The following is a 72,089-nucleotide window of genomic DNA, read 5'->3' as shown; positions in this document are numbered from 1 at the left end:
GGCAAGCACTTGAAGAGAGGAGGTTAGGGCAATGCAAACTACAAAAGATGCAGACTTTTTTATTCTTTGTGTTGTCAGCATGACACTCACCAGGGTCTGGGGAGAAGACAGCTGAGAGTTGAAGAGCTGGCTACTCTGTTAACAGTGCATTCTGGCTTTCAATCACTGCACATCCATTTTATAGCACTTTTTAGGCACTCTGACTACAATAAGTTTAAAAGTTTTTAAGAAACATTCAGCACTAAACATGGAAAGACTGTCATGACCAGTACTCCGGAAGCAAAGGCATCTTTTTTTCAGAAATAGCCAGAAGGTGTCTTGTTTGCATCTCTTTCACTTCAAGGAGTGTGGATCAAACACTGTTTGGAGAATAAACTCACTGGATCAGTCTGCCATATTTGCACACTCCTCACAGGTGGTTGTACTTTTGGTGTTATTCCCTCTGACAGAAAGGAGTTGAAATATAAAGTTCAGGTTCTGAACAGGCACTGTGGAGTGCTCATAAGAAGTGCAAAAGAGAAGGCAATCCAAACAGTACAGAGATACAATTCTCCTTTTCAGTGAGGTTTTTAGCTCACTGATGCCAAACAAGCGTGGCTAAAGTTTACTCGCTTTGCCCTGAGTCAGTCCCACTGATTTTACAGCAATAATTTCCAAACTGAAATGGTTCAAGGTAACCATTCCTCCTCCTGGTTTCAGCACCTCTGTGCCAGCTTTGTCTGAGCTCATCTTTTCATGAAAAGACTGCACATCAGAAGAAGAACCTGGAAATAATGTCCTGGAGCCCTCCTAGTTATACGATAATTACTGTACTAGCTACAGATATTTTGCATAACTGTGACTTAGTTATGGTCTAGAAGATTCGTTGTAATATCAATTTTAATAACAGGGAAAAAAAAGGTTTATCTGTTAGCAATTTTAATAACAGGGAAAAAAAAGGTTTATCTGTAGCAAAATGGACTTCTAGAGTTATTTTTTATGCTCTGTGGACATTACAATGAGCTACAACAATATAATTTTGATGAGGTCTTTTTAACAGCTCCATGAAATTTGGACTATGTGCATCTCTCAGAAAGAAACCCTGTGTCTGATGTATCTCAGCTCAATTAACTGGGGAAATAGTCTTGAGTTCAGGAGGATTGTCTGACAGTACATAGAACATATTTTCATTTACATTGACATTTATAATTGAAAATATTCTTTCAATGTTATGATGGCTGTACCTCTGCGAGGAACAGAAAATTGTATGTCTGAAAAACACACACCTTTCCTGAGCCACTGCTATGAATGCTTTCATGTTAGGTTGACGCAGAAATAGAAGGAGGCATTTCCTTTAGCTGTGGGGGAAAAGTCTGGTTGTGTCAGGTATGGACACTTTCAGTACAGAATGATAATACATTCTGAAAGTTGGTTTTTTTTTGGTTTGGGTTTGTGTTGTTTTATTTTTTGTTTGGTTTTTGGTTGTTTTTTTTTTTTTTAATGAGGAAAGCAGTATAGGGTTGTAAATGAGGCTTGCAGACTTAACAGAATTTTTATTAAAATAAGCGTAGATATCCTGCAGGACTGCCATATACATTATACATTTTTCTTCTAAGTAGCTACCACAACTACCAGAGCAGACAGTAGATGTCAAATCGTTTTTGCTGCTTTTCTTTCCAGACCAATAATAGCGATGCGGAAACAGCGCATGGTTTTTCTAAAGTTATATTAGACATATCTGATCTTCATGTTTGCAGTAATCTGACTTTGGCAGGCTTTTTAAAGACGGGTTAGGGAGTATTACATTAGACAGTGGTGCTAGGCAGCCAAACTTATGATATTTTGCAGTTCCAGAAAAGAAAGTTCAACACAGCCAAGATCTGAACAGAACAGATATTGTGTATTAAAACAGGCTGGAAAACTTAAGAAAGAAACTTCCAAATGTTGCCCAACTGAATGATTGCACTGGCAGCTCACATGGAGCTGAAGGTCTAAATCAGATATGCAGAAAATGGGGAGATTGTAATCCTTTTAATATGGGGAAGTATGCCCTGTGGGGGACTACTTCTCCCAGCATGCAACTGCAAAATGTCAGAGATCTCAGCCACCCTTTAACAGCACAGCTGAGAAGCATGCAAAATTGCTTTGACACAAATAATCGTATACACAAAGTGGAGGCCACTGCTTGAGATGCTGCTGGAAAATAAATCTCCTGTCTGTGTCCAAAAGAGATGGCAGAGACGTGAAATTATGCTGACAAATATTTTTGTCTAGTTGTACACCATTTATAATGCTGTTCTGAACTCATCGCTGTTATTTGAGTTATGATGCTCTGAAAGAGAAATTTATTGCAAAGGTAGTGAAATTAGTCAGCTGAAAAAAACATTTTTAATTTTGGCAGGGAGATCATTGTTTAAAATGGTATATTCTAAAAACAGAGACAAAGGAAGGTCAAAGGAGGTGATCCTGCCCTCTACTCTGCTCTTGCGAGACCTCACTTGGAGTATTGTGTGCAGTTGTGGTGTCCTCAACATAAAAAGGACATGGAACTGTTGGAACAAGTCCAGAGAAGGGCCACGAGGATGATCAGGGGACTGGAGCACCTCCCGTATGAAGACACGCTGAGGAAGTCGGGGCCATTCAGCCTGGAGAAGAGAAGGCTGCATGGAGACCTCATAGCAGCCTTCCAATATCTGAAGGGGGCCTATAGGGATACTGGGGAGGGACAACTCTTCATTAGGAACTGTAGTGACAGGACAAGGGGTAATGGGTTCAAACTTAAACAGGGGAAGTTTAGATTGGATATAAGGAAGACGTTCTTTCCTGTTAGGGTGGTGAGGCACTGAAATAGGTTGCCCAGGGAAGTTGTGAATGCTCCGTCCCTGGCAGTGTTCATGACCAGGTTGTACAGAGTCTCGGGTGACATGGTTTAGTGTGAGGTGTCCCTGCCCATGGGAGGGGGGTTGGAACTAGATGATCTCAAGGTGCTTTCCAACCCTAACTATTCTATGATTCTACGATTCTACGAAATGGACAACAGCTACACTTTAAAATGGAAAATAGGCAAGTTTCTAAATAATAAATTAAAAATTGAAGGATGAAGTAACAAATACAAAATATTTAGGAGTGTTGCTTTACAAATTAAACTAAAATCAGTAAAAAATGCAAGTAAATTTTGAACTGTATATCCTCTTTCAGCTGAAATAGCTTGCTGATGTAATCTTCCAAGGTAACTGCAGTGTCAGACCCTGACTTCATGTAGGTACAGATGTCTCATGCACTGATGGGCTTCTCCAGATGCCTGCCTGTAAACACACCATTTTAAGGTAAGAGATCCTAACTTCACTTTGATACTGAAATTAAGTTTTCTGGTTGCTGTTTAGCTGTTCTGCATCGAAGTGACTGAACTCACATACATGTTCCCAGATAAAATCTACAATGAGGTTGAGAGTACATACATAGCAGTGATTTGGCACAAAATCCTTTTATGAGGCTGTTGTGGTATTCCTAAAACAAACATTGTAAGACCAGAAAATATTGTGAATATAAGATTGAAAAAACCCAATATCAAAACATATATTTTCACATGAAAAGCTACCAACCAACCTTACCTCTTCCCCCCCAGTGCTACATGATATATTAGGTATGCATCAGACATTAATTGTAATCTGGTGTTAGACCAAAGCAACTTCATTAGGGATTCTAATTACCTCCTCCTGGTAATTCTAAAGGGTGAAGTTTGTATTACTAGGTGTCCTCACATAGAATAGACAAAGTCAGGTTAATTTTAACCCACTTCTGTAAACCGCCTGAATTTATAATGTTATTTTTCTTAATTAATTCTTACAATAACCCTGAAGTACAGTCCATTTTTTTCACAAAAAAAAAAAAAGAAAAAAAGGTAAGGCAATAAATAAAACACAGCTTTAGTTGCTCTCTAGATCTTCCTCTTGCTGAAGAGCTTTCTTTAAAAATCACCACTTCAAACAAGAATGCTAAAGAAGGCTTGTAGAAGGTCACAGCATCCTATTTTTCACTGTCTGAGACCCAGTGTTTCCCTTTTGACTCCTTTATAAGATATTTATTTTCCTCTTTTAGGCTGCTTTGAACAAGAAGACAATCAGCAAGTTTGGCTTCAGGTTGGAGTTGTGCCAACATTTCTGGGGCCAGTTCCTGGCAGCTCATGGAGTCCCCTGTGTGCCCATACCCCACATTGCTCCCCAGCACATTTTTCCCCATTTATGTATAATGTCTTCTGCCTGTCCTTCAGAGCAGAGGTGGCTGAAGAGTGCTTCCTTTGCTCACCGCTTCATTAGTACAGGGAGGGAAGCTGCAGCTGGGGTTAAAAGAAACCATAGGAACCAGCTTCCAAAAGAAGGAGGAGAAAGTATCCCTCCGCTAAAATGGCTGCCAGCAGAGGAATTTCTTGAGGAAGGACAAGGACGGACATCGTGGCAGGTCTTCAGGCATTGCCTCTACCAGCAACACCACGACCTCTGCTGATGAGGGAAGTTCGCAGAGGCTGCTTGGTGACTGCAGCTGGTTCGGGCACTGGGTGCCATGCTGCGTTTGTTTAAACAATCCCTTATGTCTGCTTTGTCCTGTCAGCAAATCACTTATGGAAGGTTTTCTGAAAAGTAACTCAGTGAGCAGGCAATTTTTATAATGGTTCAGGGTCACAGACTGAGCCTTTGGTCAACAAACCTTTCCATTTGAGAAAACTAAGAGCCACTGGGAGTTATGCAGCTGGTTCCAAGGTGTTTGGTGCTCACAATCCACCTGGGTTTCACAGATATTCATGGGTGGTAAGAAGGATTTTAGAAATATAAAAATGGAAAACTGTTTTTCAAAATGTCATTTTAAGTTACGTGACCTCTCTGAATCTGGGACCTGATCAGCCTTTCTCTATATGGATATGTCATGTTTTAAACCCAGACAGTAACTCAGAACCCCACAGCTGCTCGCTCACTCCCCCCACTTCTTCCTCCCTACGCTCCTGGAGGGATGGGGAGGAGAATTAAAAGAATGTAACTCCCATGGGTTGAGATAAGAACAATCCGGTACCTAAGGTACAACACAAATCACTGCTGCTACCACCAATAATAATAACGATAAGGGAAATAACAAGGGAAGAGAATACAACCGCTCACCACCTGCCGACTGATACCCAGCCCAACCTGAGAAGCGATCTAGCCCTTCTGGGTAACTGCCCCCAGTTTACATCCTGGGCATGACGTGCTGTGGTATGGAATACCTCTTTGGTTAGTTTGGGTCTGGTGTCCTGTCTCTGCTTCCTCCTGGCTTCCCCTCCTCCCTGGCAGGGCATGAGACTGAGAAAGTCCTTGGTCAGAGTAAACATTACTGAGCAGCAACTAAAAATATCAGTGTTATCAGTGCTGCTCCCAGGCTGAAAGTCAAAACCACAGCACTGCACCAGCTACTGAGAAGGAGAAAAATGACTGCTACTGCTGAACCCAGGACAGGATATTACAGGATGAAAAACATTGAGTGGCCATCTCAGGCAGAGAAAATGTACTCAAGCCAACCAAATTCAAGCAGACACATTCCACATTATAGATGGATATCTCTGCTGGTGGTCCTAGATGTACTGTAAAGGTGCAGGTAGGTTTCTGTTACAAAACACCCTTTCAAGCAGCCCATCTCTCCAATTTAAACTGAGAACAACTTTTAGCAAGGCTTATTTTCTGAGACTCTCTCCCACTTCTGGTATGCTCTGCATCATCTAAAGCCTTCAAATTTCTAAAATACATATCACAGTTCAAAGAAGGCTTATGAGCTTGATGTAAAATTACCCAGTGAATTTTTTAACACTGTCATACTATAAATAAGATTTTATGATCACGATGATCATAATGATCCCCTTAGGCCTTACAATTTATGAAACATGGGGTTCTCATTAGCATAGCTAACTAAAAAGATAGATGCCTAATTTAGTTCTGCTGTTATTTCAGACTTGTCAGGGAAGATGCAGCATAGCTTGGCACCTAAAATGGGACCTGTATAGATTTTAGGTGCCTTTCCTCAGGATATCTATTTGAACACCCTGTAACCCTATGTAAGCCTCAACCCAAATGCTGTTGAAGCTCAGTTGTTTGACCCTTCTCAGTCTGCACGTTCTCAGGGTGCTGAGAACGAGGTGCCTTTGAAGGTGCAGAAGCTAATAACTGTAAATATGAAATGTTTTGGTCATGAAAAAAAAAAATCAATATGATATTTTGCCATGGTTCAATGAGGACCCTTCCATGTGGATGAAGCTGAGATCACAGTCAAACCTGTCCTTCCTTCAGGTGCAAAAATGACTGACTATTAACAGACCTTTTGGGGATATCTTTTGTGCTTTAACAACATGGGGTGAAATCACAGCAGTATCAAATGTAATGGCTACATTTCCTTTGACCTTAGTAGATCAAATTTTAGCTCAAGGAAACTTGTCTGATTACCAACAACTTACCTGAGTAAGCTGCAATACAAATAAAAAACTTACCTGTAGATACTGCTGTTACCTCTCTAATGAAAGGTACTACAGTTGCAGTTAAAGCTCTGAAGTAGGTTATCCTCTGGATAGCAAATTTCCCTTTCCACAGCAACCCAGGAAAAATCTTGCCAATATAGCCTTTCCTGCTTATGGAGATAATAGTAGTGAAAGAAAGGCCCATCATAGCTATATAATAGTTTAAAATACAGCTTTGTGTCTCTTGACATCTGCATAGACTAAATGAGTTGTTGAAGGATTTGAACAGTTTTACAGAGTATATTAAGTTTCATGACTTGCACACAAAAAAATATTCATTTGGTTACATGTTGGAATTCCAGAGCCAACAATAACTTTGGGATTTATTAAAAGCAGGCCACTGTTTTAATAGGAAAATATTTTTATGCTATGAGCAGTAATGACTTTTTTACAACTCTTGTAAAAACTCTAAAGAAGAGCAATGAAGATTCTTGGGATGGATGGATTTTGTGGCTCCTGAGTCAGTTAGTAGAATCAAATATTTGTTTTTAAATGGACACCTGTTTCATTAGTTAGCAGGAAAACTAGAACCTTCTTTGCTATTTAAATTGTGGAAATCATCCTATAAAAACTAAAGATGAGCAGGTGTTAATTGATGCTGCATGGCATACTACTTGTAGGTATCTTGAAATTGTCTATTTCTAATAGAACCATCAGCTACCTGGCAAGCTTTCGGCAATGCAGCAAAGTATTACTATAGATTGTATTTCACTCTGTCTGTCACACTGCATTAGGCTGCCATTGTAGTCTCTCTCTTGGAACTGCCCTTTTGTCTGGATTTCTCTTGATATACAACAGTTTCCAACCACACTGAGACAGGAGTTTTGGTATATGGTTTTGTTCAGACAAACTATTACATTCCCAGTGTGTCTGCGAACAGGTTCCCTCCCATCCTGTTCAGCTGAGCCAGGTGATGGAGACTTATGCCCACTACTGAACCACTTACTGAAAATACCCAGGCTATCACAAACAGCTCAGCCTAATACAGTCCAGCCTGGGCTGCTCCCTGCTCTCAATTCTAAAGCCATTTTTCAAAAGAAGGAGAGAAAGGGAAGAGAAAGGACTGGAGGGGAAGGGGAAGGGGAAGGGGAAGGAGAGGAGAGGAGAGGAGAGGAGAGGAGAGGAGAGGAGAGGAGAGGAGAGGAGAGGAGAGGAGAGGAGAGGAGAGGAGAGGAGAGGAGAGGAGGAGAGGAGAGGAGAGAGGAGAGGAGAGGAGAGGAGAGGAGAGGAGAGTAGAGGAGAGGAAAGGAGAGTAGAGGAGAGGAGAGGAGAGGGAAAGGGAAGGAGAGGAGAGGAGAGGAGAGGAGAGGAGAGGAGAGGAGAGGAGGAGAGGAGAGGAGAGGAGAGGAGAGGAGAGGAGAGGAGAGGAGAGGAGAGGAGAGGGAGAGGAGAGGAGGAGGAGGAGGGGGGAGGGGAGGGGAGGGAGGGAGGGGAGGGAGGGGAAGGGAAGGAAAGGAAAGGAAAGGAAAGGAAAGGAAAGGAAAGGAAAGGAAAGGAAAGGAAAGGAAAGGAAAGGAAAGGAAAGGAAAGGAAAGGAAAGGAAAGGAAAGGAAAGGAAAGGAAAGGAAAGGAAAGGAAAGGAAAGGAAAGGAAAGGAAAGGAAAGGAAAGGAAAGGAAAGGAAAGGAAAGGAAAGGAAAGGAAAGGAAAGGATCTACATGTTCCCAGGGGATTTAGCTAATTTTTATTTTTATGTTAATATTTTGTACTCAAAAAATGTACTCAAAAAGACAGCTCAAAGCCTGTTGTCTTCTAAATTCTATCAGAACTCGACCAAATTGCAATATAGTGCTATTAGCAGCTAGTTGTTTTATTACTTAGTTTTCTACTGCATATGAAATTTAGTCTGTAACGTGATAAGCTTGTGTTTAGCTTTGCTGGATCACTTCCACTGCTTTGTCTTCCATTTACACTCTACTGGTAATATGAAAAAAGTAATATGCTATTCTGAAATTAGAGAAAGTTACATTGTTACTTTTTTCATATTTGTTGGAAAGATAGATATTGAACTTTGGAGAAGGCTGTAGTTGTCGTGGGAACACGTAACACAGCACTGCCTCCTACATCTTCCTCATATGTGGATGATGTGGGTGGAAATCCCATACCATTCTCCAGTAACTGATCCTATAAGCATCCCTGAGGTGTTTCACTTTCTCATATGAGTATCACTGTGTGTATCCCATCTTGTGTTGCAGCTTCCCTAGACAAATTTCCTGCCAAATGTGTTTTCACCTTCAGTGCTGAAATGAAGTAATTTCTGCCACCTATTCCTCCTCATGTATAAATCTGTGTTATGGCCATATGGAGAGAATGGCACAAATTTTTCCTTTCATGCGTATTTCTTATGGACTTAAACTACAGCAGATATTTAACTGACTTGAATCTACCACTCTAGATCCATAATCAAAAATTATAGTTGGTACTGAGATAAATCCACCTACCACTTATGACAAGCTCTCCTACTATTTCTACTTCCATACTGTTTGTCTCTTTGACATCCTTTGACTGGACTGGAAGCATTTTTTCCAACATTTCTTTCATATTCCTGGGCTTCTAACGAGACCTATTGCAAAAATGCACTTGTAACCCCTTCTGTCTGCCTGTAGCTCACAAGGGTAAATCTTCCACCTCTCCATTAACCTTTAAGTGGTAATGATGCACTTCTCTTTCCTTGGGACGGTGATTGGGAAGCACTCCTTAGGAAGGGTCATTGAGAAACTTAAGATCATGCATTTTGCTCCTGAAATCACCAAAGGGACTTAACTGAGTAAATTTACATCATCACTTTCTGGGCAAATAGTAGGTCTTACGTTATCTGTTAACCAACTCACTTCTTTCCATCCCATCACAAGTCACTGGCTCATCAACAAATATGGTAATGTTAGATGGGAATTTGCAACATAAAAGCTATTATTCCCAATAACAGTTTATATGTGTTCTTGTACCCTGGGGTAAACATGGGATGATGCACAGCAGATGCTTCCAAGCAATGTAACTAATCTAAGTCTGAGCTTCCTCCATGGTGATTTGTTTGTACTCCTGCATCTTAAGATTGTTACTTTCTAGGTGCAAACAGGGAAAAATATTGTGTGTTTCAGATGCCAGAATTGTTTCTTCAACAGAAAATGTTATGAAGGATGAACTTGATGCTACAGCATGAAGAAATGTTGCCAGACCTCATTAAATCTTTCTCCTTGAGACTTGTACGCAGAATTGCTTTGTCTGCCTGTGTGGATGAATTTAGGAATACCTGAAAAATGCACAACTTTTATACTAGCAGTAGTCTGTTTCAAAATACCCAAAAGACTAGACACAATTCAGCCTGCCTGTTCATTGCTGCTGAACAGAGGAAGAACCCAGGCCTTGTGGCTGGGTGATGGCCTCTTACTGCTTTCTCGCTCAGAATTTCTCACATCAGGATCGTGTTTTACAGCTACATTTTAAAGGCTGTTTGGACATTTACAGTCACACACAAATACTCTGTATGCATAATGTCCCCAGGCACATCATTTATATTCATTCTAGTGGAAGTAAAGAGATTTTAGATCTCCCTATGCATCTGTTTAGCCATACAACTGGTGAGAATATGCATTTCAAACAGCATTAGATTACTGGGCTAGGGGCACTGTCAATGCACATACCTGTTATCCAATGCTTTCCATAGCACATTAAAATTGCATACTCACTTCATATTCCATCTGCATTAGAATGTTTGGTTCTATCAATATATGTGTTTATATAATTCATATAAAATATGTTGAATGTTTTTTTAGGTTGCAAAGTCCCAAGTACAAAAATTAGGGGAAATCAGTTGTACTTGTATCATTGCTACTCAGTGTGTGGCTCCAGACAACTGTTACAGCTTATTGTTGAAGATCTGCATATCCTACACAGAACAAATTAGCTCCTGGACATTATGCAGCTCTCATCACTCCAAACCTCAGAAACTAATATGTGGTAAGAGATTTATTATAACATTAGTTTACAAAGAAAGAACCAAGATATTTACAACACTGGGGAAAGTGAAGGTCTCTTAAAAGCTTCTTCTCTTTTTTTTTTTTAATCTGGTATCACATTGGAATACCTTTGTCACAATTTTATTTTATATTACAGTGTATGCAGATACTCATTCTAAACAGGAGGCATAACCAAAAGAAGTGTAGTAGAAGCCTGCAAGACAAGTAAATTTATTGTTGCTTTGGTATGTCCCCTAAATTTCTACATGCTATTGTATTCGGGGTTCTTAAGTTTAACCTTAACTCTGTATTTTCTGCATTTAGAAAACCAGTTTGTAGATAACTGCATCATTTATGGGTTTACTTCCCCCCCCCCCGCCCCCACTCTATGTTAGTGATACTTGTTTGTACTCATACAACAGCTAAAAAAGAAAATAGCTGCTTATCACTTGCCTTTTGTTTAAGCACATATATGCTAACTTTAACACTTGACCAATGTCAAGACAGAGTTAAAGACTGCAGATATGAGTAAATATAAAGCAAAATTATGTGCTGTGGGATCATGACATCTTTTCAATACTAGTAAAGAACTGCTGCCAGAACCTCCAGGCTGATTCTCAAGGGAGAGGTGTGGAGAAACTTCTGGCTCTTGATTGAGACTTCAGCTCAGTGAAAGTTAAACCATTGAAGCCCACAAAGAAACCATTGCCAAACCCACAAAAACTGGTCTTTTTTTTTTCTGAATAGAGCACATAGAAAGTAGTTTTTCATTTTGAGTTTGGAATGCAACAGATATTTCATTTCAGCTGAGCTCAAAATTGGAGTTACACATGTTGCATTTTTTACATGTTTGAAAAAAGGAAGATCCTAAATGAAAAAAAAACTGTCACTCTCTGAGCTTCATTGTATCGTCAGCAGTTTCCCACAAATGACAGAAAAACAATAAGTTAACCCCATTGCACCTGTATAGTCCCACTTAAAATGGCATGTCTTTGTACCTCCATAAGGGCCACAAGTGGTTCAAAAAGAGGAGCTCAGCCAAATGAAGCATGATAGAAGCCTACAGCTTACCAAGCCGAATGATGTCTAGCAATTAGAAGAAATCTTTTTGCTGGGACCTTCTGAAGGTAAATACTCAACCATCCAACTCCCTTCCTGTTTTGTAATGTCTCCCTGTCTAATTTAATAAATGCTTTCTTGCTGTTTCTTGGCATCTTCCAGAACAAGGAATGTAAACTGAAAAGACCATAGAGACTAGCGTTGGCCGAGGATTCCACAATGAATAGTATCAGGAGACACAGAGAAGAATCTGTCAGCCCATACCTCTTGCTACAGCCTCTATGACGTGTCATAGCTTAACCCCAGACAGCAACTAAGTACCACACAGCTGCTCGCTCACTCCCACACTCCGATGGGATGGGGAGGAGAATCAGAAGAAAGTAAAACCTGCAGGCTGGAACAAGAACAGTTTAATAATTGAAATGAAGTTAATAACAACAATAATAACAATAACTTTAACAATAATAATATAAGCAATAATATCAACAATAATGGGAAAAATAGAGGCATAAAACCTAAGAAATACAACTGATGCACAGTACAGTTGCTCACTACCCACTGGCCAATACCCATCCTGTCCTGGAATAGCTATCAGTGGCCAATACCCTCCTGTTTATATACTGAGCATGATATTGTATGGCATGGAATATCTCTTTGGCTAGTTTGGGTCAGATGTCCTGACTGTGCTCCCTCCCAGCTTCTTATGCACCTGGTTGATTGCAGAGATGGGAAACTGAAAGGTCCTTGATCAGGGTAAGCACTACTCAGCAACAGCTAAAATATTGGTGTGTTATCAACATTACTGTCACACTAAACACAAAACACAGCACTGTACCAGCTACCAGAAAGAAAATTAACTTTACCCCAGCCAAAACCTGGACACAAGGGAAAGTTGCACAGTGCTGTGGGAATCAGGCTTTTGTTATACAATACTTAAGACACATGGAAGTTAGAAGAAAAATACATGCTCTAACAGGCCAGCTACTAAGACTACTACAGCAGAGGAAAATATGTCAAAAGTAACAATGGCAAAGGTAATGTTGAGGAAAAATAATACAGCATGACAACTATCAGTGAAGAATTATTGGCAATATTTTACGACGCCTTCAGTGAGGTAGGACATGCCAGGAAAGGACAGTAGCTGCTGGGTAAATATCGTTTATGCATTTTTAGTCCATAGCCTTCTATTATTGTCTAAAGTAATGAAACAGGATTTGAGCTGTGACAGTTGTTCTCCAAAATAAGCACCTTAACTTCTGAAGTCTAAATTGTTTAAAGTTAAGATAATTCCCTTTTAAAAAATAAATCTCAAAATATACATGAAATTCATCTCTCTCTGTGAAGCGGACTTTCCACAGTGTGCCTGAGATTTATTTTCTATTAATTCACAGAAGAGCCATTGCTGTAGATGCACATAAGAAGGTGTATTGAAAACAGTCATTAATTCTGCTTCTGGGTGGCCTTGGAAAACTATGAATTCTCTTCAGACTCTAATATTTTGGCTCCGTGTAGAATTGCCCTTTAGAAATAGATCACTGTTGTCTACATGTTCATACGCTGTATTCTTGGAACCTTGAGCTGTCACAAAGGAGTATTGTATTCATAAAAATTCGATGTTAAATGGCATACATCTGTGGATTACAGAGCTATCTGTAGAAAAGGGGAAGATTTAAGGGAAAACAGTGCAGTGTAATGTGCAAAGCACAGCATGGTTTCTAGCACTGCCAGTGGGGATTAGGTACTGAATGAGATCAGTTTGGTGTAGGTTTTCACCTATTTGTACAAGATGGCAAGGTTACTGTTATTTGTTGTTGAATGAAGAGATTTATGAAGAAAGACTTATGCAATTTATTCATATAATTTGTTCCTTCATGTTTTTTTCTAAAATTCTGCCTTTGCCCACTTCTTTTAAGGTCACTGCAGGGCTTTGTTTGACATTCAGAGAACATTTTGAGAGAGCACAGCCCACTCTAGATGCAAGTGCTCTTTAGTACTCTTCAGGACTCATGAAGAGCATTCAACACTACTCCTTAGCTTATGTGTTACTTGTCCTTTTGACTGTAAAATTCAAGTTACTGGAGGAATATCCTGTTGCTTCTTTGATAACCTTGATCATGCAGTAGGAGCTGAGCAGTACAACAGTTGAGCAGCCAACATGGATTGCCAGTCCTTTAGAAAATAGATATTTGAATTTTCTGAGGCACCCTGAAATCACTCATATGACTGGAAAAAACATTTAGATAAAAGTAACCAACTTATTTTGTTAATGTGATTTATTACAATAATAGTTGGTCTTAAAAATAAAAATAAATTGAGATAAAGTCGAATAAAATTAAAGGTCATAGCTATCAGTAGATCAGGGCCATGGAGGCATCCACAGGTCTTTCTGTCCCTTCCCAGTCCCTCCCCTCAAACTCCTTCAACCCTGCTCACAGCCCAGGAACCCATTTCAGACCCCTGGGCAGTCAGCCCCTGCCCCAGTGATGCTGCAGCAGGCTCCAGCTCCCCACAGCCCTGTACTGCCCAGCCATGTGTCCCACTGAGCTGGGCTCACCCACAAGCCCATACTCACCTGTCCCTAAGGAGCTGCTGGATGTGTGGGGCTGCGGCTGACTCTGCTGCCCCCCAGGTACCCTGCTCCGTGGCATAGGGCAGCCAGGCAAAGCCTCTTCACCAGGGCCCTGCCCATCCACCTCTCAGTTTGGGCAGTCCTATGGCTCTTGGTGCCTGACCCCAAGGAGCCACTCATGGATATCCTGACATGGTCAGTTCAAACCCAGGAGACCCACTGTGTAACATCCATGCTATGACGTGTCAGGATGCTCATGCAGCCATTTTAGCTTCTAACTAGTCCTTGTGTTGGCAAAATCCTATGATCTTGCTCTCAGGACAACCTTGTACTTAGGTGCGTCTTTTCCCCTAGAGGAGTCTATTCAGTTTCAGATGTTTATACAGTTAGTTTCTTGTCATTCACAAATTCAACTCTTAGCCAAGCTCTCCATTTTTAACATTGATTTCCCAGGTGACTGCAGTGTTTCAGCTTTGGACATAGTGGTGTCCCATCTGGGACAGGAAGCAAAAAGACTCTCAAGCAATTAGGTTGCTATTTACCTTGGCTGTAAAAAAGACATGTAGTTTTTATGAAAAACAAAAACTTACAGGTAGCTGGGCTGAGATCTGAACATACCGAAAGCCACGTGTTGTACAAATATACCTGTAATTTGGCAACAATGGTCTGCATAAGCATGTAAAAAAGAGCAAGCCAGGATCTATTACCAGCCTCTAATAAGGACAAGGAATGACAGTAGCTCAGCACTCTTTACTGTTTTGATGGATGACAGTAACTCACTCTTAACCACAGTGGTTTTGGTTTGGAGGACAGAATGACAGAAGACATAGGCATTTCTAGAACTGAACTTCCATAACTGTGACTATTGAATTGAATCATAGGTCTTTTTTTAACTTGTCCATGTTACTGTATGGATTCTTTTGTTATATTTAGCAGCCTCCACAATGAACTCGTGAATCAAAAGTTGAGCTATTGCACTTCCTGTATTTCATTTTTATCCCTTCTGTTTGACTAAATGATCAGAGGTTAGTTTTGGCATCATAAATATTAAGGATCTCCACACAGCTGGAGACCAGCATTTGGTTGGTCAGTAACTGAAAATTAGTTTTGTTTTCCCATGTGTCATCCATTCACTAGTGTCTCCTTGCAAAGCTATGTAACGGGGTGGTGGTAATCCCTTGTGCAGACACATAAATAGCTACACCAAGAAAATAGATGACAACAGGACCTGGTGATTTTCAGTTCTTTGACGCCTTAAGTGCTTTCCTGGTCATTTATCTCTTTTGGATGTTAATGTTTTCATTCAACACTCCTAATCCTGAGCTTGATTTTAGGAAATTACTTCCCATGTGGCTCATTTTATTGAAGTATGCACACTTTATTTTCTCACATTGTTTTTTCTGATGTTGTGGAAAAGCACCAACCTACAATCAATGATGAAATGTTGTGGCTTTATAAATTTCATTATATATTATGGTTTCCTGAGAAAACAATGGCCTAAGTCATCCCTTCCAGTCCTATTGTATCCCAATGAGATGGGAATGGATGCAGTTCAAGTTCACAGAATAAATTTGTTGTTTACCTGTTGTCGTTTTAGGTGTTTGCTTTACAGTATCACAGTATCACAGTATCACAGTATGTTAGAGATTGGAAGGGACCTCGAAAGATCATCTAGTCCAATCCCCCTGCCGGAGCAGGAACACCTAGGTAATGTTACACAGGAATGCGTCCAGGCGGGTTTTGAATGTCTCCAGGGAAGGAGACTCCACAACCTCCCTGGGCAGCCTGTTCCAGTGTTCCGTCACCCTCACTGAGAAGAAGTTTCTTCTCAAGTTTAAGTGGAACCTCTTGTGTTCCAGTTTGTACCCATTACCCCTTGTCCTATCATTGTTTGCCACTGAGTAGAGCCTGGCTCCATCCTCGTGACACTCCCCCTTTATATATTTATATACACTTATAAGGTCACCCCTCAGTCTCCTCTCCTCCAAACTATAGAGACCCAGCTCCCTCAGTCTTTCCTCATAAGGGAGATGTTCCACTCCCCTAATCATCTTCGTTGCCCTGCGCTGGACTCTCTCCAGCAGCTCCCTGTCCTTCTTGAACTGAGGGGCCCAGAACTGGACACAATACTCCAGATGCGGTCTCACCAGGGCAGAGTAGAGGGGAAGGAGGACCTCTCTCGACCTACTAACCACCGCCCTTCTAATACACCCCAGGATGCCATTGGCCTTCTTAGCCACAAGGGCACAGTGTTGGCTCATGGTCATCCTGTCGTCCACTAGGACCCCCAGGTCCCTCTCCCCTACACTGCTCTCTAACAGGTCGTTCCCCAACCTATACTGGAACCTGGGGTTGTTCCTGCCCAGATGCAGGACTCTACACTTTCCCTTGTTATATTTCATCAAGTTACTCCCTGCCCAACTCTCCAGCCTGTCCAGGTCTCGCTGGATGGCAGCACAGCCTTCTGGCGTGTCAGCCACTCCTCCCAGCTTAGTGTCATCAGCAAACTCGCTGATAGTACACTCAATTCCCTCATCTAAATCATTGATGAATATATTAAATAATACCGGTCCCAGTACTGACCCTTGAGGCACTCCACTAGTTACAGGCCTTCAACTAGACTCAGCCCCATAGACTACAACTCTCTGGCTTCTCTCCTTCAGCCAGTTCGCAGTCCACCTCACTACCTGATCATCCAGTCCACACTTCCTCATTTTAGCCGTGAGGATGCTGTGGGAGACTGTGTCAAATGCTTTGCTGAAGTCAAGGTAGACCACATCCACCGCTCTGCCATCATCCATCCACCATGTTATTTCCTCATAAAAGTCTAAGAGATTGGTCAAACATGATTTCCCCCTGGTGAAGCCATGTTGACTGCCCCTCATAACCTTCTTATCCTTGATATGCCTTAAGATGGTACCAAGGATAAGGTGTTCCATCACTTTCCCAGGGATGGAGGTGAGGCTGACCGGTCTATAGTTACCCGGGTCCTCCTTCTTGCCCTTTTTGAAGACTGGAGTGACATTTGCTTTCCTCCAGTCCTCAGGCACCTCTCCCGTTTCCCAAGACTTGGTAAAGATGATGGAGAGTGGTCTAGCAATGACTTCCGCCAGTTCCCTCAGCACCCGCGGGTGCATCCCATCTGGACCCATGGATTTATGGATGTCCAGATTGCTCAACTGGTCTCTAAACATCCAATTTAATCTGTATGCTGGCCTCTAAGTTTTCTTTCTGAAAACTCTTCACAGAGAAATAAATAAATAAACATGCTATCAAAAACCAAAACCTGTGAAACTGAAACTGAATTACATTTCCCAAGCTGTTGTAGTTTCCACCAAAATGAGGACTCCAGCAGCATATAAGAATGTACAGCATGAGGTTACCTCATCTGCGTCTTGGTAAACTAGAAGCAGAAATAAGAGGCAACACATCAAGAAAATATCTAAGCCTTCCCCCCAAAAAGGTTAACCAAAGCATTACAGACTCCTGGATCTCACTATTTGATATAAGCAAAATGGATTTTAAAATTCTGCTTTAAAGTCACTTCAGGAATTAAAAAATTCTGGGTAGCTTCATGCTTCATTACTTTCTAAACAGGTGTTTTATGCCGTGGGAGTTTTGACAGAACCCTGTGGGTGCAATGTAATGCAATGGCTAGAAGTCGACTTTAGTACCTAGTGATGATATAAGTCAGAAATAGGCTTTTAAGTTTTTGCTTGTTTCTATTTCTGCTTGACTACACAAAACCCCTGTCAGGTTATTATGCATTTGCTCTGGAAAAAGTTAGTGATCTATAACAGACTCTGACCTGTTACAGACTGAAATTGAAGTAGCATTTAAGGAGGAAAATTTAAAATTGGATGCTAAACAAGGAGCTAGCTTATAGAATGATTTGTTTTCTATAAGTGGATGTTGGAGCATTTCAGAATGTTCTTCTATTAGAATAACTCTTCATGAAGAATGGTCACTAGCTTTTTTCTAACACTGAGTAAGGGACTTTACTGCAACAATAACAGTAGGACAATTCTTCATCTAGTATTCTGTTTAAATTATACCTTTTGTCTAAAACCTTCTGTTGTTCCCTCTGCATAGCTTCGTCATACTGATTATACAAACAGTACACTTCTGCCTGTGGATGCGAGATAGATTAAGAGCAGGTCTGCAGTGGGGTTAAAGATGTAAGAGAAGAACACAGGAATGTATCATATGGGTACCATTTACAAGGATCTTGGTGTTGGGGAGGCGTAGCTGCCTGAGCCAACTCCATAAAATGCTTGTTTTTTTTCCCACTTCATGTTTCAGTGAACACCATAAGCAAAGGAGGAAGTCTCTCTCGTCATATCTGTCTCTGCCTTCTCCTGGAATGCACTAGTAGCCTAGCACATGCGCCACCAACTGCAAGCACACAGGGCAGAGATTTGGTTGTTGTTCTTTTAACAATGCAGTGTCCAGCAGTTATAGCTCCCCATATTTTCAGTGTATTTCGTTCTGCAAAGCATTTATTCTCCTGCGGATTTGGTGTATCAAGTCATTCTTTACATAAGTTAACTTATACCTAAGGGATGACACAGGTATGACGCAGTAATGTTATGAATACATGTTTAGAAATGTGTACTTTATATGTACCGAACTTTACGTGTACATGTACTGAACATGTACAACTCAGTACTGAATCACATTCAGCATTCATTAAAGATTCCCATCAATTGCAGGTCTCCATCATTAATATTCCTATAGAAATGTAGATGCTGCAGCATTTTTTTAGACTCCTCTTGGCTTTTTATTTTTCTGTGCTAGGAAACCTAAGCCATCATTATGGACACTCCACTAATTATGTGAGCAACGTTGCTGCCAGTTACTGAGTCAAATGCTCTGCCGCTATGTCATACGACATGGACAGTTCAAGAAATGGTATGGTTGTAGAATAAGTTGAAAAGCAGTTAAACTATTCTATTCTACACTGTCACCCATTGTCTTCTGAATGGCTCAATGGTAGCAGGGAATTGTAGTTTCTTATTTTGGTAATACAGTAAGTGCTGAAAGGAAATTTATAGTAAGTTTTTGTGTTACTGAGCAATTTGTTATCTGAACACTAGTACAAAATTCAGGCATTTCAGAAAGCAGGTAGTATCCTGGGCTGCATCAAAAGAAGCATGACCAGCAGGTTGAGGGTCATGATTCTGCTGCTCTATTGGGCTCTCATGAGACTCCCACCTGGAGTACTGTGCTCTGGGGCCCCCAATGTGAGAAGAACATGGACCTGTTGGAGCAAGTCCAGAGGAGGGCCATGAAGATGATCAGAGGGCTTGAGAACCTCTCCTATGAAGACAAGCTGAGAGTGTTGGTCTTGTTCAGCCTGGGAAAGAGAAGGCTCTGGGGAGATATTACAGCAGCTTCCAGTACCTAAAGGGGGCCTACAGGAAATCTGGAGAAGGACTTTTTGCAGGGGCATGTAGTGACAGGACAAGGGAGAATGGCTTTAAACTGAAAGAGGGGAGATTTAGATTAGATATTAGGAAGAAATTCTTCACTACGAGGGTAGTGAAGCACTGGTGCAGGTTGCCCAGAGAAGCTGTGGTAGCCCCACCCCTGGAAATGTTCAAGGTCAGGCTGGACGGGTCTTAGAGCAATCTGGTCTAGTGCAAGGTGTCCCTGCTCATGGCAGGGGAGTTGGAACTGGATAAGCTTTAACGTTGCTTTCAACCCAAACCGTTCTGTGATTCTATGATGATTCCATGAACTTCAGTAGTGGTTTTTTTAGAAGATTGCACCACAGATCTCTACTACCCTCGACCACACGCAATAACACTTCAAGAGCATGGTCTGTTCATTTGTGTTCCTGAAAACAACTGTTTATGAGCTACAGAATTTAAGTTGAATAAGGTTTTGGCGATAGATTCCACATGTATACATAGCAGTTCCAAACCACTGTCTTTGAAGTACATGTGGTTAAATTACTTGTTGTGAATAAAGTATCTAAAGAACAGAGCCTTTTTTACTTCCTATTCACAAAATACTCTTGAACTTAAGTTCACTTTTAAGAATGGCTTCATTATTTGTATATCCTGAAGTCTGTATGAACAACTTTCTTCCTATAAGGGTCAATCCTAGTCATTTTCCATGACTTATTTCTGGCAAGTGATTTACATTTGCTGTTGTGATGCATGCTTCATTACATCGCTTATATTGTGCAGAAGTAAGCTTTATTTAAATTATGAATGCTCAAAAAGGCAAACGAGCACCTTTAGCCTCAGTGGCAGGTAAAGGTCAAGAAATAAAGAGTTTACCATCTTGTTACTATCAGCTATCCTGGTATGCCAGCCTAATGAAGTACGTCCATGTTGCAATGTCTTAGCACTTTAAATTGAGCAAAGCTACAGACTTTGCATTGAAATTCTCAAGTCTGCCTTTCTCCACCAGCTCTGGAACCTGTAACCTAAGCTGTTGTGGCAGTGGCTTTCCAGGGCAAGTTCTAGTCAATGCTACTTACAGAAGAAGCAGGGATAGGGAATTTGAGTTACTGTGGCAAAAATACTGGTGGGGAGGATCACATACTTCATGGAAGAGGATCTTCAGAAAGGATACTTGCCTGGAGAATTCCTGCAGCTCTTCTTGGGTGGTCACTGGGAGACATTCTTCCCATCCCTTTCTCTATTCTTCTGGTTTAATTTTTCTCTAAAGTTAATATTCAGTGTTAGAGTTGGTGTATGTGATCAGCTACAGACCCTAGCAGTACAGATTAGTGCATGTAAGCTTGCCTATATGTGCATTTTTCATCCCTTTTCTGACTGAATCCCTGATAGTACAGCATCATCCAGAAGGAAAGGTCCATTAAATATTTTTTTAATTGCTTAAGAAGCTTAGTAACTGAAAAGCGGTCATGATGTGATCCTGATTTCCATTGTTTGCCCTATACTGAATACGAAACAGTGAATCTAAGGGCTTTTGGAAACAATGGAAACTTTGGAACTGAACTCTAAGAAGGCAGGAGATCACTCATCATATATATGAAGAGGGAGATAGTACTGTGTCTAGAGCTCAAGTCAGCTCATGTGAAGGTTTCTTGTTTCATCTCTGGTACTAAACAATCAAACTTACATACATAAAAAGAAATCATCATGATCTCTCTTAGATCATCTCAAAGCAAATTACTTATTTGGAGTACCATTAAAAGCATCTAGTTTAAAATTTTTTGGCTGAAGTATCTGGTTTGCAGTGAATGCCAACACTCATTGGTAAATGTGTTTCCCCAGTAAATGTTCTGAATCAAGGAGATCCAAGTAGTTGGGAAAAGGACCGATAAGTGAATGGTCCCTTTAGAGCTCAAAGTGGTGTTCAGTGACTGCATTCATGGATCAAAAGGGTAAAAGGGTCAGGGCAAGTCTAAGCCCTTTACAAACCCACCTCCACATTTAGCAGAAATATCTGATGCCTAGATATAGGTTTATTGTAATGATTTTAGCAAGGGTGACAGGTCTTTATAAAATAAATGGTGTAAGCACATTTGAAAACATGTTGCAAAGAAAATTGCAGTAGTTCTGAAATAAAGGCATGCAGGTCTGCTTAGCTACACTTATTATCCCTCGGCATTGAATCTACATTTTGTTGGCTGTTGGAAAGTAGTGGAAGATATTCTGTATAGTCAGCTACCTGGACACCATCTTGTTGTCCAGTTGCCAGAACAAATAACCATGAATTTTTTTAAAGCCCTTGGAAAAGTTATCATATGGAGTTAAGGCCAAGTAGATATATGTGTATATATATACACATAGCAAGCGTTCATCCATTTGGTAATTCACTTTAGTCCATACAGTTCTTTATCTAGTCTTGAAATAATTCTTCTGTTATAAATTGTAACCAGCTTGTGACCAGACATTGCATCCCTTTTTTCATTAGCAAATTCCATGTGATACTCACTATTTTGTGGAAAAAAAATTTGTGGTCATAAATTCAAATATTACTTAAAACTATCCCCAACACTTTCACCGAGGAACTTTGTTAATTATTTTAACTTTAACCATTCTTGGTTTGCTCTTTTATTTCCAAAGTCCAAGATCATTTTTCTGTTGAATCAGTTCTCTTTGCATTATTTTTAGCTCTTTACTTATTCTCCCAAACTTTCTTGAGTGGGCTACATTTTGGGGCAAGGCAAGAGCACTTCCGTTTATGATTTCCCTTTCTCGATGATGGTTACAGGGGATGGATTCTGCACCTCCTCTTAAAGAAAAACCAAATATTCCTCAAAGTCCTCAAGGTCTTCTCATGGGGGTGACTGGAATACCAACAATAAAACAGCTGAGGTATGGTGAGAAGGACAGATTTGCGCTTCCTGACAACAGCTACAGGACACAATTTTCCCTCTTTTCTTTCTAGTATGTCCTTTTTGGTTTTCTATCTTTTCAGATGGCTCCAATTTCTGTTCCTTTGTTCCATGGTACTCTTTGATTTCTTGTAATGTTCTGTTCTAAACTTTTGTGCCACCTAAATAAATCTTGCCTCTTTCCTTCTGAAGCAAGTGGCAAGGGCTGTTCTTTCTGACAAGAAAAAATGCTTAAAAGCATATATGAGCTGGGAATAGCACATTTTTCTTTGCTTTGTGCGGCTTGGAAAAAATGATTGCCAAATTGTTTCATCACAATCTGTAAAGGTGTTTATCAGTGGACAACTGACAGTGGAAACAGCAACTTTCCTTAAATAAGGGGTTATATTGTTCAGGCAATAAGGAAAGGAGAATTATGATTCCAGTGCATTCACCACCTTTCAAATGGCTCTTCAAGGTGTAGACTCAAGCTTTCTTAAATCCCTCAGCTTTGATATAGAAGTGCTTTCATCCTCTACCACAGAGGTGGGTGCACAGTAGAATCTCTGGAAGGCTCTGTAACTTTTATATATTTTTATTTCTCGCTAATACTTTCAGATTTCTGGCTCCACGCCTGACAAATATTTAAGTGATCTTCTAGGAAAGTCTGCTAGGGATGTCTCAGACTTCAAAGCAGATATAACAAGGTCCAGTTTATTGTACCTAAGTCTGCAGAAGTTTTACCCAGAAGAGTGTTTGCTCCTTATTTCACTCCATCCCTCCCTCCTATCTTTCCTTTCTGGTTTTGACATTAACTTTCTTGTCTGTTTTTAACAAGTATAATTTGACCCCAACTCTTTAGTTTAGAGTTCCAGTAGGAACTTCAAAAGATTATTTCTCTGGGTAAATTGTCAAAGCAAGACAGCCTCAGAAATAAACTGTGTCTACTGAACCATCAGCCAATTAATCTTATGGTAGAGTGTATTATGGATCTTCGCTCAACTGAGGACTTCTTAGCCATGGATGGTATTGTATTTATTTTAGTATATAACAATAAGCATCCTAGAGCAGAATAATTCCCAGAATGGTTGGGCTGAAATTTTGTTATTTTCAAATAACGAGTCATAGTAGTCAATAAGCTATGTATGTGCGAGATGTCTATAATATCTAGGTAGTAATAAGGAGACAAGGAAAAAACCTAAACAAACAAAACCCAACAGTACACCCCCCAAACAAACAGAAAATAATGAAGAATGTCACAAAGAAGCAATTGGGAAGAACATAATTGACTGTGACTGAGTGATTTTGGGATTTGCAGCATTTCAATTGAAAAAAAAGCATGTTTTTTTCAGTGTAGCTTTTTTTATGGCTTGTTTGCAACATGACAGTTATTCCTCTTTCTTGCCTTTGATGCTAGTTATGGTTACAGTGGCATCAATGCATGTGTGTGAGTAGCAGTTTAAAATAACACATCAATTATATAATTGTGTTTCTCTGCTTCAATATAACATAAATGTTCAATATAAAAGAAGCATTAGGAGGTATGTATGGTTAGCTATATAAAAATACAAATGTTTGTTTACATTCCAAATTTTCCAGTGCTGGAGAGTAGATAACAGTAGCCTTTCTGTAGATAGGTCGTCCTGTCATGTTACAGAACCTTTCCCATTTGTAAAAGTTGTGGAGGGCAAGAGTGAATCGGGGAACTAAACTCTTTAACAAGAATATGTTTACTTCTATAACCTGAAGCATAAACAGGTGGTTGAAACTACAGAAACTAAAACTCATTATTGGAGTTTCAGCATCTGATTGCAGATAGTGGTATTCATACGGAGTTGAGGGAAAAAAAAACAGATGGAGTGAACTGGAAAGACAATTTCAGCAAAAAAGGAACCTGTAGCAGCTTTTTCAAGATTTTTGGAAGGGGGTACCTTAATTTAGGCTCTAAGTGGCCAGAAGTTTGGTCAAGTAAATGTTCTGCATGCAGTAGATGCTGAAAGCCCGTGATAGCTACTGATGGGTGTTGAGCAGTTCTGTAAAATCAAGGAGTCTTTTCTATAAACTAAAAAGCCTAATTTCAAGCATTCATTTTAGAAAACTGCATTAAAATACATGAAATAAAATAAAACTCCACTATATTTTAATGAATGCAATAAAATGAAACCCTTCATTCTTCTTCTAAATTTTCATGCAATAAAGCAGTTGCGGTGTTAGCTATAAAATATGTATTGCCTCAAAACCAGGTAAGAAATTGCAGAGCTGCATTCTATAGCAAGAAATGATTGATATTGCCCTTTTGTGAAAAGCAAAACCAAACCAAACAAAAAAAACACCAAAACCCACAAAAAAACAACCCCAAACCAAAAAGCAAACACTCCACACTTTTCTTGTGTGCAGTGTTGACAAACCTTGTTGACCAACTGGTAAACTGAATAACCAGCTCTGGAATCTCTGATTAATTTACTGAACTTAATTTTATTTTAATTTTGCACTTAATTTGCTTTGGTTTGGTTTTCTTTTTAACTTCTAACTGTATCTGAGATTCCTTGTCCTGTTGAGACCTGAGGTCTTTACTTGTTCATGAGAAAGCTTTCAAGCAGTACTTGCAGAGCAGGAGTGGAGGGTTTCTGCAGATAAAGGAATGCTGTTACACTACATGACTTGCTTGATGCAAGGTTTCTCACTGGACCAAAACACTGATTCATGTGTTGTCCCAGCTCTCCGCAATCCATGTTCTGCAATATTTGGAAGATTTGGGATTATTATGAAACACTATCTCTGTCCCTTCTGAGAGCAGAGCAGTGAATGAAAGCTTTCAAACATTCCTTTAGAGAAAACCCAAAAGAAAAATGGTGTAAAAACAAAGCAAGGGGTAAAACATAGGAGAAAGCAATTTCTTGGTGAGAGTGGATGTGATGCTAGGAGGTTTATCTTGCTGTGATGGATAGGAGTTGTTTCATTCATTTACCCTATGTGAGGTATTGCCCTCCTTGAAGGGGCTGCACCTAGCAGCAGGGAGGAAAGATGCCTTTTCCCTGGTTCTGGTGGTGACTGTGAGGATTCAGATGGGAGCCCCTGAAGATGAGAAGAGGGCCCTCCCTAGGGACAAACCAATGCAAGCCGTACTGGTGGTGAAGGCTGGGTGTGCAGGACTGGGATGAGGAGTGCAGGGGTGGCTGGAGGCCAGCAGCACGAGCAGGCACTGTGCCGGTCCTCAGAGGAGCAGTGGACAGACACACAGCCTTGCCTCAGCTGTAAGAGAAGGAGACTGACTTCATCTAGGGATGCAGAGGGAATGCGTGTAATTTTTGCATCCCAGGAAGCCGCTAAACATTCCTGAGCTGAGCGAAGACTGGGGGAAAGGATCCTCCCCCTCCCCCCACAATGGCACAGCAGGCAAGGGGACAGGGAGAGATTTATTTTCCTTTATTTTGTCATTCCTAGCAGATCAACATTTTTGCTGTTCAAAAAGTCACTTTATTTCAGTATATAGTCAAATAAAAATGATCAGGTTTAGAGTCTGAAAATCCTCTTGGTGTGCTTGTTTTGAGGAAAAGGTGTATCCAGAACCACCTCGAAACTTTGGCTGTCACAAGGTCAAAAAGAGAAATGATGTTCCCATTATTACAGAGATATAATGAGGGGGAACCCTGCTGCCCAGCTTCTCTTGAGACTGGTGCTCGTTAGAATTTTTGAGAATACCTTGTAAAAAAGAAGGACCATTTCCCTTAGGTGACTCTTGTTCTGTCAGGTTGTACTAAAAAAGCCTGTCAATACCTTTGAGAACCCTTTTAAAACACCTTTTTAACCCATTGCAGGAGTGGCTGCATCGCCAGAAAGAGCAGGCTCAGCCTGTTCTTAAAAACAAACAGTAATAAAGATTTCACAGTCTTTCACATCAGTTTGCTCCAGGGCTTCACAGCTGTTCCTGTTAGAAAGTTTTTCTGATTTTGGACTGAAATCACCCTTGCTGTGAGTTTTGCTTGCAGCCCCTTGTCTTATCCTTACTGAACACGGAGAACTGTATATTAACTCTCTCTTCGTAGCTGTTCTACATGTATTTGACTCATCATCATGCTTCCCTTAGTTGTTTCTCCTCTAAGGAATGTAACTCCAATTCCTTCAATATTTCTGTACTTTTAAAACCTGCTGATCATTCTTGCTGCTGTTGTGTGGGCTCTCTAGTCAATCCACAACCTTCTTTAATTAGGCTCCAAGAGATGAATGCATTTACTTCCACTGTAGCCCTGCCAGCAGTGCGCAAAGCATCAGAGCCAACACTTCTGGTTTATAGACATTACTTTTCTTTTCACAGCTCAGTAACAGAATTTCCCTTTGGCACAATAGGAAAAGACCATTAACTTACATTCACTTAATGATCTGTGATAAATCTGATACGGATTTATCTTCATAGATAGATACACAGTAGACGTTATATACAATACATGATAAGCTGTTCTGCAACTCAGCTGCTTTGTAGCTCCATCCTATATTTGTGCAGTTGATTACCCCTACACAGAAGAGTTTGGAAAATAATTCTATAAAAATAAGAAATTCCTTTTTTTTTTTTTTTTCTCCCCAAGCAGCACAACTCTTGGCACCGTCCTGCAGTGGATGCCTGAACTTTATTCTTAGTGGGAACCCAACTGGCACAGAACAAGCTCTATTAAGTGTGCAATTGCATATTGACCTCTACTTGCTATTCATTGCGTCCTTAGGACTTTAATAATGGTCTTCTCTTAAGGAAGAGTGAGAATTGTTTGTCCTTGCTCCCTCATAAATGCTATTGCAATATCAGATTGCCAGGGATTATTCCTCATGTTGGAGAGCTAATTAGATTCAAATATTTTAATGAAGCTACAAGTTTACTAAAGAACATATATGCAAATGTATGGTGGGAAATAGGGAACGGTAACAGTCTGGAGCTGCTTCTTCAGCACTGTAACTGACAGACTCAATAGGCACATCTGGTGAGTAACTTCGTGGCAGAGTCTGCATACGCACACTGTAAAATTGTAACTGTGGTCTGTAGAGGATAAGGTCTCCTTAGATCTGACATTATATTTACCAGGCTCATGCTTTTCTAGCAGGAGAGGCCCTTCACCTTCTACTGTAAACAGAAAGAAATCAGAGGCTTTCTCATGCAGGGCTGTTGGCAGATCACCATGAACTTGTTTCAGCCAGAGCACACTTCGGCGTCATGGTCAGTGAAAGTCTCTGAGCTTCAAAGGTAAGTTCTGTGCTCAAAGAGAGACATTGCAATGACCCAGGACTCCTGGCAGATTTGGTTTCACTTACTGGAAGATTCTCAAAAAATTCAAAGGCCCTTCAGCTCCTTTCAAACTTCAGCAAGGAGCAGGAGACCTCCTAGACAAAGCGCAAAGTGTAGCACTAGCAGTCCACTGAGAGACTGCATCTTGATTTCACTAGAGCAGATGTTATCTGCAAGCAATTAACATACTTGTCATCACCAGTGAAATAGATACAGAATTCTTCAAGATTTTTTTTTTTATCCACCCTAAAGAAAAGTGTTTGCGCACAAAGCAAAATTTCCACATTAGTATTAAAATAACATTCAGCGAGGCAAGCGGCATGTGTCACTTACTCAATTCCTTACAGTTCCCTTTTTTTCCAGAGAGCAATGCTGTAACAGACCAGATATAGAGAATACATTTAATCGCAGACGTGTATCTTCTAACAAAATACTTGATGGCTGCATTTTTTACTTCACTGCTGTTATTTTCAAATGCGACTGTTTGTTACTCATAGAGCCATGGCAGGTATATATCCCACTCTCATCTGTGGTAGGTTGACCCTGGCTGGATTCCAGGTGCCCACCGAAGCCAGTCTGTCACTGCCTTCCTCATCTGGAGAGGGGAGAGAGAATATAACAAAAGCTTCATAGATTGAGGTAAGGACAGGGAGAGATCACTCACCAGTTACTGAAATGGGCTAAGCAGACTCAACTTAGAGAAAATTTAATTTCATTTCTTACCAATCAAACCAGAGTAAGATAATGAGAAATAAAACCAAACATTAAAACACCTTCCTCTCAGCACTCCCTTCTTCCCAGGCTCAACTTCAGTCCCAGGTTCTCTACCATTCATCTACCACTATCAGCAGAGGTGGAAGGGGAACGCAAGTTGTGGTCAATCCATCACATGTCTCTGACACTCCTCAGGGGGAGGACTCCTCACACCCTTCCCCTGCTCCAGTGCAGGGTCCCTCCCACTGGAGACAGTCCTCCAATGTGAGTCCTTGCCACAGGCTGCAGTTTGTCATGCACTGCACCAGCATGGATCCCTTCCTTGGGGTGCAACCCTTCAGGAGCCGCTTTCCCTAGCTTGGGCTCCTCTCTCCAAGGGGCCACAGGTCCTGCCAGGATCCTGCTCCAGCGTGGGCTTCCTACGAGGTCACAGTCTCCTTTGCTCATCCCCTGTTCTGGCGTGGGGTCCTCCATGGGCTGCAGGTGGAGATTGGCTCCACTATGGAACCTCCATGGGCTGCAGGGTCACAGCTTGTGTCACCATGGGCTGCACCATGGGCTGCAGGGGAATCTCTGCTCCTATGCCTGGAGCAGCTGCCCCTCTCCTTCTGCACTGACCTTTGGGTCTGAAGATCTGTTTCTGTCACGTACTCTCACTACTCTCTCCAGCTGCAGTTGTGCAGGGTTTTTTTCCCCTTTTTTCTTAAATATGTTATTCCAGAGGCACTGTCACCGTCACTGATGGCTCAGCCTTGGCCAGCAGTGGGTCCACCTTAGAGCTGGATGGCATTGGTTCTGTTAGACACAGGGTAAGCTTCTAACAGTTTCTCAGAGAAGCCACCCCTGTAGCCTGCCCTGCTACCAAAACCTCGCCATGCAAACCCAATACAATGAGTTTCACCACAAGATGATGTCAGAGAACTCCAAAGAGCTGCTTTTTTGTTTACAGTGATATACAAGGGACCCAGGAACACAGCCATGTATCATCAGTACATTCTGATTTTTAAAATTCTCCGAGTAGGTGTTGTAGTGGTCACTTCCCTAATACTTGAACCTGTTAAAATATTTGTTTAATGACTGTATACTAACCTGCTTTTCAAAGAATCTTTTAATTAGCTTACATTGAAGATGAGATGACTCAAGTCCTCTGTATTTGTTCGTAGTTGTCCCTCTGACTAGAGCCACTGTTTGTAGAGTCTCGTTCCACTAGAAGTGCTTCTCCTCCCAGTGATCTAGACCTTCATTTGTGGGATATGGAAAATAAAGACTTATTTGAAAGTTTTTCAGAATTATTGAGTTAGTTAAAGGTTTGAGTAATAAAACTTTTGCCTGACCTGCTATTTTCAGTCATCATTTTCTAAACCCTGGCAGCGTAACGAGATGACTCCCTTTGTGCTGCTCCCTCTCACTAAGCTCATTTGAGCTGCTTTTGACTTAAAGAAGTGAAATGCCTCTGTGGTTATGGTGCTGGAGGAGGGGGAAGTGGTCTCAGTTCTTCGAACTGCCATGGGATTCTTGTTTGATCTTGTTCAAATAATTTGATCCTTAGAAAACAGTTTATCTGTAACAGAAGCCTGATAGTTACTTTCCTCATCTGAGTAAGGTCTGCAGAGAAAAAACCTGCCTGTTATTCCATGTTTCTGATATGCCAGAGGTAATGGGACAGCTCTTGACTGGCGCTTTTATGTGCAACACAAATAATAATAATTTATGCAGAAAGGTAGGAAGCTTGAAGTCCTTCCATATTCCTTATGAAGGGTTACTTAACATCTTAGCTCCTCAGCTTGGCATGCTTCTGAATTAAACAGCATTACCTCATTTACAGGAGGAACTTGCTTTTAGGAGGTAAGAAGCAGCAGCAGGCTGTAGCATCAAGAGCTAGCAAAAGAGATTGAACTTCAAGCCAAGCTGCTCTGATTCCACTTTATTTAATCTGGTCTTCCTAAATATCCTCCAAGTCCATTCTGCAGCAGCTTCTGCGTTGATTACTGACAAGAATTGAATAGAGAGTGACTATCATTCCAAAAAGACTAGGGGGCACTGAATCTGGAATGAGCTATACATTTAAATCTAGCTAATGTAGTGACACCTTGAAGCAGCCTAAGGCCCTAAATTTTTCCCTAAACAGAGTTTTCTAGTCCACAAGTCCTTGAATATTTTTATGTGATCCTGTGGCATGTGCTTTAATTAAAATCATATCAGGCCTGTTGCGTATTACCCAGCATAATCTCTGGAGCCTGCTTCTTCACCTTCCTCTGCCTTTCCTGCCAAGACATCCTTGTTTACATTCCAGCTGTGCAGACTGTCAATTCAGCTGAACCTATCTAAAATGAACCACATGAATGGGAATAGGAATGCCTAAAGGAATGAAGTTGTACTTCAAACTGTGTGATGTATTATAGTCGAGAGATGGTCTGGCAAAGGAAGTCTCTTGTGCAGCCTGCCCTTAGGTACTGTGATGAAGAGTGGAAACAAGGGAAGATTAAATGATGGCTTCTGAAATTCTAATCACAAATCATGCTTTCCCTTTGACAATGATTGATACTGTGATCATGCCAAGAGGGCTGGTTATAAAGCTGTAAGTTTGACACAGGAGTTCTGTATAACATCCTTTTGTCTCAAACAGCACTCAGAGATCTCTTAATCTTCCAAAGTCATCTAATTAGAGAAGAAAAAGATAATATGAATCTGTGATTTCAGTGGATGTCTAATTATTTCCATGTTGAAATGTAGAAGGCTCTGCTTCTCTGGTGAAGGGCAAGACAACCAACTTAGAGACCATCTACTTTCTTACAGCACCAACCCTCCTTTCAGCACTTCCCCAAAATTCACCTTACATTTTTCATTATGTCCCATTCCAATAAAGCTATGTTGGATCTTTATCATTCTTTCTGCATATTCTCCTTTTGCATGTAAAGATTATTCTGTTCCTTTTGGGGAAAAAATAGAGGAAAGAAACTGTATAAGCAAAAATAGCCTTCTACTGTTTTTTACTGTCTTCATTGTGTAGTTTTAGCTGAAATATGATTATAAATGTTATTAATTTGCAGAACTACTGAAAAGTAGAAAAGTTGCTACAGGACTCATTCGGTTAATGCCAAAAAACAAAGCAAAGAAGACAAAAATTGTATTTTGACCGGGCAGTTTTGGAGCCTCAGTGGCAGGTACTTGAGGTGCTGAAGATTTTATAGCAGTGGAAAATTTAATTGCAGGATGCAAACAGAGTGCTTGTTTGATGACTGTCTATGACATTAATCCTTTGATGACTATGGTCAATAAAGGTTTATTCTGTGCTGACAGGGTGTTTTGTGACAGGAAATCCAGGTTGCCTGAAGCAAGTGCTTAATTGTTATTGAACAGACAATCTTCAGTTTGTTTCTGTAACCCACTCTGTACCACTGGTATTAGAAATGGGAAAATTCATCTGTAGATATCAGAAAAATAGAGGTGGATGGGGGAATAGATGCAGCAAAATAAGGACATTTGGAGAATGCCTTTATTGAAGCAACATTTAGAGACCGGAATTAAGTTTAACGTTAGAAAAAATTGCATCTGAGCTGCCAAGTAGGTGGTGGGTGCAACTGTAGAAAATTTCCTGCCTGAAAGAAGAATTTGCTCTTCGTAGCTGTGACTGCAAATTTTGCTTTCAACCTTTTTCTTTTTGCAAATAACTCTGTTCTGTCAAAGATGACTTAATTTGCTCTCAAAGTTAGATGCCACTGAGGAAAAACAAAAGCACTTAATAACACTTCTAGGAGATTTGCAGTGAAAGTCCTCCTGGCTTTTGTTCTCTTCAGTTATGTTCAGGTTCAAAATCGTCCATCCTGACTAAAGATGATAGTATCTGCTCCATTAACATGCGAGAGACCTCCTGTATTCCTTCAGAATCCATTTGAAGAGCCCTTTCAACATGGGTGAAACATCTGTGTTAATTCAATGTAGCTTCTATTTAAACACACAGACTGAACTGAGTGAGGCTACGTTAGCAGAAATGAAACCTATAAATTGCTGTTTTCTTTAAAGATGAGTAGTTGAATATTGGTTATTGGGCTGAATACTGTCATAACATGCATATGCTATAGTTAATGCTGCTAATAAGGCTCGTAACCATTTCTATAAAAATGTCTCTAGCAGACACTATCCTACTTCAGGGAATAGTCTAATAATCTAATTCCAGTGATATTGCCTTACAGCACAAAAATCAGTGGTACTGTGAAAAGCAGAGATCTTCATGTGTTTCAAGGCAGTTCATTGAAACACCAGATTTGTTTACAGAGTTGAACAGAAAGCCTTACTAGGGATATAGAACATCCTGTATTCTGGAATGCGGAAAATACAGAAAAGAGTTGATCAGAAGTGACCATTGCAATGGCAGAGGGCATTATACCTATACATGCTGACCAGAGTACATTACAACTGAATAAGAAATAGTATTACCTATGTGAACTGTATGAGCTGACTTAGTTACTGACTGTTGTGTTGAGGTTTTATCATAACAATACTGGAGGGAAGTTGACATACTAAAAGGGAGACAAAGTAGAGCAACAAGAATTATGAGAATCCTAGAAATACTCCTTAATAAAGAAAGTCCTATGAAATTCCACTTACTTTCATTTATTTATGCTTGGAAGCAGTTTGCTCACATCCCACTATTACTGGGAAAAACTAGAGATATTTAATAATAAAATGTTTATAACAAGATTAAGTGGCTGAGTATTAACTGAATTCAGACACAAAGTACTCATTCTACCTCTGACTTTCACTTTCTGCTTTCTGTAGTCACATCTGCATGTGAATTCCTGGGGTTAAATGATTCAAGGTTCTTCCTGGGATGTGGTAAGGAAATACAAATGTCTAAAACGGTTTGGAAGTCTTTTGATGAAATAGTTTAATGGGAAAGTACTGATTTACTGAAGCTGAAATCTTTTGCAAAAACATCCCAGGTTTGAGGAATTGTAATTGGACCATAGTCATGATTCCAACAGAGCAGGAACAGTGGTTTCCTTGGCTAAGTCTGTTCTGGTAAATTAAATGTTCTTGGGGCCATTCTCTGGCATTAAAGCCAACTGTCATGGAAGATCCCATATCCATATTGTGAAGATCTCTTACTCTCCACAGGATAGTTAACTCCAGTTTACCTGTTGGAAACATTAAATAGGGCATGCCACTTTTCAGATCACACACTAGAATTGATTGCGAAAATAGCAGCTGTCTCTGGCAAAAAATTTCCTGGGATTGTTCTGTTATTTTGTGGACAATCAAGTTTCACTACCCAGGAACAATCCCTGGCACTGTTTACTTCACTAGAATAGATGCAGTTGTGATGTGTTGCTGGAGATCCCAAGCCACCAGGGTCAGTGGTTTCATGCCTCCTCACACAGTGGAAAGACTTATGAATAATCTAGGCTCCAGCATAAGATACTGTGGAGTCCACTAGCAGCATCTCACTGAGACAGAGAAAAGATAATGTTGGTTGAGCTCTTCCAGTAGTCCTGATGATGTATTTTACCTCATAAACCCTCCTCAGCTCAGTTTCCAAAATGAAAGAACCAAAACCAAACCCACCAAAAAAAACCATAGTCTAAAGCCCTTGATTTCAAGTTTCTTAAGTCACCAACTCTTGTAAAATCAAATCTGAAGTTTATCTTACTAACTTTCAGCTTCTGAGTGTCCAAACATAGACGCCTATGGAAACAGTCATTCAGAATTATCACTGGTTTTGGAAAATCCGAGAAGGCACTAGTTTTTATACTCTGCAGGATCCATGTTTTTCTCTTAATTTTGTGCCACAGTGGCTTTGTGTAGCTACTAAGTGCAATTGAAATAAACTGAAGAATGTTAGACTCCTAAATGGACTATGCTTTAGATACAGGATAGCATTATGATACGAAAGTCTGACTAACTGACTGCTGAACACGGAAGTCAGAGTGGGAAGTTACCCTGTAGCCTAAGACAAGAAGTTACACTTGTTATTTGCACCTTACATGCTATCCTACACAAAATCCTAGTAAGCTGCATCTTTAACAAGTAGTTTTATGCGCCACATCCTCCCCATTGATCACTTTGTCACAGACTGCAAGAAGATTCTATTAACTTGTTTAGACTGGTTTCCCCATTGCTAAATATTGTTCGCTATTTAATTCTTAGTCTTTACCACTCTCATTCTCTAAAGTGATAGAATGCTTTTACATAGCTACTATTTAGTTTTCTTTTTTTCTTGGTATGGAGGAAGGAAAATTAAACAAGAAAGAATTTTATGAAATTAAATTTTCATTACCCCAATCTGGGCATAGTAAGCCACTGGTATTTTGCCTGGAAATCACTGATATTAATAATTCTCTTCAAATTCCATTAAGAGGGGTGTTAAAACATCTATTAATGTGGATGATTTCTTTGTAAAAGAGCTGGTACACCAGGTCGCCTCCCCTTCAGAACTGTGTGGGCTGCCTCCTTTGTTGCTCACACTCCCATAATACCCCTGTGGCAATGACAGTGGTGGCTTACGCAGAAAACTAATACAAGGAAAATATTTATGCCTTTGTACTGTATTGAGTGTGATAAATGTTTTTCCCTTTCTGAAAAACAGAACACTTGCATTTTCTGCTTTTGCTCTTCATTTCCTCCCATCTGTCCTGTTTTTCTTAGCTGGAAATGAGAAGAACAGCTGAGTCTCTGTGGATTGCCAGTGGTCTTTGGAGGGTTTGAAGGCCTCTATAACACCTTTGAAGCTCCTTTTAAAAAATAATTCTGTTACAATACATGTGAAAAGCTGTATAATTCTTTCGTCAGATCATAATTGTTGCAGCGAAAGGACTAGACCTACTTTCTATCTTTGTCAATAGTGAAGGGTTTGTGGCCATATGGCCCACTGGATGTCCAGCATTTCATTTTTCCAACCAAAGGAAAGACCAAAAGCACTTGTCTGAAATGCAAACTTGATATGAGGGTGATATAATGATCTCCTTCACCCCAAATAGCAGACCCAATATATTTTTTTAGATTTCAGTAAAAACATGAACATTTCCTGAGAAACTTCTGAACATGGACATGAACAGAAAGGCAAATTCAGACACTGTACATCATTATAAATACCCTGTGCTTTATCTGAAGTAGTATAAGACTTTACAGCTATGAGAATCCTGAGTTTTTAAGGAAAAACCTGTGGCCTTTGACTCTTCTGAATGCAAAATCAGCACAACCAGAAGGACGAGTTGGGACATGGTTCAGGAGTGTAGACGACTCTGGTGTTTTATCCTACTGAGGGCAAAGTTACAAAAACAACTGTACTGTGTATCACATCAAGTTAATCACCATTACTTGGAAACTGTAACAATGCCACATGGAACTTGTCACAGAAATTAAGTATGCTAGAAAATATGGAAGTTCACAGGTTGTTGGGGATGAGAGCTATAAGTAAGACCTGTGAAATTTCACTGACACTCGGTGATTAGAGGTTTAGTAAAGCAAATTTAAAGAATGCAGGTTTTCTGGAGCTAAATAATTCATGGGGCTTTTTTTGGGGGGGGGGAGGTTGGGGGCGTGGTTTGGGGGTTCAGGTGAGGATTGTCTGACAGAAGTTTTTAAAAGACCCAAGTAAGATGCTCCTTCAAGTAACACAGTTTTACACTCAAAGATGTTTGTATATTCAGATTTGGTTTCTCTTTTTTCACAGCCTTCTTCATTTCTCAGGAATGGGTTGTCATCAGTAACTTGATTTGGCCTGACTACTAATGTAAGTCACTACAACTTAACTACATCTGTCTGAATAAACACTACAACCATTTACAGGGCAGTTACTACACAAATTAAAGGAAGGACCTGGCCTATCAGGTAATTCAATTATTATGAAAGTATTATGCCCCTTTTCTATTGAAACCAGAAGCAGGAAGACAAGTTCTTATATGCCAGATTGGCCATGGAATAGCAACTTTTTAATTTAACATTAAAACTGTTTTATACATCTTTAGTTCATAATAAAAAACATAGAGAAATGTTCCTTATTTTATTAGTTGCACCAAAGTCATGTTGGCAAGTGAAGAAATAATAAATTAAAATCGCTTCATGTGTTTCTTGTTATATGATCAGATGATGCTGCAAAGGACAAGCCTGAATCACTCGCCAGTCAACAGGGCCACTACAAAACTCCCAACCAGAAAGGTGTCTTTCACTTGAAATGATGTCAGGATGAACATGCACCACCTTATGGGACACATTCCAAGTTAATAGTAAGGTTGCTGTGACTGGTATTCTAGCATGACATTTCCAAAAGAAGGTTTTGTCTAGACTTGGTGAAAAGAATGGGTGCTCATGTAAATTAGTTACTATGTGTTAATGCGCTTTAAATGTCTAGTGTAGGGCACTATGACTTTGCTATTGGTTAATAAGGTAGAATTCAAAATAAGTCTTTTCTGAAGTTCTATTTAATTTGATTAAAACATGTTTAAATGCATTTCTTTTTCTGAGGTGGATTATTTAATTGACTTGCTTCAATTGTAATAGTGTCTTTTGCTAAAAGCTTCTAAGGAAACACACCTACCATAAGACAAGAAAGAAGATCTTCACACAGATAAAAAACTGGTTAAAAGTAAGGAAGCAACGGATAGGAGTAAAAGGTCACTTTTCATACCAAAGGAGTTTATGCATGGAGTTCACGGTACTATGTGCTTGGGCCTAAGGAGCATGGGCCCAGGCACTGATTTCGTAGGTAATTCGGGGAAGATGTGAGCAGTGGGGCAACAAAGTTTGCTGATGATACTCCATTATTTATATATTTATAGAGGTTTCTGTAAAGGTCCCTTACAACCATAACCATTCCATGATTCTATGAAATAAGAGGACATTCTATGAAATAAGATGACATTCCACAATCAAAATGTGATAGAGAATTCTAAGGGCACAGTCAGATATACTCCAAAGATTCTGCTGGAAGTGGTGCAGAGTGTGGCTGTCTCCTGGCTGCTGGTTGCTGCTCTCCTGCTGGAGCTCAATGCAGTCAGCAAGCAGCCTAAGGCAAGTGTGAACGATGTGATGCCCACAGTGCAAAGTCCAGCAAATTAAGTTTGTAATGGCAGTGGGTTTAGGCTGAGATAAGCTGGAGAATGGCATACCTTCTTGTGGGGTGGATAATTCAAAGTGACAAAGAGACAAAGTGGGGATGTTTTCAACCCCCGCAGATAGATTCCTCATCTAGTCAAACCCCTTGTTTCCAAAAGACCATAGGATTTGAACTACTAAACTACTCACACAGTTTTTAAATAATCATTTGTTGAAAGGTGAAGCCCATTTCTTGGGAACATTTGGAACTGAAGCTTTTCTTTTGCAGTATGTGAAAAATTCAAAGTTAATGAATATTTTGGTGTGTTCACATGGAGACGGTCTATTGTGTTACACAGTTTTAATCACCAAAGCCTATTCCAGGCTGCTGAGTCATGGCAATATTCAGCTACAATTATGAACATGCTGCATCAGAAAAACCAAGATAGACAGTCAAGACAATTATATAAAATATATAATACTCACTAACAGAAACCCTGTTACTGTAGAAGTCAGCTTGCCAAAAATTTTCCCTTAAAAAGGAAAATTAAATAGATATTTTAGGAATATTAATTTTCATTTTACCCTCTGTGGACAAGAAAAATTATAACATGGTGTATTTTTGCTTTCAGTGCAATACAAGCATATATAAGTAACCTGCAGAATAAGTGTAATATTTACCTGCATTTGTACAAGTGTATGCATGTATACCTCTGCATATGTTACCATAATAATTGAGTGGGTTATTATCTTCCCTAATATACGTATAAATGTATATCTTCGGTATATTCTGTCACATTAATGAGATGGAATATATACTAACATTTAGCAGCACTGACTCATATTCATGAGTAATCTATTTAAACCATATGTTTTTCATTTTCCTTGGATGTAGACTTTTTCAGCAGACAGAAAAAAAATTAATGCAACTTGAAAAATAACTGCAAAAATTAAGTTATTTATGTTTTTCATTTTGAGTTGAGGTTTTAGCAGGGAAAAAGTCAGCATTAGTCTCAGTACTTTCTGCTTTCAAAGAAAAATGGATACATTTGTTCTTTAGTTTCAGAATAAGGACGTATAAAAAAAAAGTGCCTAACTTTCAAATTAGAGAAATACCAGCTTGTTCCATGCAGTCATCACATGCATTTAAGTTTTAATAATGGCTGCAGCATGTGGGTAAATTGATGATATTTCACCCCTCTCCCGAAACCTGTCTGTTGTCTGAGACCTCAAGACATTTTGTTCTTTACAACTTACGTAGGCTGTGGTGGGCAGCTGTCACACAGCTGTTATCAGTAATAAGGGCAGGAAGAAGCGCCATCTTGGCTACCTTTTATTTACAAGGAGCCAAAGATTTGTTGTAAGATTAAAAAAAAATATAGAAGATATTGAAAATAAAGGAGAAAACATCTAGAACCAAAAGGACTTAAAAGTTCTGCTTGACTTAAGCCTGAGAACTTTTGGATGCTAAAAGATAAGGGATATGTGGATATGTTTTGTCATTCAGAGCGCTAGCTTTAAACTTCAACCCTGTTATTAGCGTGAATTTTGGAAGGGCTTTCCCATGTGGTACACAACCATCTTTTCTTTTCAGACCATGGCCAGCAAACCTCTCTTTTTTCTTCCAGTGATGGCGGTGACTGTTATTGCACAGCAGCCATGGGGCCTCTTTTTCTCGTTTCAAAAACCACAAAAGCCCAAATGCTAAAAACATTTTGAGACTTGAGTTGACCATTTCTTTGTTTTTTCACTCTTCTTTGTTTTACATGTCAGATCAGGATTGGAAACAGAAGTGTTGAAAGACTATACTTAGGTATTATTTATTGAGCTCTGACACTGTGCTTGGAGTTTAACAACTCAGTGAAATACCACAAAAAAAGACTACTTGTACAGTATTTCAAGCCCAACCAAAAAGAGAATTACTGGAAGTTTCACAAGAATACCCTGTTTTTGCAAAACTTCCAGGCTAGTTGTGAAGATCAAAGATGGTCTGACAATCTGGATGAAACCTAAATGAACATTCGAATAATGGGTCTTTCGCCAAACCAGAGTGAACCTCTGAGTTGTAAGGTTTGTTTTCTCTCCTGTCCTTCGGTATTTATAATATTCAGGTTAAGCCTTCCTGATTCAACATGAAGATAAAATTTTGGGTCCTCTGTGTATGCTTTTTACGGCTTGCTAACAGGCTTCTGGACATCAGTTTTAAATAATTTGGTGCAAAACCTAATGGATCGCAATAGAGCAAACTCATCTCTAACTGAATGTGAACTGTTCCTTACAGCAGGTATAAGAAAGAATAATTGCAATAATTGCAGTAATTGAAATAAAAAGTTGATGTTAACATACCATAAGCAAGGCTCATACATGGTACCTTATATGTTAGAATTGGTGTGCTACTACACAGCAATGAAGTGACAAAAGTTGAGCCTTTGAGGTTTGCGGTCTTTTTTTAACCTGTGTCCCACTTGCTGAGGAGTAAGAGTTTGCAGAGCTTTATGGTATTTCAACTCACTTTAATTTTCGTGCCTAAGCTCGTCTGAATAGCTGCATCCATATTTTTGTTATAAAAGTAATAAAGTGAAGGGTGGGTAAGTACACTTCAATTGGTCAAAATATTTTGAAGCCTGTATCTACAAAGAGCTCTAGGAAAGCTATATATTATTATTCTGCTTTGCTATATGAAAAGTTTAAAAATGCCACAGCTAGTCTGGTGTGGCACCACCAAGTGTCTATACTTACAGAGAATGAAATATTCTGGTTAGAAAAAGAATTAGATCTGCATTCCTTACTTCAGAGATTAACTTCAGGGAAGAAGAAAGTTTTAAATTCTTAATACTGGCTGCTTTATTATATTCATTAAAGTTAAAAACTTAAAACTGCTTAGACTGTGCTGCACTGGAAATCTACACCTATAACTCCAGCCTTAATAAAAATGAAGTGTGGGCCTAGCTGCATATATATCTCATATACTGCACAGTAAAAACTTGCTCTTGCATAAAATCAATATTTAGTGGTCAAATTTCCCTTGTTTCCCACTAATAATGGATGGAGTCATATGGTACAGTTGTAAATCCACCAGCTGGAAGTAATGAGATGAACTGTCCACAGCAATATGAAAGATACACATGCCTCTTCAAAGTCAGTCCATCTGTGGAGATCCATGGAGAAGGATAGTAGGGAATTTTATATAGACATACAGTAAAACAGTCTCATGATACTGTAGGAGCTGGGGGGGGGGGGGCAGAGCTAATCATTACATTTGACTATTAAATTAGGAAGGGCAAAGCCTACACAATACCAATGGTATTAGTCATGTCTGGAGGGGCATCCAATACCAGATGTCACTTTTCTGATCTTTCATGCTCAGCTCTTACAGTTTTTGGCGCATCAGATTCCACATCTGAATACAATTATAAGTTATAACAATACAATCAGCATGTCTAACTATTTTTGCTTTCTCTCTGCTATTTTGGGAGCTAGGCTATGGTGAGTCTCTGTTGTTTAATCTAAAAGACTTCCTTGAGGTAATTAACTCATGAGGTAATGCTAATGGATGTCAGAGAGTGGTGTTAAGGCACTGTTTGAGAAGTGCTACTGGTTTTAAACTGAATTGCTTGTTTATTGGCTGAACAATTATTCATCTGTTAGCATAGCATACTAAAAATAATGTTGACAGTAAAATAGTAGCTTTTATTGGTAGAAACTGTTTGACTTAAGTGAACATCTTGCTATTTGAAAGTGATTACAGTGCTATACAATATAACAGGAAAGGTCTGTTTATTTATTTAACAGGCACACAAAAGCTTACTGCCTTCATGATCAGACAAAAAGAAATATGCATAGGGAATTGTGTGTGGAGGAGAATAGCCTGCTCTTCTGATTTGTTATAAGATAAAGTCATCTCCCTTTATGCAGATTATTCATGTTTATTTATGACATTCTTTGAAAGGAAAGACACTCCAGTGCCTCGGGGCTATGGCCCAAAGTAAATAACTTGTCATAATATACCTTGCAAATGATAATGTAAACTACAGGAAACCCAGGGAGGAGATGCATATACATTCCAAAGCTGGGAAGTTATTGAATGTTTAGGCTTAAGGAGCAGATAGTTTTGATTGGGGATATTTCCCTTGTTTCTGTATGTTAGATGAATTGCTCTGCATGAGTGATATCCATTGTACTGTGTTTATTCTTTTCCGCTTTTGTTCACCAATCACTATGATGTCTGCTCCTTTCCCAAAGATGTTCTGTATAATAAATCTGTTAAGTCTGACAAGGAATGGATAGTAAGGCAGCATCAATGCCCTCTGGGGTTAGTGAGTGCTCTGGTTATTTTTGTGTCTCTGTAATCTCACGATCCAAGCATTTGTATAGACAAAATCCCGACTCGACTTCAATACGAGAACTTTCCACTAGGGGAGCTGGTAGCTTGGGTTTGAGCAGTAACACCAGGAGCGGCATCTTTGCATTTGCTGCATTCAGGCTTTGTGTTTTATAGTCAGTGTTTGGCCCCAAAAAAAATAATAAGGGAGTGCACATGAAATGAATTAATGAAAGATATACATGCCTATTCAAAGTCAGCCCATCTGTGGAGATCCAAGAAGAAGGATAGTAGGAAATTTCATGTAGACATACAGTAAAATAGTTTTATGATACTGTAGGAGCTGGGAGAGCCTAATTTTTGAATTTGACTATTAAATTAGGAAGGGCAAAGGATGGGTTGTTAAGGATTACGTGTATAAAAAGATTTGGATTTTGTATGTAAAACCCCTCTGAATTTAGGTAGAGGCACGATTGCTTAGCTGCCAGGTAAGGTGCTCTACAGTTAGACTATTAGTGGTCAATTTAGGGCCTGTTTACTATGCTTTCATATGCAAGTCTCATAGCTGGATGATTTGGTTAAAAGTTTGAATCTTGAGCTAGCTGTAGGTAAGTCAGTTTTAGCCAATTTAGCTGTCTCTGTACTAGGAGATTAAACAGTGTCAGAATACTGGCACATGATCACTTCTACTGTTAATTTGTTATCCTGCTTTTTAGCCTAGTTTTGAACCGTGCCAAAAAACACTCTTCCAAGCAGTTCCCACAGACTCAGTTCAGGAGTCAGCAAGAATGAGCAAGAGACTGCTACCAATAGGAAATTTGGATGCAAAGCACTTTGCTATAACAGCTGGAAAGAATGGTCCCTAGCCCATTTTTTTTTTGGTATGGAGATGTAGTTCTTGAGAAAAGCAATAGGTACTTATTATCTATTACATAAAATAAACAGTATTTTTCTCCTTTTGACAGTTTTCAATTAGAAAGGTTTCTCTTCTGAGCCACAGAATTCATGAATTATTTTTTAACATATTTTCAAATGTATTTGGCCATTGCCATTTTTTTTCATTATTAAAAAAAAAGAAGAAGTTTTGCTTCTAAATTGTGTTTTTATTATTATTTACACATATGTCATGGTTTAAGCCCAGCCATGCAGGCTGCTCTCTTACTCCACCCCCCCCTTTTCTTCCCGCCCCTGCTCCCAGAGGGATGGGGAGGAGAATCGAAAGAACGTAATTCCCATGGGTTGAGATAAGAACAGTCCAGTAACTAAGGTATAACACAAATCACTGCTGATACCACCAATGATAATAATGATCAGGGAAATAAGAAGGGAAGAGAGTACAACCGCTCACTACCCACCAGCCAATACCCAGCCCGACCCGAGCAGTGATCTAACCCTTCCGGGCAACTGTGCCCCAGTTTATATAGTGGGCATGACGTGCTGTGGTATGGAATACCTCTTTGGTTAGTTTGGGTCAGGTGTCCTGTCTGCTTCTTCCTTGGCTTCCCCTCCTCCCTGGCAGAGCATGACACTCAGAAAGTCCTTGCTCAGACTAAACATTCTCACCAGCAACTAAAAACATCGGTATTATCAGCTCTGTTCCCAGGCTGAAAGTCATAACCACAGCACTGAACCAGCTACTGAGAAGGAGAAAAATGACTGCTACTGCTGAACCCAGGACAACATATAATGTATTTTTATTTTTCTTACAGAACAATGGTGGTCCTTTAGGTTTAGGTTTAGGTTTATCCACCTTAGCATTAGGAACCTCTAAAAGGCATTTCAATTTATCTAACCTCTGAATTATCCTCTTGATATGCTCTTCTCTCTCTACTAGGGGAACCCAGCAAAACTGTGTTTTTTAATTATACAGGCTGAATCTGAATTTAGTCTTGCTATTGTTGCCTTTTACTCAAGCAGTTAGCAAAATAGGATCTTGAAGTTTGGAATCTGGGGCATTTCTAACTTACAAGTTGTTAATAAATATTTTTCTTCTAATATTTACTCAAATATTCCCTATTGGGTTTTTTGGTTTGGTTTTGTTTTGTCTTATCTTGTCTACTTACATTGCAAGTTATTGGAGCTGGTCCTGGCTTGTAGGGTGACCATCTTTTATAAAGTGCCTAGCATATGGAGACAATAGCCTGTTGTCCTCATTCTCTGTTCAGGTGTCACATCCAAGCCTCTAGCATTGCATTGTCACTACATCCCAATATTTGCCATCCTATGCCTAACATAAGCATCACAATGAAAGTTGACTTAGGTCCTTCTTCTTTTCTTCAGTATCCCCAGTAATGAAATATGAAGTGAAGCAACAGAGTTTTTCAACATAAGAAAATGGTATGTTTTTTAAAAGAAAAAACAGTGGCTGATAAAATGACTTGTAGTGCAATTGTATCAAGAAAACAATGACACAGCTGGGCTGGACCTGACCTTTTACAAAGCCCAGAGGAGTCTGCTTCTGGCATTTTGATTCAGGCCCCCTTCTGGATGTAGTAAAACAGTAAGTCATAACAGTAAGAAAATATTGCAAGACTGCCCTGAAGCGAATTAATTTCAAACATGCCAGCCTACCTCTGTCTTTTCCTTTCTTTCTTTTTTTTTTAGGACTCAAAAGAAATTACCTCCCACAGTCCTGAGAATTAGAAGCCAAGCTGGATTTCTTCCAGAGCATGGTGCAGTTTTTTCCCCACTTCGCTAAAAAGGTAGGATTGTGTAACTTAATAAATTGGTCTCATTACAGAGTCACTGACAGACATACAGGTTGCTGCCAATAGGCATGTGTGCTGAAGGTGAGAATGAAAGGAGGTGGTGGAAGTGTGCAGTGGATGCAGCACTCAGAAACCATCCAGCTGAAGGAGGCCGTGCGTGTTGCATGAAGCAAGGGGAAATAAGGATGTCAACAGCATGGAGGGTGACATCCATCAATCAACTTCTTCATTATATCAAGAATGAGTACTGTGGGTCCTTGGGAGGAAGATGAAAGAAGGAACTACTGAGCCCTCATCTCACAGGTGGCAAATCTAAAATGGGTAACCTTTCACATTTCCAGGGGCAGACAGGAATATGAGTGTTTTTTTAATGAATTATCCATAACCACAGACACACAGACCTACACAACATCCTACTTTCATTTATACTTTCCCTTCATGATAAAATAATTAAATTGAAAATTCTCATTATTTATTTTTTAAAAGCATAAAAGTGTATCTTACCAGGACATAATTTTTCAAGTCTCTGATCAAGTACATAATTCTCTGTAATAAAATGCAGAGAATTATTTTCTGCATTTCTATTTCACTCCAAAGGATAGAAGAATGGTAGAAGAAAGAAATATGGCAGAAGGTAACAAGACTAAATAAACACTCATGGTATTTTTGCTCATATGAACTAAGAATTAGACGATTAGTTAAATCTCAGGCTTCAGGGACTGAAGTACAAAAGAGTCTAGTCCTTCCGCACTTTCAAATACATGCCAGAGTACATGGAGGAAGATTTCCCATTCCCCTCAGAAATGGCACGAACCAGCAGAGGTAGAATACAGACTGCATCTGTAAAGGCAAGAAAGAGCACAAAGGGCCTGATAAAGCATCTTTAGGCTCTCCAAAATAACCAAGAGAATACAACTGATAGAACTGGAAGCCTTTTGGGGGGGGGGGGGTGTGTTAATCATTAGTATCATACTGCAAAAGAAAAAACAGGCCTGAGATCAGGACCTGTCATGTAGCCTGCTTACTTACAGGCATTTAAGTCTAATTAACTTGGCAGGCTGTTAAATATTTGTTACTTCATCATACAGCAACTGCAAGTGCTTCCAGAGGATGAGGAGGCCATAGATAACCTGATCTGCTTGCTGAATCTCCCTTTCTACCACCAATCATAGAATCACAGAATCACAGAAGATCAAAGCTAGAAGGGTGACTTAGATCCTAACCAATTCCTAAATTCAGAGATGGGTTTAAATCTCCTCGTTTCTCTTCCTTGATCAGACAGGGAGCCTTTAGAAAGAACGGAGATAAAGACAAGTTCAGATGAACTTGTCTGTGATTCAGTTCTTACACTGAGGGGAAGGAATGCCATCCAGAGGGACCTTGACACGCTTGTGAGGTGGGCTGGTGCCAACCTTATGAAGTTTAACCATGACAAGTGCAAGGTCCTATCCCTGGGCCGGAGCAATCCCGGGAACAGCTACAGGTTGGGCAGAGAAGAGATTCAGAGCAGCCCTGCGGAGAAGGACTTGGGGGTGTTGATTGATGAGGAAGTGAACATGAGCTGGCTTCAGTGTGCACTTGCAGCCCAGAAAGCCAACTGTATCCTGGGCTGCATCAAAAGGACCGTGACCAGCAGGTTGAAGGAGGTGATCCTGCCCCTCTATTCTGCTCTCGTGAGACCTCACCTGGAGTATTGTGTGCAGTTCTGGTGTCCTCAACATAAAAAGGACATGGAACTGTTGGAACAAGTCCAGAGAAGGGCCACAAGGATGATCAGGGGACTGGAGCACCTCCTGTATGAAGACAGGCTGAGGAAGCTGGAGCTGTTCAGACTGGAGAAGAGAAGGCTGCGTGGAGACCTCATAGCAGCCTTCCAGTATCTGAAGGGGGCCTATAGGGATGTTGGGGAGGGACTCTTCATTAGAGACTGTAGTGATAGGACAAGGGGTAACGGGTTAAAACTTAAACAGGGAAAGTTTAGATTGGATATAAGGAAGAAGTTCTTTCCTGTTAGGGTGGTGAGGCACTGGAATGTGTTGCCCAGGGAGGTTGTGAATGCTCCATCCCTGGCAGTGTTCAAGGCCATGTTGGACAGAGCCTTGGCTGACATGGTTTAGTGTGAGGTAGCCCTGCCCATGGCAGGGGGGATTGGAACTAGATGATCTAAAGGTCCTTTCCAACCCTAACTATTCTATGATTCTATGATTCTATGAACTGGATCGTATGTGTCACAGCATCCTACAATAGGCTTTGCAGTTAGCACTTAGTTGGTAAAGGTAATGCTGAGTTGATTTCACAGAGGCTGCTGCTCTGTGATGCTGCAGGGTTTTCAAGAAGATCAAACCTGCAGTCATTTCTCTCCCTAAGCATTCACTTATGTCAGCTTTCTCCTTCACAGGGAAATTGGGATTTGGCCCTGCCTGCAAATGAACTCCCTGATGTCCCAAAGTAGCCAGACAAAGGAAAAAATGTTTGTAAGATGAGGAGGACTTTTTTCACTCACTTCTCAAATGATAGCCATGTTTTGGCAGTTGTAATGAAGCCAATGAGGAAAAACATTACTGAGAAAAAAGCGTCTCTAACAGGGAGCTTAGGTTCTTGTAACATTATTATCTCAGTGTTCACCTCAGAGTGTGTGCAATAGATTAGGTTCACCTTTCTTTCTCCAAAAGAATCAGAAATCAATCAAGTTAGAACTGAGAAAGAGCTAACAGAGCCTTTATTTTTGTAGATCATTAAAAATTACCCGAGGGACCAATTTTCTATACTTTTGCTCAATTTCCTTCTGATACCAGTCATTAAGAATAAGATACACAGTTATATACGGAGACAATGCACAAAATTCTCTTCTTGCTTATGTAGATGGGTTCTGTTAAATTTGAAATGGTATAAATGAGAAGAACAGTTGCCTGACTTTCTCTTGGCAGCTTTAGCTCAAGCACACAGGAAACTAAATTCCTTTCTCAGTGAAAGGTACCTCAAATGAAATCTGAAGTGACTGAACTAAACTGCATTATAGCCCTGCAAAGATTAGGAGGTCAAATTCAAATCTGGTGCAAGCAGTGGTAATGAAGCTGCCCACACACACAGGCTGTCTATTCTTTGTCTTGGGGCTCTGAACTCAAGTATATCATTAATAAGTGGTATATGCTTTTTTATATCAGCTATGCTGAACTATATTTTAACCCAGTAACTGAACTGAAGTACTAGGAAATGACCTGGCAATTTGCCTGCAACAGTGCATATAAGAAATATTTTGTCACTGCTGATGAAATGTAAATTTGCATGACTTAAATAGGCAATAGTTTTATAGTGGTACTTTTCATTGTTAAAGGAGAAACAGGAGGAAATACATCATCTGGTTTGCCAAATGGGTAAAAATTGTTTCTCAGCTGTGCACATTACCATACAGTAAAGTCCATATGTGAAGAGATCTGTCTGCACATGGCAGTTTGCAAAGTCTATTTATTTAAACAAACTTCAGATTAATAAATCACACTCTCCACACTAAATGCTGCAACATTAGTAAACCCTGGAATGATCTGTAGACTTGACTGTTTGGATGAATGTTCTGGTCATGAGTCAGATCTGATGATGTATTGCTCTGCTCCTATGCAATTTGTCATACAAGAAGCTCCTGAAGTAGCATGCTATGCTAAGACTGGTACCAGGGATGGGGAGAGAAGCTTGCAAAAAAAATCAGGTTTTAATCATGTATCTCTGCTGACAGAACATAAAATATTTCCTCTGTCAAAAAGCTAGGCTTCCTCCCTTCCCCTCCACCCTCTTTTGGTTTTTTTTTAGTAAAATAAGAAGGGACTATAACAGGCATATTTGAAATCTATTTAGAATATTTCAACATGAATTTCTTCATTTCATAGTCCAGAGCTGTCATCAAAATCAAACCTATAAATTTAGCTCAGCACATGCACTGCTTTTGGGAAAGGAAAGAAAAGAAGAGGAGAAAAGACGGAGAGAGGGCAGGAAATAAAACCAGAAGACAATTGTAAGCATTTCCTGGAGGCACATGTTTTTCACCCCATCTGCAGGCCCACTCCCTTCCCTCAGCAGCATTTGTAAGCTCTAATTCCTACTCAAAACTGATTCTGTTCATGTCTTAGCTGGGCATGTGAACCATGCCAAATCCCTACCGAATGCTTTAAACTCTTGAAGTGTACCTTGCTAGCAACCACAGCAATGCAGACCACTCCTTTACACTAAGCAGTGTAAGAAATATGAAGCAACCAATAAGGAAACAGACCTGTGTGGTACACCCTTTGTATAGGCACCCTCATCTCTGGCTGTATGGAATACACCACTCTTTCAGGAACTGTTTATTTCCTGGAGCAATATTGTAATTTATTTTGCACTTCAAGTATCATGGTATAATACAGTCAGATAAATAGAGTGGCCATAACTCTTTTTTAACACTGTTTTCCTAACCATTACATAACAGCTATATCTGCCCTGAAAAAACTTTCCATACCCTAGTAGGAAACATGACTACAAAATACTAGATGAGCAAAATCCTTTAATTATGCTGGATCAATAACTTCTCAGAGACTTCTAAAATCCAACAAAAGCTTCTGACATTGAACATACTGCAGGTGACAACATGAAGCAGTTCATGCAGAGATTCTTACTGCTTTAATAATCTCAGTTATGTAGCTCCTGGTGCTCCCAGGCACTCATCTGGTTTCCTGTTCCATTTTTACCTATCATGGTTTGATGTCAAAGTCTCTGAAGCCAGTGCATAAATCCAACGAACTCTGATTCTGTTTCCTAAATCCTAGTTAACATGCATTAACATCCTAGTTAACATGCATTAGAAGGATTTGTGTAAGTTGACCTAGTAGTAAAGTATAATGTGTGATCTTTCTCCCTGTCTTCTCTTTCTTATTTATTCCAAGAAATACATTGAAAGCTCATCTGTATAACTTGCCAGGCATGCTATGAAATGAAATAGTGATGACACAGCCAGAAATCTGAAAACACTCAAAACTGTCTTATTGTGAGGTAGAAATCAAACTGATCCTGGAAGGAGATAAAGCTTCTGAAAAATTTTGGCTTTTCCTGATCAAAGAGAATCCGTGCTTCACATATTAGAATAAAATAGGACTATTTCAAGTTTGTGAGTTTTTACAAAAGTATCAGTGTTTTCTACAGAAACTGTTGGGGAAACAGTAAAACTTGCTGGCTTAGCGGTGCTGTTCTAAGCCATTGGTGTTACACATTACATTTCTGGCAATAACTGGCCTGCTGTTGGTCTCCTGGGAAGTAATAAGTTTGCCTGATTCCTTGTTTATCAAGGAATGAAGAGATCAAAACTTTTATCTGAATTACTGTCATACATTCTTTAAAATTCACTGTCCTGTGTTAATTAGTTATATAATCACATCGAATGCTTTTGGAGATGGAATAGAACAGGACTGACTTGATAGGTGAGGAAAGATCAAAGCAATGCTCTAACAAATTATTATGGTAATTAGCGCTAGTCTTGTAGATCGTCGGGGGGGGGGCGTTTAATAGCGGCAGTGAGAGCTTGGGAAAACCTGCATGCATGATAAGCGTGCACTTGAAGAAACAAAGCTTGCCAAACTCACAGGGCAATCTGGCAGGGGACTGGAGATGAGTGGCACAAGGGGAAATTAAAAGACATATTGGATAGTGAAGGGGAGAAGTGATCTGAGTGTGCTACACGATTTTCAAAGTGTAAGAGACCCACTGCATCTCTGTGTTCCCCTTCAGTCCTGCAAAAAAACTCTAAGAACCATTAGATTTGTTGAGTCTTAGCCAAGAGGGCAGCTGTTGCTGGGATTTCATCAATCACAGAAGCACAAATGTCAGAGATGGACAGTAGTCCTCCCCCCGGCAATCCCCTCCCCCAACCCCGCATGATTGTTATCTCTCCTACATCTGCTGGCACTTGCTACAACCCAGTTTTAAATGATTCAAGCCATAGGTTATACCGTTTCCCTTGGGAGGCTATTATGCTGCCAAGTAAGGATGCCTCTCATGGAGGAAGAATTTCTTCTGGAGATAGGCAGCACATGGGAGGGAGCACTCCTGTTTTTGTAGTATGGCTCCACGAGCTGGGGAATACGAAGCATATAGGTGTCAGCATCTGGGGTCCCTGCGAATGTCTTTCCCTGAGCTGTATACCTAAAAATACCCAGGCGTAGCCATCAGTGCGTGGAGTATACAGGCAGGGTAAAAACAGACTTTACATTGCCTCCAGCCTATGTTGTGACAGTCCTTTGTCCCATAGTGAAGGGAGCAATAAAAGCCCCGGATGTTTCCTCCATTTGCTCCCCAGCCTCCTAGTGCAAGGCCTAATTGTTCCCCCATCTCATTCATTCCCTGTTAAGACCTCCATAGGGATATGCATGAGCAGGGTCTGGTACCTTTTATGCTACCGCTTGTTTTATTGCAGGGTCTGTAGAGGTCCCCTGAGATGACTCCCTTAGTCCTAAAGCTATTTCTTAAGGTTCCCAGGGGGAAGAAGGGTGATGTCGTTCACCGCTTTCACAAGGCTAATGCTGATGACAATGATAACCCTTGCAAGGTCTCCTTGGGCTGGCCTGCTGCCAAGACCACAATCTGTCCACCATTGCAGTCTCAGCAGCAGGCCGCTGACAGTGCCACTGCCTGGCTGGCACCCCCCAGATTGGCAGGGCTCCTTTGCCAGGATGGAAACTGCCTCCAGTGAACAGCTCCTTATTAGTGCTCTACTTTTCGCAGCAATTAAGTCAAGAACCATGGCACCTGTTCATCTCACCTCCCTCACGGGAATTAACATGCCGTATGGGAAAGAGAGTTGCATGGGGGGGCAGAGAGGGGGAGCCTCCTTGCATATGTTAAAGGCAAATAGCAATGCATGCGAGGTTCTTGAGGGAATGGCAGGCATGATGAATTTACAAGTATTTTGAGGAGAACTGCTTATACCCTGGGGGTGGTTAAAATGTCCCAGATAATTTGATTTTAAGTAGATGTTCACTTTGTGTTGTTAGTTCTCTCCACAGCTAAAGAATATTTATGCTTCAGTGAAAACCACTGAAGAGACCCTGACGACACCTCAAATCTGTTTGATAATGAGAATATAACTGCCTCAGTTTGGATGAACAATGTTTTAATCTGTGCTGCTTGTACGTACAAAGGCTCTGAAATGGACCTCGGGTTTGCCTAGGGATTTGCTGTGTGTATCTACTTAAGCAGTGAACCTGAAAAATAGCATAATTGTTCATCTTGCAAAGAATTACCTCATTCTGTCTAATCAACCTGACAGGACAAAACAAACTGATCTTTTAAAAAGATGTATTTTTTTTTTTTTTGCAGGAAGATGTGGATATTAAGATGGTATGTAGACGCTGTTGGTTCCAATTAAAATCAATATCTGTCCTGATTTGCAGCTGTTGTCTCTGTGACAGCAAGGGGGCTAGATAAGGGGACCCATCTGCTCAGCTTTCCCAAAGGGGCACCAAACAAGTGAATGACCTGCAGTGTTTATTATTAAGTTTTCAAAGGGAAACTTGTTTTGGTCTAATTGAAGGAATAATATGAGAGAGGTTATTTCTGGTCAGTTCCCTGCTGTTTTCACTCCAGAGAATATATTCCAGGTGTTAGCTAGGCGATGCTATGATACAGTATTGACTTCCCTTGTGTTTAGGCATGCTAGTGCCAACGGACCAATAAACTGCAGTTGTGAATGTAAAGCCAAACCTTTCAGAGGAACATTCTGCTATTTAGTAAGCCAGATGGTTAATGACTGCATTAATTTGCAAAAGCTCCATTCCCCAGGAGCGAAGTAATGTGATTTTTCAACCCCTCGTGCTCCTTTTTAATCTTTTTTTATTTCCTCTCTTTTCTCTTGTACTCTTAGCAAAAATTGGTTGTAAGAGTTTCTTGCGCTCCCTATGACAACAGACTTCATGGGTAAAATCTAAATAATAGGTTAAAATATGGATCTAGAAGTTACATGAGTTTCATGTGGTATACAATAGATACTCTGTATAATTCTTTAAAGTAGCATATGATGTCATCCTTTTATCATACATGTGTTAGACATTGTGTATATGTGCCTTTAGACGGACAGAAAAAACAAAGCAAGTGCAGGGCAATGACTCAGACTAAGTCTGAGAAATTAAATGGCTACTGACTCAGGCTTTATGTCTTCAGGCTGAGTCACCCAGGTAGAGGAGTAATATACACAGGAAAACAATTTCAGGTGACAAATCATTTTGTGTTACATTACAGGATAAGAAGAACAATGGTTTTCAATTCAGTTGCTGGAAAGAACAACTGGAGAAAGATCCTCAGTTCAGGTGGAACTGAAAGAAAAACTCAGAACTTTCTGAAAAAGCTAAAAGCATCCTTTGAAGTCAATTTGAAATATTTGCTTTCAGGTTTGTGGTTTTGTTTCATTTTGCTTTGTTTTTTTTTTCTTTTAAAAGACTGTTTAATTATCTAAAAAAATGAAAAAAAAAAAAGCTGCCATTTATCTTTTGACTTTTCAAAATTCCTCCTGTATCCTTTTCTTTAGGTTTCTGCATATCTTAAAGGAATAGGATTCAATATGAAAAATGTGCTGGAATCTTGCATTAGATTCAATATACTGGTAATGTGGGCTTTAAAAAAGAAATGTAAATTCTCTACATAGGAGATAAACAGAAATCTAACTATGAAATTTAGAGAAGCAATAGAACAAGGGATTATTTTTGTTGATAACAGTAAACGTGCCTTCAAACATGCATTTTTAGTCATCCTACAGCCATTTAGGAACTTGGGTCAAATGTTCTGTACTATTTTCTCCTGGGGCATAGAGATGATCAAAACCCAAAACTGCAGAAGAACTTGCTGTCATCTTCTGTCTGCCCTATATCTTCAGTCAGGGCACTCTCCAAACACAGAATGAGGCCATGCTTCATTCCCTCCTTTACTTGCTTGACTTTGAACTCAGCTACTGTCCCCCTCCAAGTACAGAAAGCAGCGGGTTTATAGACAACTGAGGAAAGATGTTCTCAATTTCTCCTGTTGAAGCTTCTCCTTATAATCACTGAAGCAGCAACTGGAACCGACGTTCAGCCCTTCTGTGGGTAAGGTCATCCTGGGTGAGAGCAGCCACCCATGAGCTATTAGGTGAAACAGAGATGCCACTGTCTCCTTCTCCAGTGGGGTGGCGAATCTTGGGTTTTGTTTCCCTTGTTTTTAACTTCATTTCAAAACAGCTTCCACCCTTCTGCTTCCATTTTTTTAATTTGGGTGCCAAGTTGAAAACTGTTATTCACACAGACCAAATGCAGCCACTAAATGTAACCAATTAAATTGTTTTAGTTCTTTATTAGAGGGTGGTGGTGGGGTGCGTCTGTGTGAAGTGTCCTTTAGCCTTCAGATAGCTTATTTTCTTGCACCAAGCCAGTTGCACTGCACCAAGAAGTCTCTACTAATCAAGACAAAAAAGTAATCCCTAATTCTCTGCTGTGCTAGTGTGAGGAGATGGGGAGAAGCTGTGATCTGGGGCCAGCCATTGTTTCTGAGCAGAATGCTGAGGTGATTGGCAGCTGCAAATTAATGGGAACGATTTTTAGACAGGACTTGTCACATGAGGGCCTGGCCATCCTGGACATGCTGTCTGTGCTTTAACTTTCTAATTCCATCTGGAGTTCAGACAAAGAGGCCTGGATGAATCCTGCTCTTTGTCCATTTGGCTGTCATCATTTTGATTAACCTGATTCTTCAGTAGGAGCAAAAGGTAGTTGGCTTCAGTCCACGCAGACATCAGGAAAATAGCTGCTGTAATGGCCCGATGATCTCCACACAAGAGATGCCGGGACTAATCTGCTTTTTCTCCTGTGTCTAATTAAAAAGTTCTCTTGATGTTTACATTAACAATTTTTAGAGTATTTTGACTACATAATTCCTTTTAGAGCTGTGGAAAGCTCAAAACATTAGTTTGTCTAGCACAGGTATTACACAAAGAGGGAGAAAATGGGAACAGGAGAGCACACGTGAGAGGGAAAAATAGGGCTGTCAAGGAAAGAGAGAGAGAAAAAAAAAGAGGGAGAAAGAGAGAAAGAGTGAAAGAAAGAGAGAAAGAAAGAGTATAAGAAAGTGTAAGAAAGAAAGAGAGAAAAAAAGAGAGAAAGAAAGAAGGAAGGAAGGAATGAAGGAAGGAAGGAAAGAAAGAGAAAGAAAGAAAGGGAAGAAAGAAAGAAAGAGAAGAAAGAAAGAAAGGAAGGAAGGAAGGAAGGAAAGGAAGGAAGGAAAGAAAAGAAAGAAAGAAAGAAGGAAGGAAGGAAGGAAGGAAAGAAAGAAAGAAAAAAAAGAAAGAAAGAAGGAAGGAAAGAAAGAAACAAAAAGAAAGAAAGAAAGAAAAAAAAGAAAGAAAGAAGGAAAGAAAGAAAGAAAGGCTTTCATATATAGGATGCAGGAGGGAGCTACACAAGCCTGGGGACCTCAGCTTGTCACTTTACCCCTGGTATGATTGTCTCCTGCCCTGTCCCTAGGACCTGTGGAACCTAGGGCAAGTTGCATGAGCTTAACTTATTACAAATTAGCTTCATTTACAAATAAATGTAACTAAAATTGCTACGTTTCCATTTTTGCATAACTGTCATTTTAAATATGTTTGTATTTTCTACTTTCTGGCCTGTTTTCCGGCAGTTCTCAGTAGGCTTGTAGCCAAATTTTTGACTGCGAAACCTAATAGTCCTCAGACTTTTCCTGACTAGAAAAATCAGTGGATACTTCTTCATAACCAGCTGGAGATCGAGTGCTGCACACGACTCATGCCCCAATCAACTTGGCAGAAAAAAAAACATGCGTAGGCACTTAAGTGTAATACGTGTCCCCTTCAAGTTCAGTGTGTGGCCTGCAGGTCACTATATTTAATAAGGATGGCTAACTGTGCTTCTGCTTTTCAAAGATTTACAAGTGTGCTGTTAATGCACAGAACACAATCCCTCCCTGCTGCTCTGAGAAAGTTAGAGCATCTATCTGTCCTCCAGGCTGGGTGACAGATACGCAATCCACTGTGCAGGGAAATTACATTGTTTTTGTCCCAGGAGACTGAAGGAGTAGGCTATTCTAACCGGTCACTCAGCAGTGGAGAAAGCTAATGTCTTCCTATGGGGTCAGCCACATGGTCATGCTGGCCCCATGCTTTCTAGTCCCGTTAGGTCTTGCCTTCCTGTGGCTGAGACAAGAACCAAAGCCACCTGGGACATGCTCCTGGCCTACCAGTCATGACATCTGTGGTTATGCACATAAAATGCATTGGTCAGGAAAGAAGGGGGAAAGGTAGACGTGCATCTGAGTAATGCTGATCAGATGATCCTGCTTTGCTTGTTGCTCTCAGTCCAAGGGAGAAAAGTTCTGCACCTATGGAGGCAGTTTCTCTGTGGCTTTCCTTTTCTTCTGTCTTCTCTTCCTGCAACTCCACACTCCTACTTCAGCCCCAACAGCACTAGGTTTACTGCTGAAGAGCTCTATCCTTCACTGAGCCTAATTACACATCAGCAAGCTGAAATCCCTCTTGTCTGCTTTGGACAACTTGGACTCATTGTGTGGATCATGCAAGTGGGATTTGGCATGGAGCCAGGAAGAAGAGTAAATTAACATGGTCATTTAAGGTCATGGTCATAAAAAGCCATAGCTGCTCTGCTGCAGATTTGTCAAGGCTTTGGCTCTTTTGTACAGGTTTCAGTGAAGAAAAAAATATTTTTAGTGAGTCAGGCAACGTGTGATACATTGCAGTGGAAAGCTATGGGTAGTTTTCAGCTGAGCTGAACAGCTGACGACTTCGGAGTGGTGTCTCAGACCTAGCTGTTTGTTCTGACAGTGAAACCAGGGGATTGAGGAGAAGAGAGGGTCATTGACATTTTATTTCTTTTTATCTCTTAATAGAAGAGACACAGGCATGGATGATGCATGTGGGTTTTCAACAAACTGCTCTTGCAGATAAAATGGTCATACTTGAGAGACCACATGAGAGAAAAAGAGCTGAGATTAGGTTTCCAGTTTCTTTGCAAATGAACAACCTAAATCCCATTTCTGGTTTGGGTTTTGTTTTTTCCTTTCCTTTTGTGTGGTAAGCATGTTTATTACCCTGTGAAAGGTAAATAGCTGGAAATGTCACCATAGATCTTCTCTTAAGAGCCACCTTTCAAAATCTGTTATTTCCCATCTTTTCCTCTGCATTGCTGAAACATGTATGCTTAATGAGTGAAGCTACAGTAACATGAATTTTAACAGCCAAACACCTCCTGGGGGTCCGGGCTACTGTACAGCCCAGGCTGATGCCCACGCAGCCACAGGTTCCTCACTAGTGATGGGTGCACTGGCAGTGCTGCTGCTAGTGTGGGCAGCTCCTTGTTGCAAGGTGGTCATGTTTAGTAGCCCACTTGGAGCCTTCATACCAGAATTTCCTTCTGGGACTCAGAGGAGATTCAAGGATCTTGTTTGGTGATACTCTTAAGTAGAATGTTAGGGCTGGGAGAGAAGAAATAGAGATTGCAGTGGTTCAGGTATCATAGGGAAAAGGCTGGAGGGAAAAGCTGTTTGAACCACAAAATGTAGGTCACTGTGAAGCAGAGATATTTCACCTACACATGAACTTGAACCAAACCACAGTTCAGGACTCCACACGTGAGAAGGAAGTTCAGCATCAGATCTCTCTTCCATGGATAGCTTTCATCTTTTAGTAATGTGCTAAACCAAAAATTTGGATCCAAACGCCCATTCAGACTCTAAAGTATTTCGGTTTGGGTCAAGACCATATTCCAGCTTCCTCCCAACCCCCACACTCTGTGCACTTCCACTGTCTGCTAAGTGCCTGCTTCAGAATCCTGCTGATGAACACTCCTCATGTTTGGAAACCTTCATTTGCAGCTGCTAGCTCTAGCACAGTGGTCCAGACATAATGTTGACATGTACTTATGTGAAGTTCACCGAAAAATGCCACTTCATAGAAGTCCTATAAAGGTACAGTCTTGTGTTTGGAGGAGATTTTATTTATGGAGACACAGAAAGCTGTGTGTGTATGTGTATATACTCTGTAAAAAGTCCATTAGCCAAGGTGTAAGTGAAATGAATCTGACCTCTGTGTCATTAACATGCTGTCTGCAAAGGTCCTGCTTCAGAGCATTCCTGACCTCACCCCAAACCCTCAGTGAGAGCTGAAAGTGAGAACAGGGTTAGAGGATGGGTTTTTTTTTAAGTGAATCAAGCAGTGTTTTGTCTGAGGAGAATGAGAATAAAAAAGTAGGGGAAAAAAAAAAAAGCAATCAAAGCCCATGATAAATCTTGGTCTTTTTCCAAGTCTCACTGAAAGCTCTAGCCAAAAAGTAAGAAACAGTATCTGAAATGTTTGTGAGGGAAGGCGGCTGTGCCAGCATTCGTCCAGCAACATCTGAGAGAAGAGAGAATTTTATATATGATTGCCTTAGACTTGTTGTCATTATCAATTAAGCTTAGAAAGCTCATTTGATATGCTTGGCCATCCTGTGCACTCGCCAAAAAGGCAAGATTTCTCCTGCAGCTGCGGCCGTGAAGATCTCTGAAATACTGTGAGGAGGGAGAAAGGAGCGAGTGTAGCCAGCGAGGTGATACCGGATGTGCTGTACTTTTCCTTGAGAAAAGCCACTTTGGATGGGGGCCCAGAGCTGGCACTTGGTGCACATCATCGTGTGGAACTTGTCATTTGTCAATCCTGATGCCTCCTGTGAGTACAATGCAGTCTCGTAACAAACTGATTTTGCTGCATCCTCCTTTCCAGCTAAGGGCACACTGCTGTCATCACTGAGGATGTGCAAAACAGCCCTGTTGTGTGTGGCTTATTTATTATTTACATGCCAAGAGGTTTGACATACTGGGTAACTATGGTACCAAGGTAGCAGTGGCAGCTTCAAAAATGACTTTTGCCATGTGGCTTTGTTAGTGTGAGCATTGCCATGCTTTGAGGTTCATAGACAGCTCATGTATATCAGCACTGTGCACTTGCGGTGAGACATGAGCCACATGCTCACAAACGTTGCTTCTCTCCTGTGTTTCAGTACACCTTTTTAAGCAAAGGTATACTCACCTAGAAAGCCCAGCAAAAATGGTGTGAATACTTCTGTAAGAGTTTAACTATATGACTGAACTCTTAAATTGCGAGATTCTGGTTAACCTCACCCAGACTGAAAAAGGAAGAAAACACATTTTGAGGGTAAAAGAAATAAAATTCTTCCCCAAATTCCCCTGTAGGTGGGACCACCAGGACTGGATACAGCTGCAGCATGAGGGAAGGAGGATGGTGGAAGGGATCCTGTGGTGACCCAGCTGCCTCCTGAGACACGGTGTGAATATGCTCCTTTAAGAGAGGCAATTAATGGTATTTTATAAATCCACCCCAGAGTATGCTGTGGGGAATTTTTCTGACATGTTTTTAGGGGAGAGTTACGACTGTGTTGGCAGAATCTGTCCTTCAGGAGCAAGTAGAGCACAGACCTGCACCGGGTTTTAGAAGACCTTACCTTCCCCAGCATACCTTATGATCTGGCATAGGGACAGATCCTGTCCTTACCATGTCCCCCAGTGTGAAGGCTACCAGTAACAAATTACTTCCGTGTGGAGAATTTTCAGGCCCATGCTTATGCTGGGGACAGAGGGGAGGGCAAGCTCTTCATGCTTCTTTTAAGTGGTTTCATCGTGTTTATGCTGCTGAAATGAGTAGGGCTTTTTGGCCCAGAAACTCTGGAGCTGAGGAGGTATTCAGGATGCTGTGACTATAGCATCTATTTCAGAGGGAAAGTATCCATTGCAGAGCCACCACCAGCATCTTCCAGCAAGATGCAAGCACCAGCCTCCCTTCCCTTGGCACTGTGTCTGGGACCCTATCGAGCTGTGCACCCCACAAGGCACCTAGCAGTGGGGTGACATCCCTTTAGGAAACATCCCTGCCAAGTTCCCCTTCCCAGAAGATGTGGTGAGTGCAACCAAATGGTGTCAGAGGCTGAAGCTATTGAAAATTTGGTCTTGGTTCCAGATCTTGCTAGGGCGATACCCATTCCTCACAGCACTTCTTTTTGTCTATGCTTTCACATATTTTAGTGCTAATTATAGCTCCCTGTGAGGCCTGTGGGTATAATCAAAAAGAAGAGGCAGGGATGGCTCCTGAACTAATTGATCCTTGAACTTTATTAATGAAAGTCTGATCTTGCATCCTTTAAAACATCTGTTCCATACATACTCAGCCAGCATTTTCAGGTGCTGATCCAATGGAATATGTTCAGGTCAGCCACAGAGTGATCCTGAGCTGTGAACTCCAGAAACCCTATCCCAGACACACAGGTCCTAATGTAAAAAATGTTATGCATTATCAGCAGGCAGCCTCCTCTTTATTTTTAACAGGCAACTGGGGAGTGAGAGTAGAGATAAATTCTGTGAAGATAAATGTCAGTCATATTTTATAAACAGATAAATGGATTCAGCAACACAAAGGGTAGTACTTTTGAATGTGAATTTTGGTGCATAGATCAACAGGATTTGGTGCTTAAACACTTAAGCAATAAATCCCTATAGAAAATGTTTTTGTTGCAAAGTGAAAGGAAATTAAGCCATTTAAAAAATTGCAATCGTCATCATCCAGTCACCTTTCCTTCAGGTAGACTCTGCAGAATGCTTTTCTGAACACTTCCATAAGCAGCAGGTTAAAAAAAATAAAGCTGTTTGTTAGTTTCACACATACTACAGTTTCACACGTACTTTAGATCACCAAAACCAGCACTGTTACCACTGTTGTCCACCTCTACCATCTTGTTCACACCTCTGCCCATCTACTCCTGGTGCTAACACAAGCATCTGTGATACTGCACGGTGATCCAGATCAGTGAATTGGTCTGCATTAAAACTATGATTACCAGAAAAGAAAAAAAGGTTGGTTTTGCCTGTTGTCATTTAAGCAATCCACCACACCTTTTCACTGCCCTGTGAACTTTATTTGGTTATTAAAGTTGCTCACCATAGAGCTGTATTGAGATGGTGGGCAGGGGATAGGTGAGCTCTTTCCACAGAGGTGGTGTCTTATGTCAATGTGCTGTGCGTGTGCATGGGCAACAGACAGCTCCTGCTGTGCCAGGCACAGCAAAGTGCAAGCTCTGTGTTTGTGGACACAGCCCATCTCATTTTTGGTCTCTTGTCTAGTCCAGCTCTCTTTGTGGATTTGCCCTCAGCTGGTTTTGAAAATAGAGGGTAATCTCCTAATCAAAGAAGACATTTGGAAAAACTGAGACTAGCTTGCATTGAGCAAAGCAGCTCAATAGCAGACTTGAGACCAGAATCAATGTTGCCAGACTCTGTCCTATGATTTAATGACCAGACTGATGATCCCCTTCACATGCACCTGACAAAGATCTCATGAAGATAGATAAGCTTACAGAGAAATTTGGATGCTAAGGAATTCTTCATTAGAAGTTACCTTTCAGAGCTCTGCTCACAACAAGTTAACATGTTGTCGTGGTTTAAGCTCAGCCGTAAATCACACAGTTGCTCTCTCACTCCCCCTGTTTCTTCCCCCACTCCTGGAGGGATGGGGAGGAGAATCAAAAGAATGTTACTCCCACGGGTTGAGATAAGAGCAGTCCAGTAACTAAGGTATAACACAAACCACTGCTGCTACCACCAGTAATAATGATGATAAGGGAAAAAGCAAGGGATGGGAATACAACCGCTCACCACTCACTGACCGATGCCCAGCCCTACCCTGGCAGTGATCTAGCCCTTCCAGGTCACTCTCAGTTTACACTCTGGGCATGACGTGCTGTGGTATGGAATACCTCTTCGGCTAGTTTGGGTCAGGTATCTTGTCTCTGCTTCCTCCCAGCTTCCCCTCCTCCCTGGCAGAGCATGAGGCTCAGAAAGTCCTTGGTCAAACTAAACATTTGAGCAACAACTAAAAACATTGGTGTTATCAGTGCTGTTCCCAGGCTGAAAGTCAAAACCACAACACTGCACCAGCTACTGAGAAGGAGAAAAATGACTGCTACTGCTGAACCCAGGACACCTGTATTGAAAACACATCAGTTTAAAGATGATCCTGTTCAGTGCTGGAACCCAAAGCACATGCAACTTCCTTGCCTTAACTGGCTTGACAATGTAACACGTCATTCATGATTTTAGAGTTTTGGCAATGTTTTTCTCATTAAAGGAGACAGTAAGTACCATAAAATATCCAAAATCCCACAAACCTAAATGCTAAGTAAAGGAAGTTTCTACCTGAACTGATAGAGAAGGGTGCACGTAATGAACATCTGTGTGCAAATAGAGTGAGAATTGGAATTAATCTGAGAAAAAACAAGCAGTACTTACCTGCAGGCAAAATATCCTACCTGAGTGACTAACACAGGAAGCAAGAGGCCAGTATGTCTGGGTTGTGACCCTCTCTGACACTAATACATCATGCACAACAGGAAGATCGAATTAGAAGTAGCAACTTCATTTCCAAAGTATGTTTTTTGCATTCATTTTTGAGCACCTTCAACAAAATCTAGTTTCCAAAGAAGATGAGTATAAAGATGAGATCTTGAACTCAGGACAGAGATGCAGGTAGCAAAGCCTAATCTTTAACATTTCTGTACTTTAGCTTACCTTCCTTTATGGCTGATGGTGGTACACTGTCACAGAGGTGCTCTGCCTCATTTAAGCAAAATGCTTTCAGATTCCTGGAGGAAAAAAAGTGATGTTCTTGCTGTGCAAGAAATGGATCATAGAATCCTAGAATGATTTGGATTGGAAGGGACCTTAAGGATCATCTAATTCCAACCCCCTGCTAATTCCAACCCCCTGCTACAGGCAGGGACATCTTCCACTCTACCAGGTTGCTCAAAACTCTATCCAATATGTCCTTGAACACTTACAGGGATGAGACAGCCACAATTTCCCTGGGCAACCTGTTCCAGTGTCTCACCACCCTCACAGTAAAGAATTTCTTCCAAATACCTAATCGATATTTACCCTTTCAGTTTCAAGCCATTACCCCCTTGTCCTATCCCTACATGCCCCTGTAAAACATCCCTCTCCAGATTTCTTGTAGGACCCCTTTAGCTACTGGAAGGCACTTGGTCTTGTTGAACTTGAGGTTGGCACTGGCCCACCTCTCACACATGTCAAGGTTCCTCTAGTGTATCAAACGAATCACACACCATCACTGGCAAACTTGCTGAGGGCACACTCAATCCCACTGTCCGTGTAGCCAACAAAGATGTCAAACAGCACAATTACAGTCCAAACACCTACCCCTGAGGAACACCACTTGTCACTGCTCTCCACTCGGACATCAAGTCATTAACCACAACGATCTGTATGTGACCATCCAGCCTGTTTCCCCATCATTTTAAATTTTCCTTCTTAATTCTATTCGATGGCTTTGAAACTTCTCACACTACACAAAGCCTCAGATGTACTGAAAATATTGCTTTCTTTTTTAAAAGTTTGTATTTCACACCATGCTGATGTTAGTGCTAACAATTTCTTTGTGGAGGTTAAGGGAAGTTACCAAGCTCCTCTTAATGGCACCATGCAGTATGGAAGTATGTGGTTTGTTTATTTGTATTGCACCTTGGCTTGATAATAGGCCACTTTTTTTAAACCATGTTTTTTCACAGCCATGTTGAAAATTCAATGGACAGGAGCCATTTATCAGTCTCTCAAATCTCTAAACAGCTAAAAGATGAGGATCAGAAACAGCTTGGAACAGAAGCTGAAGTAAACCAGCAAGAAACCCAGACTTAAATATCTGAAGAAATGAGTCTGTGCTCTTTAGCTAAAAAGAAATGTTCTACTTCAGAATTTCCCCCAAACCACTAAATCTTAGAATAACATACTTATCCTCTTTTTTCCTCACTTTATAATACGCTTGTGAGAGGTCTGTGCTGTCTTTGCCATGCTTTTTCTTTCTCTGAAGAGGGAATGGGCTGCAGCATTAGCAGGGGCTCTGAGTGCTGCAGCTAGAGAGTCTTGGGTTTTGTTTAAATAATCTGTACTTGTTTATTTCCTTGGAGCTTTCCAATGGGAGAAAGTTACAGACAGTCAGCATATTCCTATGTATGCCAATGAGGACCCTCAAGCCCACACTTTCTCCCTTTCCTTGCTTTTTTTTCTTGAACAGATTTTTCTGCTTGGAAGCTTCCCCGTGGGCTTGGGAGGCAGATTGCACTTTTCTCCATGGGATGCATCCAGTTGGCTGCAGGAGATCTGGATCCTATCTTTATTTCTGCTACTAACCTACTTTGGACAAGCTGCTTCCTTTCTTTGTGCCTTTGTGCCCTTGCTCACCAGCTGAGATTAGAAACAGTTCAGGGCAGAGCATGCCTGTAAAAATTACAATGCGTTTGTGCAATACTTCTGGCACAGTGGGGTCCTGTAGTCAGCAATGTTCTTAAACTGTTGCTAAAGGACAAATAAGAGTAAGATCCCTACAGCTGCTTTTGATCCACACCTCTCAATGGCTCTTACATCTCATCCTGTATCATCCTTTAATCCCTTTATCATCTCATTTTGTTCTTTCCTTTTGTCCACACCAGCTTATGGAGGATTTTATATGCTTTCCTTCCCCTCAGCTCTGAATCCCTCAGAATACCTGAAGAACTAATGTTGACAGATTTTTGCACCAAATAGCTTCCCTAAAAAATGCAGCATCATTGTACTGGGAGCCCAAATAAGTACTTGCCTATACCAAGACAATGGCAGTGAAGAAGGTTAATTCTTGGCTTTTTAAACTTTTTTTTTTTTAATGGAGTGAGGTTTTCCATAGGCCTGACACTAGTTTTGCTCCAGTCAGGATCACTTTCTGTTTGCAATAAGGGGCACTGAATGGTGATGGAACACCCCAAGACCTTAACAGTGGCAATTACCAACCCCTTTTGCATGGTAAACAGAGGCTCTCCAAGTCGTTGGTGGGACAAAACTAGTCTCATCACTTGCACGGGCAGTGGAGCCTGTCTGTTGGCACATGGGTAGTTACAAGCCATAATCAGGTCACAGCCAGAAAGTACATGAAAGACCAGAAGGAAACAAAGGATGATTCTAGCAGTAGACCCAGGCTGCCAACCTGTTCCTCGTCCTTAGCTCAATCTGCATCCTGGGGATGGATGTATTTGAAGGAGTATGTTGTTGACCTTTGCATGTGGTGCTCCAGTGGTCAGTTAAATCCGATCATGTTTTCACACTCTCATCCATTTTAGAAGACGTAGGACAACAATTCCTAGGATGATGAGGTGAACTGATTTTAAAATAGAGGAACAAAAATATACCAAGCGAAAGTGATCAAAGATCTGAAAGTTATATGTTGATTTCAATGGACTTTGGATCAGGACCTAGTGGGGTTTTTTTTGGTGTCTATAATAATGCTCCTCCACACACAGTTAACGTGGTGAAATGTTCTTTATATTTAGAGCTGTTCTGCAAGCAACTCAGGGCCTCCTGACAGACAGCATGAGTAAAAATTAGCACAAGATTATTGGAGGCACCAAATCACGCCATGGACTTGTTGTTTGGATAGTAAAGTTCAGAGGTACAGAGGATAATCTCATCAGGGAGACAGGGTGACCAACTCTCAGTTATCATCCCTCTGTACACTTCCTTTTTAGCTAATTAAACCTTAATTCTTCACAGGAAGCAGTTTCTGCAAATTCTGCAATAGCTTGGCTTCATATTATTTAACATATCTCTCTTTTTTTTTTTATCAGGAGAAACAGGAAAAGTAAAGTTCCAACATGTAGACCTAAAACATTGCCTTATCTTTCCATTAGTGTATTAGCAGTTCTCATCTGACATAGTACGTGCTCCATTCTCCAAGAATAAAGATATATATTTTTAAACAACTACTCTAGGATAAAAATGAGGATGAGCTTTGAAGCTGGGGAGTTTCACTATACATGCTATTTCCTCTCCTTAGTACGATAGGGAAAGCACTCTGACTCTGGATTTTACTTTCACATCATTATTCACTGCCTTCTTTGTTTGAATAACATTATTTCAGTGCTCCCAACTTCAGGCCTTCATAAACCATCACGTTGCTTAAAATACCAGTGAAGCTGGTGTCTTTCTGTTGTCTGGTGGCCCTGTCTATTGGATTTATATTTTCAACTTTTCCTCACAACCGCAAAAGGTAGAAACCATTTCTTTTGAATGAATGGAACATGACAGTTTCCTGTAATCATATGACTTTAGGAGCCACGGTTTTAAGAAAAAGCAATCTCTCTCCTAATAAAATCACAAGTGTTGGCAATTCTGTTCCTGCCTTTGACCACTTAATTTTTGTAGCAGGGTCTCACAGCACAGAATCGAAGAATAGCTGACTTTTCAAAAACAAAATTTACTTTCATGGTCAGCATTAAAATTCATGGAAGAATCACTCATTGCTGCTCACCAGTATCACATGAACCCCAGTTCAGCTATACATTTGCAAATGATTGTGTTGACATGAAGGATCCATTTACAACAATTCCTGAATCCTGTTAGAAATTATGAACTTGCTGCCCATGTGAGTGGGAAGCAGCAATTCCTTTTTATCACTTTTGTCTTTGTTATTCAATTTTATCTGCAACTGCTGTAAAATCCCGCACAATAGCGGCACAGAATAACAAATCAAACAAGATCTGCTGATTTGCATGCTTGGCACTCATATTTAATTTGCTTCAAAAAAGAAGGTATTTCACACGTGTAGAAGACTTAATTGTAGAGAAGATTACCTGCTAATTGTACGCCTGATAGTTGTTCCTGACCACCTCCAGGGGCTGATTACAGACTAATGACAAAAGGGACGTGTATGGAGAGCAGCTCCTTGCTCAGGACGAGCAGTGCCAGCATAGGATCTCCTCTGGGGCACAGATGCTTTCCTAACCCTGAAGTCTTACAGGTGGGCCCCCAGTGACAGAATGATTCTGACAGAAAAGGATTTGTATTCAGCTTGATCACTCGTTGACTTTTAGTATCTCCTATAAATTGCCATTTAAGGGCTATGTTGTATTTAGAAACTGTGTAAAGTCTGAATGTGAGTATATTATACACAACACCTAGGGGTTAAGTAGGGAAGGATCTGATTGGCTTCTGGAGAGGATTTGTGTTAGCTGTGAGTGTCTGCAAAAAGTCAGTATGGAGCTCCAAAGACAGGCTGTTGGATGGTAGTCCCAGATCTCAGGGATGAGAGCAAGACTGAGGTCTGAGCTGCAGTGCCTTGATTTGTCATGAGCTCTTCCAGAGGTTTCTGGATATCACTGAGCCTAGAGGTGGTCTCTTCACACAACATGGGAACGTATCCAGTCAGCAGGGAAGCATAGCTAAATCTGGAGTTCAAAGAGAGACACGTTTAAAGTTTTGTTAAACCAGATGTTAGAGGTTTACTGCAACATTAACTGAAATCGTGGATGATCTCCCCATGACTTCAAAGAGGATGTTAACTGAACAGGACAGTGAATCTATGTTCACCTAGGCTGTCTCCTAGTTCTGGCTAATGGCTTAAGCTCCGGTTTTATGCTGTTGGTAGAAAACAGTTTTAATTAAACAGCAGACGTGAAAAGCGCTCTTCTGATATGACACGTGCGATACAAGGGAAACAGGTGATTTTCACAGAGCACTTGGCTCAAAAACCATCAATAACCACAATGAAAATTTAGCTGTGACAAAAAAAAACACCCAAAAACCTGAATATCATCCAATGCCTTATTTGACCATTCCACATACTTGAAAGTTGGGAATTACTTTAGATAGTCATTAAGAAGAAGCTGATAAGCTGTATCTTTTAAAATGTTACTACGATAAAGACATAGATGTGGCCTACTAGCCATGTTTTATTGCTACTTCATAGCAGCAATGCTCAAGTGGTTTGAATGTTTTATGGAAGATATAAGCCTGGTTCAGACAGTTCAAGCAGAATGTGTGACATAAAGGTAAATTGAATGATGGCATAGGCAACTACAGGTACAATGACTTAATTTGAGCCTCATTCAAATTGTAAAAAAAAAGCAGGAGGATCTAGATTATACTTTTTTATGTGTGCACATCAGTGGATTGGTTAAATACATTGGTTAATTGGTTAATGGATTGGTTAATACATCCATAAAAGTTCAGATCTTTCTAATAACATTGATATTTTCACAGTCTTTTGCAAAAGGGACTCTTTAGATCCTGTTCTGCTACCAGTTGGTTTTCTCTTTGGTCTTTCAACTCTTACTGTGCTTCACTACCAATAAATTAAATTTATCTTTCTTGAGGGTCCTGTACTGGAAGGATATGACTATGAATCTCATTAAACCAGTGGAACAAGGTTAGATTAATCATAAAACAAATCTATTATGGAATGTCTTCTTTCTCTTAATAAATACAAGTTATAAACACAGCTTTGGTTGATTCTATTATTGAACAAGAAAGAAGTCCCATGCTGTTGTAAAAAATTGTAGATTAAAATGCAGTCAAGTGTGCTTTCTTGGGAATTATGAAGGGAAGTAGACAATATTTTTATGTTATAGGCTAAAACCAAGCTGCTCAAAATGTCACATTTTTTCATGAAAGATCAAAATTAACTATGTTACAAAGCAGAACTAGTTTCATAGGAAATGCTGAAGAAATTATTTTTGTCAAATTTCAGTTGGAAATAGTTTCACATCCTGATGACAAAACAAAAAAAAATACCCATTTTATTGTTTGTTCAGAGGTTATTGTATGATACTGATTTTCCTTGGGTTTGATTTGATTTTTAGTTATCTTTAAAATAGTTTATATATAATTAAACAATAATAAGATTTTCTTTCTTTTTAGCCATTGTAGTTTTGGTGGAAAAGACAACTTCCCTTAAAAAGGTAAGAAGATGTTTCTGGCCTCAGTCATTAAAGTCAGCCTTATAATTTTGATCCTGGACCTATATTGTTCTGCTACCAGGAAAACATGAGGACTTGTATGAGAAATAAAAAGCTTATCTCACATTTTTTCACTTAAAATCGAAGGATAAAAGACTCCTCTGGTTTGCTTATAACTTGGTGATGTTCCTGAGTGGCAGCAAGACTCAAACTACTTGGATATGCCAACAATCTTAACACTTTCAGACTAAACTATTGCTATGATTATGCTGCTATTTGACATGAAAGAACAAGGGCTTGTTTCTGGATACATGTTAAATATATTTAACCATGAGGATAATTTTGTTTGAAAATGAAGATAACTTTGTTAGAATAATGAGAATTCTGTTTCATTGCTGTTGCTGAAAACAGTCCCAGTATCTCTGGGACTGAGACCTCTTCAGTCATAAAAGTAATTCAGGATTACCAAACCACTGCCTCGCATTCAATGAACTTTAATATATACATTATTTATCAAAAACGCATGTTCTTTATCTTCCTGTCCCAAAATTAGAGAATTCACTGTATGTTTCAGAAAAGCATTTAGCAAATTGAGATTCAAAAAAGTCTCCCCTACAGAAAAAAAATTACAGTATGTAATGTTAGGTCTGTCTAATTTCCAATGACTTTTTAGTCTACATCTTATTCCAACACTGCTCTTTAGTTCTTAATCCAGATCAGGACTCATGCAGATAGGACCTACTGTTGTTGAAAAGGGCTGCTTGTCTAATGTCTCTGGCATACCCAGAAGCAGAAATTACCACGTAACAAGCAAAAAGCTGTTTCTGTTTCCAGAACCTTCTTCACTATCTAAAAAGTGAAGTTACAACAGAAAAAAAAAAAATCTGACCAGCGTGTCATCCATTGGGCAGTCCATCAACCTGAGCAAAGTTTCTTCCACTGGCGCTGAACACATCAAGTGAAGCTGGCAATGAGCTCTCACACAGGCATACATTTGCATGCTACAACATACAGCAGAACCTCTTAAAGGGAAGTAATAGGTGAGATTATTTTTCTTTTGATAGGTGAACCTGATTTTTTATCCCAGCTCTGTTGATACTGTGCTCATGAGGTGTGGACTAATAACAGCTCTGAAATCTTGTGTGCCTCTTAGTTTATAACTTTAACAGTAACATGTGGAGAATAACAGTAGATCTAGTGCTGTTTTAACAGCGTTCTTCCCCATGACCTTAAACATTATGATCCATACCCAAATAACTTAATAAATGAAAAAAGACAAAGTACTAAAAAAGTTGAATGCCATTTTCAGTGCATTTAAAGAATGTAAATAGGAAAATAAGAATAAACCAGAAGATTAAACTTATTTTTTTTTTCTCTTGGACTAATGAAAGTTTATTCAGCTGTTTCTGATGTCTTTAATTTTTCCTTCAACCATCTGTTCTAACTTTGTCTATGAAAATAGACTTTTCCTACATGCTACACTTAGGTGAAATACTTATTTCAACATCTTGTTGATTTCATGCAAAGAAAATGCAGGCTTTACATGAAATAAGCATATAAACATATTCCTTCTTGGCATATCATTGTTCAAAGGTTTTAGTTTTGTAAAACTCTTTTCTTTACCCCTTCAGAGCTGAAAACATTAGTCCTCCATAAGCACCATTTAAGACCCAAGTGTCAATGAACCAGGCAGCAAAATGACAGTTACTTAAACAGCACATGATTCGAGACAGTTTTAGGAAATTCCTAACACTTTGCAGTCCTATTTTTTTCCTGGATACAAAGGGACAGATTGTGCCTGACCTTGGGAGATGCACCAGAGGCGAGGTGGGAGGAGGGGGAGGGCAACAGGCACATGGTGCTTTCTCTTTTGCTTCTCCTTCTCTTCCACACATGCTATTCCCTTGCTGAGCAGCTGGGTATGGTCTCTTTTCTTCAGCTGTGAATACAAAGACTGTCTGGCTCCAAGTGACTAAAAGTAGTGCAAGTTTTGCCCCTGAGTACAACAGGGCGCTATTGTATCCTAAGCAGAGAGCTGGTAAAAGGTTAAGGAAAAATTAATTGATGAATCTATCTTGTCATGCTTCCTTCTGATACAGCCGGGATACCTCTGCTATTAGCTCTCCATGAATTATCTTTGTCAGAAGCTGGGACTGCAGAATTCAGTTTATGGAAAATTGTAGAGTCCAAGCAAAACCCTTTTAGTGCAAGGAACAAAGAGAAACTGGCTCTGTGGGCTGTGTCTAGGAGATTCAGGAGGATGGGGCAGGCCCATGTCAAGGCTTGTCTGCCTAATACAATGAACATCTGAGATACTCTATAAGTGTCTTAGTTTCGGAAGAATTGGTTTAATCCAAAGGATGTCCTTTATATTTCTAATTTTTCAGCTATCACAAAGCTTCCCATTCATTTTAACTCCAACAAAACCCCAAACATCCTGGAACTTTTTTGTAAGATAGATGTTTTCCTGTCCAGTGCTAAAGGATGGCTTTGGCTAGACAGAGAGGTAAAGAAAAAAAATCCAGCCTACTGTCAGTCACTTGCACTCAGTACCTTTGAAGTCCTCAGACCCCACTAAAGTGAACTTCAAGGTCAGTAACTAGGAGGGCAGGTGTTTAACCCTGTGCTTGCAATGTCATATTGTTACAATTTCATTCCAACAAGCATAGATTGTGATACTTTCTGTATGTAATACATGCCAGTTTCCTGTTGTTCTTTTGCTCATTACAGCTGAATCAGAGCCTACTGGAGACCGGACCACCAGTGGTAAAAATTTTTCTCTCTAGTGTGGAGTGTCTGCTGTTAGTTACTCAGGTTTTGCTTCAGAAACCAGATAGATTCCTTCTTTCCTACCCAGGTTCCTGTTGATGGAAATAATTGACCTTTACTTACCTTGAGCAGGTGGAAAGCAACTTGTGCCTGCAAAATTGTACACAATAAGCTAGGCACAACTCAGTTCCCTACTACATTGTGTAAGCTTCTACTATGAGCTCTACATAAGGACTACATGTGAAGTTTACATACAACTGATACAAACTCTGTATCACTTGTTAAACTTTTATGTTTGCCTCAGAGGCAGCTGCATTATGGTTTCTTTGCAGGGGTTGCTGTTTTTATTTTGCCTATCAGCATTTTCAGTACAGTTAAAGACCATCCACCTGATCTTCTGGATGGCATGTAGTGCCAGACAAACGACATGTTAAGAACAGATTGGCAGAGTAGTATACATGTAATGAATGTATCATACACACAGACAGAACCCCACTTTTCAGTATACGTTATGAGGGCTTCTCTATGCTTGCCTGTGGGAATAGGAAAGATGCTGACTTTGTCCTTCCACATCTGATGGAGAGTAGCTTAAGCCCCCTGCTTGAAGTAAAATGGTGGTGCCATGGCAGCTGCAATGTCTGACAGGAAGACATCAGAGTGAGGCACCTTCATGGTGGTCCATTTCCAGGAGGAGACTGTCGGCCAAAGAATTCTCACCTCTTTTCTCGTGCTAGGAGATCTGTGGAAATGCAAGGCAAAGGTCAGAGGTGTTTTTCTTTGGGAGAGAGAGGTAGTTATTCAGGAATTAATTTTCATTGAAGGCTGGATATTCTGGCAGTTTGGCTGTAGATTTCTAAGTGCAGGTACAGAGCTTGCCCCTGTTTCTGCTTGTCAGTGGTGATTTGAGTCTTAGAAAGAATCTCAGTCCTGACATAATGTTCTTTGCTGCTCAGACAAACACAGGTAGTGTGGATTTAACAATCAGTAAATTGACTGTTCCTACCCAAGATGCTTTCTTTTGCTATGGGAACACTAAGTAGGTTGCATGAAA

Source organism: Pezoporus wallicus, unplaced genomic scaffold (genome assembly GCF_028554395.1).
Source record: "Pezoporus wallicus isolate ANWC-B61680 ecotype Strahan unplaced genomic scaffold, APGP_CSIRO_Pwel_v1 contig_3817, whole genome shotgun sequence".
Lineage (NCBI taxonomy): Eukaryota > Metazoa > Chordata > Aves > Psittaciformes > Psittacidae > Pezoporus > Pezoporus wallicus.
This window is presented reverse-complemented; position numbering follows the sequence as displayed.